At 40.5% G+C, this 72089-nt stretch overlaps 2 protein-coding genes across 2 annotated transcripts in view; one reads left to right on the top strand and one right to left on the bottom strand.

Annotated features, from left to right (window-relative positions):
• Positions 1–14907, bottom strand: part of eif3ea (eukaryotic translation initiation factor 3, subunit E, a) — a 31993-nt gene extending 17086 nt beyond the window's left edge. Inside the window, exons 1-8 of the mRNA XM_028018161.1 lie at positions 14751–14907; positions 13086–13203; positions 12726–12843; positions 9881–9923; positions 8173–8277; positions 3637–3762; positions 3191–3315; positions 127–253 (exon numbers count right to left, since the gene is read on the bottom strand). Coding sequence (XP_027873962.1) covers positions 127–253; positions 3191–3315; positions 3637–3762; positions 8173–8277; positions 9881–9923; positions 12726–12843; positions 13086–13203; positions 14751–14840 — 852 coding nt within the window. The 5' untranslated portion in view covers positions 14841–14907. The remainder of the gene's footprint in view (positions 1–126; positions 254–3190; positions 3316–3636; positions 3763–8172; positions 8278–9880; positions 9924–12725; positions 12844–13085; positions 13204–14750) is intronic.
• Positions 14908–27939: 13032 nt separating this feature from the next.
• emc2 (ER membrane protein complex subunit 2) lies at positions 27940–58925 on the top strand. Its single transcript, XM_028018823.1, has 11 exons — positions 27940–28051; positions 28727–28840; positions 33964–34028; positions 36033–36118; positions 38160–38217; positions 42132–42217; positions 42410–42469; positions 48438–48519; positions 49234–49344; positions 52356–52460; positions 58405–58925. Exons 1-11 carry the CDS (start codon positions 27994–27996, stop codon positions 58489–58491), a joined length of 912 nt encoding a protein of 303 aa, XP_027874624.1. The 5' UTR covers positions 27940–27993; the 3' UTR covers positions 58492–58925.
• The last annotated feature ends 13164 nt before the right edge of the window (positions 58926–72089 follow it).

The following is a 72089-nucleotide window of genomic DNA, read 5'->3' as shown; positions in this document are numbered from 1 at the left end:
TCAAACATTTTAAAGATCAACAATCGAAGAGAAAACTGCAATCTGTGCACCTCTATTGACCACTTTTGTTTTTTTTAAATAAGTTGAATTAAACAAAATAGCGTCTCCGTGTAACCAAGCTCTTACCTGCTGTATGACTTTCACCAAATCCTTCAGAACCTGCCGGCGCTTCCGGACATCCTTGTTGGTAATGACCGCGGTGGTCAGGTAACGCAGGATGTGGGGGCACATAGTCTGGATTGCATTGAGGTATCTGAAGAGGAGGGGGGGTTCAAGTAATCACTTATTAGAGCAATGTAAGAAAAGACATGACCTTTACAGAGAGACACATAATATAACGCTCTGGCTGCCTCTTGGGCCTTTGGCATTTTGACTTATGAAAAAGCACTTGCAGCTAAACAGATAAATGTCCTGACAGGACCTGCGTTTCTGCACATGGGCTCCGGCTTTAAGTTGTCTCTTTCATTAGAGTCCTGAGAGCGAAGAGGAGGAGGAAAGGGGAGGAAGAGGAAACCCTGGCAAGAAGATATAGATCAGTGAGCACAGACGTGCCCAGTAGCTGAAACTCAATCCATTAGGGACTGTTGCTCCAACCACAGGTCAACTTGCTAAGGGCTGAACACAAGGTACACAATGTTGTTACAGGCTGATTCTAATCCCACGCCTGCTCTGGAGTCATGGTGCTGTTGGCGAAAAAGCAAAAAAACAAAAACTAAACACACACATCCCTTGGTTCTCCCGCTCCAAACTGTAATAAACTCACATCACCTGTATCGTCAAAGCCGGTCTCTAGCATGGTGACTTTGAACTTAAACCTCAGCGACCACATCAATTTAGAAGAGAGGAAGCTGAGTGGGTCTCCCTATAGCAACGTTTGGAGAAAACACATGGCGCTCAGAAAAGCGGTACTGACAACAGTTTAATTAGGCGAATCAATGAAAGGGACAGGGGACCTGTGGCAGCTGTGATGCCAGCAGCGGGTTCCTCTGTGAAGCCTTTCATTGGCCGGGTTTTTGGGAGGGCTCCTTCCTCCTCTCTGGAGCCAACCACAACGCTTCATGCTGTGGCCTTGATTAACTTACACCTACTCACTCCAGAGGGGGCCCCCACCCCCAATAACAACAATTATTGCAAGAATCTAAAACTGAGAGAGTCTACACAACTTTTATGTCAAAATTACAGTTTTTTTTCTAGCTCTCTTGGTCCTTTTAAAGCCATTTTTGAAGTGTAGATTAGAAGACATATCCATAGTCATTTGGATTCATAATCTGGAAAAACCAGAGAGTCAAATGAGGGGCAGAGTGGCGCGTCGCTGTGAAGGAGACACCCTGTAGGAGACCCTTCGGTTCAGACCAATTCATTTCTGACAGAATTTGAGGCGACAGTCGCCTGTTCTCACCCAACCAAGCGACCAGCGAAATTTGCGCACCTGAAATTTCAACCTCGTACACATAGACGCGATGCGCGAGCTTGCAAAGCAATAAGAAAACCGTTCATTTGTCACTGCTGTTGCTACCAAGTCTGTGCGTTGGGTTTCACCTCAACAGGCAACGGCTTTGTCTGGTAGCTGTTTGTCGAGCCCAATAGTCCTCAATGATTAATAATTAATTAGTTCTTGCATTAAAAGTGTCAACTTTGCATCATTCTGTAAATAATGGCATTTTAATGCAACGTTGCATTAAAACTGGCATTAAAAGTTCATTAAAAGTGTCAGCCTTGCATTAAAAATGCCAATTGCCAAATGACACTTCATGACAACAGTCATAAACATTCATGAAGACTCCTTCATGTTCATGACAGGTGTTATGTTTATGACACTGTCATGTCAGTCTTATGAACACACCTTCAACTAAAGTGTCACTTTGTATTCATCTTACGCAAAATGTATATATTTTTTTTTTTACAGTTTTGGCTTAATTATGTTGTTCTGAAAGTCTGTATCCTCCAGTTAACGATTAATCGCTTACTAAATTAATCTGATCACGATTAATCACACTAGTCATTTTAGCCCTACTTTTTATTTCTGGAGTTTTATTAGGTCAAACTGCAACAATGTTTTGGTGAAATGGAGTCCAAATGCAGAAGTCACTGGATATATTTGATATTTGCCCATTCAGCACCTGGATAATAATAATGCTTCACTGAACATCTTTCTTTCTCCAGCAGCCCACGGCGTCTGTCAGTAGCGGATAAACAAGGCTTTGGACAAACATCTGCTGACTGCAGGGGTAAGGGAGGTCAAATGTGAAGCTGAACCCAGCCGCTGGTCACCGACTGCAGCCAAAGGAAGTGCTGGTCAAGGGATGGGAAACAAGAGCCGAGCCAAGCCTCAGCAGGGAAAACATGGGGTTTCTACACTGTGAAAACGCAAGGCACACAAAACTACCTCAGTTTGTCCAAAACAGATGGCTGGGTGAGCGTTTCATGAGTAATTATTGGGCAGGCCTCCTTAATCATCCGCAATAAAATTAAAAACTGAGCAAAAATTCAGGGAACCAGACATTTGAGCGTGCTGTGTTGTGGTCTTCGGTCATACAGTCTGTGTAGCCCAATCATCTGTACAATTACACAAGCCTGCAATCAGATCGGACGGGGGTGGTGGTGGCAGTGGTGGGGGCTGAGTGTGGGGAGGGGGCGAAGACATCAAAATAGGCAGTGTGCAAATTTTAATGCGTTGTGTAAAGTTTCCGATCTGCGATACACATGGCCCGCTTCTCCACTTAGAGTGAACAGACCACACGGAAAATACACACACTTCTGAAACCACTTTAAAAATACCAGCAGGGTTCATGAAGAAGCCCGGCACCCAGAAAATGTGTTATTAAAGCAAATAGTTTACTCTACATGAAAAAAAAAAACACACACTAAAATACAAACAAACTGAAGAGCTGTTATTTTTAATACTTCGCAGTTCGAAACACCCAAACCACGTGCGACTTTGTTCAAAACCCGGCGATGCAAGGCGTTTGTAAAATGTGTTTGTTTTTTTTAACAGCAAGACAGCTTTTTTGTAAACAGAGGTGAGTCTTAGCGACCACATCCACTTTCGGTGCAATTTTAAAAAAGAGTCAATCAAATTCAAGTTTCCATTGCATAATGGAAATGCATTTAGACTCAACAGTTTTCCGCTGTTGGGGGGCTTAAATGCGACTGAACAAATAAAATTAGCTGGAAAAGGAATTGTACTTACTGTGGTTGGTAAAGAAACAGGTCAATGATGTTGTCTCTGCCCTTGGGGTGGTTGAAGAAGACGAAGAGCGACCAGTGAATGAGCCATGTCCGCTGCTGAAGAGACTGGAGAGGCGAGCTCACCGACTGAACAAGACCAGACCAGAAAAATGTCACAAAAACATACGCAAAAAAAGAGAAAAAAGCTGAGTTTTATATGCAAGATATAAAACTCTTTCTATAGTGAGGTACAAGGAAAACAAAATCTTGTGTGCTTGCCCTCTAAATGGCAATTAAACACCAACAACGCCTTCATAGTGGGATCCAAGTTCTTAAGTACTCAGATGAGAGCCGGTGGTAAGAAATAAAATGCCATAGCAGAGCTGTTCTGCAAGTGAAATGTCAATATGGGAGTCTATGTAAGGGAATCTAAATGCGGTATCAAATTCTGAGAAGTGGGGCATTTACGTTGTTATCAATAGTCTCTCTCAGGCGGGTCAGGTCCTCCATGGCTGCCTCCCAGTTCTGCATCAGGATCTCAGAGGCCAGCTTGCCCCACAGCGAGTTCAGGGCATTCCTGTCTGTAGACGGCACCTTGGGAGGGACAAGTTGACATTGTACACTTGTTAAAAAAGAAAAAAAAGTGATGAATCGCAACAATGGAGAAAATACGGTTCGGCAACAAACAAACAAATAAAGAAACAAACAGGATTTAGGAGTAGTGTGTGTGCTAAATGCGTTAGATGATGCATAACAGAACTCGAGAGTAAAGACAGGCTGCTAGAAAATAACTGAACTGGTGTTTCTGTGCTTACTGCACTTTTTCCATTCCTTTCAACAAATTTAGGTGTTGGAAAAATATTTCTGGTCATGTAAAACACTGACTTTGAAACTAAAAGAAGCACCAGCTACCAGACACATTACACTGCCGTCAGCTAAGGTGAGCTCCTGTTGTTACTCTTCAAAGGGCAGAATGGCAAAAATCTAGAATATTCTAGGTAGTGAGCAGGTTTTAGCCAGTAGGTATTTGCTTATTGTGATTAATATTTCAGATTAGGGCTGAAGTGACTAATCGTGATTTATTCGATTGTTGAAATAGTAATTTAGTAGTCAAGTAATCGTTAATTGTTGTATAGTCTCTAAAAAAGTCCATTTGCTGAGAGAGCAACGCAGCCAGAGCAGTGATTAAATCAGAACTGTGCAAAGACTATGTACATTTTCCATTCAAAAATGAAAAACCTTCTTCCTCTGTAAATATGTTCTACCTAAAACTCGTCCAGTGACGGTTTTAGATTTAAAAAAAAAAAAAGAAGAAATCTATTAAACATCTTTTAACAAATTAGCTCCACAATGTCGTGACGTTAAGTGGAGCAGGAACAGCTGAGCTTTCATGTGTTCATTTTAGAAGTTTTTAGTTTAGTTTTTTCTTTGCTGCAGACGCATCCTTTGCTACAAATCATCACTAAAGGAATACTTTTGTTGCATTTCAGGTAACAAAATGTTTCTTTTCTTACTTAAAAAGGAACTGGATTATTCGTTTATTTGAAACTTAATGCATTCTTAATATTGTACAATAAAGCTTAAGTGGTTAAATGAAAAATCTGCAGAATGCAAAGATTTTTTTAAAAATCCAATTAATCGATTAATCATCAGAATAGTTGATAGAATAACTGATCACTAAAATAATTGTTAGTTGCAGCCCTATTTCAGATTGTTGCATTAGGTTTTATTTTACAAATAAAAGTAAGCAGCTGATACTGCTTTATGTCAACACTGTGATATTATGAAACTGTAGATAACTCAAGGTGATCAAGAGTCTTTCTTCCTAGTTACACTCAGGAAGAAACTAAATGTGTTTATTTAGTTAAATTAAGTTTTTGGTGTTTTTTTGCTTAATGTTTTTGTGTTTTGCTGGTGGCAAGTAGAATAAGCAAGAACTCAATAAATATATTGCTAAAAAAATGCTTTTAACAAAGATTACAGTTTTGTTGCTTGTTATTTTTAGCTCAATTCAGATAATAAACACAATTTTCAGCATTATCCCCACTCAACCTAGTCAATCTTCTTCTCATCACGGGTTAATTAGACTGAAACCTGACCCGACGGGGACATCTCTGAGAGGATAATTACTCTCAAACATGTTGCAGGTTACCATTTGTGATTTCCAGAACAGCCCAAAACAAACAACAGGAGAAGCAGTTAATGAAACGCAGGTTGCAAAATGTCCTCTGATCCTCAGCTGGTAGTGGACATTGGGCTACACCCCAAGACTCATGGGAAACTCAGACTCACTTTAGTCCGTGGTAACATCAGACGGCCAACGCTGATGACATGAGTCAAGCAGGAAGTGAGGGTGGATGTCTGCTGAGTGTCCAGCGAAACTAACCACACACCCCCGTGCATCAATTATGAAAAAAAACCCAAGAAACACACAGATGCAACCACTTGAATAATTCTGATACATCAGTTTGAATGAAATATTCGTGGAAACACAAAGGGCGGCATTGCGACTCTGGCTTTAGAGTAAAGGTCAGGGTTTCATCTGTAGAAGTGTTTTATTTTGGTTTCCTTTTATTTTTTTCCCCCCTCTCTTCTGGAAGTCCCTGCCTGCTACATTTGGCTGACCCCCAGGTCATTATGGCAGCTTTCTCCACACACACAGAGTCCGGCTTTTCTACTAGTGGCCACGCTAGAAAAGTCTCAATACCTGGGTTTTTCCAGCAGTTACCTTAAGTTTCCACTGGGTTTGTGAAATGGGCACATTTTCCCTGACTGACCAGCAACAATAAATTTACTGTGCTGGGGTTCAGGCGGGACACCCAATCTTTATTCTTAACATCCAATCCCTGCATTAAGTGATGATATGAATAAGTTGCTCTTTTCGGGGGCCTGGGCCGCACTGTAACAAGACCTGAGGCATGGATTTTGCAAGGCTGGCTTGCTTCGTTTAATTGACTGGGTTTCCCACGTTAAATGACTTTATGGAGCCTCACCTCTCCCCATGGAGGAGGTCTGGTTGGGGGATAAGAGGGAGGGGGCGAGGGGGAGACAGACAGACAAGGAGCTTGTGAGGATGGGAGGTCCACAAAAAGAGAGCCATACACTGACTAATGAAATCCATTTCTACCTTTTCCGTTCGCCTGAAAACCCTGCCGCATTGTCAAGTTTAGCCAACAAAAGATTTAGTTACAGAGCCCAATTCTGGCCTGAACTTTACACCAGGGGTCTGACCGACTGTGGGGTAGGAGATTTTCTTAAAGTCTACGCTAGACTTTGAGCGACTGAGCTCAATTAGAGCAATTTTGGTTTGTTTAGAATGAGCCGGAGAGCCACAAACAACTGCTGGAGGAACAGTCTGACATAACTTTTGCGAGGGGGGTTTTGGGCACTTTTTAACGGGGTTTTCTCCTCTTGTACAAATGACTTGTCGCCATGGATGTGGTATGGTGGAGAGATAAATAAACAGATCCACTGTTTTTTAGGGGATCGGCCAAGTTTCCGAGAAGAGACCTTTCACGACAACCCAGACATCAACGACGTCAAAAAAAAAAACAACAACAAAAAAAACACCCCAGAAAAAAAAAAAAAAGACGAGGAGGGATAGTGCAGGAGTGAATCTTAATTTGAATGAATTCGTTCTATCACTGTTTTGGAGGAAAAAATAAATAAATGTTGCCGTTACGGCTGCCAATTCTTTCAGGCCTGGGTTTGGCCTGAGCGCTCTTCTTTCCCACAAAGCTAAATGCTGAACCGAAGTCAAACCGAACGCAGCGGACAACTGGATGACATTTTGAAACCGGCAGTTATGCAGGCTGGTTGCACTGGTCATTAAAGGACCTTTAGCTGAGTTCAAGTTCCTCACACTTGATGTAGCATCACAAAGTTCACATTCAATTAAGTAAATAACCTATTTGTAGAGAAAGCAACCTTTAAAGATATCAAAAGCCACTTTGGTGTGAAGAAAAACCAAAGCCATTGGAAATAAGCTTTAACTAAGGTTATTATCGTAACTTGAATCGCAAAGGGACTAAAATTATTTTATCTCCTATAATAATGATTGCAGTCAAAGAAAGACTGCTGCCCCTGCCTGCCTATGATGTTCAATAACAATAGTTATTAAATTGTACTAAATTTAAAAGCAAACATCCATTAATCAGGAGAATGTTTTTAAAAGATTGTTTGGACACAATTAGCTGGAACTGTACTGAAATATGCGTCAGACTGAACTATCAATGAGTCATATCAAAAAATAGCAATCATTCAAACTTTGCTGAACAAAAACAACTGTAGGTGTGTGTTTTGAGATTGGAAGTAAAGCCGGATTCAGTTCCACTCACTCATTAGTGAAGCTTCACTCATCTTTGACTATATTAATGACTTTAATGCTGTTTCTCAATAACATAACCCTCTGCAGCCTCTTGTAAACTGCCTCTAACACTGGCAGCCAAGTATAAAGTGTCTTGCATAACTAAGCAGAGAAGCTTGGGAGTCGTGACTGGGGACTCTCTGGCCACAGTCCTGAAATCAATAAGCTGTCTGGCGGGGCCCCGCCCTGTGAGAAGAGTGCAGATTATGCAGCCTGCCGCTGATCATTTGGCCCAATAAAAGATCCAACTCAAGTAGCACAACAGCCTGCGCTTGATATGGAAGATGTGGAGGGAATTAAAAAGGCAATAACTTGAGCTTTTCCAAGTTCTAATGTCCTCTCCTGTGGAAGCACTTACATCTGACAGAATTTCAAAAATCCACCAATGCCTTTTTGAGGGCACTAAAATTTGTAAAGATGAATTCTTATTCAGCAAATACATTTTATATTGTTCTGATTTTACACTTTGCCCACTATATTTTGCATTATTTTCCAATTGAAGATGAAATAACATAATTTTTGCTCCTACAAAGATGAGTGAAGTTGGTGAAACTGATGTTCATATTTGAGAAAAACAGAGGTGACACTAGAAACGACTGTGTAAATGTAAATGTGTGTGATAAAAGCTGGAAGCTTACCAAGACACGGAAGAAGTACAGGTACTCGGCGGCACCGGAGTAGTTCCCGCACTCGTACTGGAACTTGGCATATCGGTACAGTGTGTCCAAATACTCCTGACGGAACTTCAAAGGAAATACAAATACAACAATTTTAAAATTCACCGTTGCTTAATGTGATGATGGCAGAGAAACAACTTATCTTTACAGGGAAAGCATTTATCCACAGTCCAAGCTAACTAGCCTGAGTGATTACGACTCAAGTAACGCTGCAAGCGATGTGCACACAAGCATGATTGACAGCACTGAGACCCTCCTAGTGACTCTGATTGGTTGTTTCTGACAGAGCTATGCATTTCTGTAGCAAGCACTGGGAGACAGCAGAGGAATTTGATTTTTTTTGCAGGTTCGTATTATATAGTAAGGGTTTTAACAAATATGTGAAGAAAACTTTTTTTATATATAAAAGTTGCATACTCCAGCTTTAAGGCCCAATTTCTACAGCACATCGGCAAAAAAAAAACAAAAAAACTGATTGGAGCTAGGTTTTGATTTATTCTCATAGTAGCACAAAGTATAACAACTGTGAAACTGAATGAAAAAATCTCTAAAAACAAAGTGAGTCATGCATTCTTATTCAGCTGCCTAAGGGTGAACACTTGCATCTGAAGACAAGTGGTTGTAAGGATTTTATTTTTGAAAGACAGAAAGAAAGACAGGCAAAAAGACAGAAAAGTAGAAAGAAAGACAGAAAGGAAAAAAGGAAGACAGAAAAAAGTCAGACAGAAAGAAAGAAAGACAAAGAAAGAAAATGCTTTTACTTAAATGTACAGTACAGGAGTTGATAGGAGTTGTACATAAATGCGACCCATTCATTGTAATTAAAATCACTATTTTAATTGTAATTTTAATCTACAATGAAAATGATTTTAATTGTAAATAAAATATAAATCATCTATCCTTTTCCTTCAGCTTCAGTTATGCGTTTTTTGTACTGGTTTATAACATAAAAGACATTAAAGTACGTGGCTGTCACGCGACAAACTGAGCAGAGCGCAGGGGATGTGAAAACTTTTGCAAGACGCTGTATGCGCAAACATTTACTGCACGATATTCTGTCAGTGGGATTTTTCTTCCGACTTCCAAATCTGCCGTCCGTGGCCAAGTGAAAAAAATAAGTAAATAAAAATATTGAAAATGCATAAATATATAAAGGGCGGTCGCTTCCAGCATGCAGGACGGTGTTTGCTGATGTGCAGCGTGTCAGCAGTACCGGCTGATGTCAGGAAACCCCCAAAATAAAAAGCCTGTGCAGCAGCAGGTTGAGAGGCCCAGCGCCTGGTCTGGGTGGAGGTACGCTGAGGATCACACGGCAGGATGCCGGAGCGGGACGGGACCGATGGAGGGGAGGGTAAGCGGCCCGACATCACGGTAAATATAGAACCTCCGGCATTCTTGCGGCTCCATCCACAGGTTCCGAGCTATTCCGTTTATTCTTAACAATTCACCACAGAATGTAAATGTCTGCAGGATTTGTGCAAGCCATACAAACCCCGAAAATGAGTTAAGGGTTTTGGGAAGTAAATCTGCTGTTCCCTGCTCGGCCCCGTCCTTTCTCTCCCTCTCTCCCTCCCTCCCGCTTTGCCCCCGAAACGACCACGAGTTCACCCAGAAGCCATGGGAAACGCTCCGGAGAAGCGACATGTCAGCAAATCGGGGCTCGACTTACGTTGTGCTTTTCTTCCAAATAGTCAAAGAGCATTCGTCCGTCCCTGGAAAACACAAAAAAACAGAAAGGGACAAGTTCCTGTAGTTAGTTAGAGCCGGTTTGAACCGAGTTGTCGTCTGGCTGACATTTTAGAACCACCTCCAGGTATACTCTTCAACTTTTGGTTGAAAACAAGAGGAAAGTGTTCAAATATGTGTGATGAGCTGTTTATTAGATTTGGTTTTGGTTTGATGGGAGGAGTGGGGGGAGGAGGGGGATCTTTTGCATGGTGAATAAAGTGAAGACTGATTTCTCAGCCCAGCCTCTGTGTCTCTCTGGGTTTGTCAAAAATCGAGGAATGCACTGGCTCCTTTGGAAACCGTTGTATCCCGAATGCATTTTACTACTTCGCCGTCCACCAAAAAATCTATTTATGTGGACACCACATTCAAACTATGTGTCTTTCTAGGGTAAATTCAGTTTTATAAAAAAAAAAAAAAAAAGAAGCCGGGAGACGTGTGAGTGTGAGTTTGCTGGCGCGTTTGTGTGGTGTGTTAAATGAATTTTGCTCTGAGGCATTCCCCCACGGTTTGCAGGCCAGGTTGAAGCAGCAAGAATGCGTCGAGGTTAGGAGATGGGCGGTGTGTGTGTGTGTGTGTGTGTGTGTGTGGAATGGCGACCTGCTGGGTGTTGCAGAACAAAGATTCCACAGATTGATTAGCGCCAGCGACTGCTGTGCGCCGTTCTCTCTGCTGGGCGCCTTGAATGCTTCAACACTTCCAGAAACTCTGCTTTGGATTTACCGGGGTGACAAGAGTGAGGAAACAGGAGCGTTATGTTTGGACTACGGCTGTAATGATTGTTTTAGTAGATGGATCATAGGCCTGTCATACTACAACCAATAAATCAATTAATTAAATGATTAATTAAATTAAATTAATTGATTTAAAACCCTTTATCAGGACTAAAGGGGCTGCACAGTGGCGCAGTTGGTAGCACTGTTGCCTTGCAGCAAGAAGGTCCTGGGTTCGATTCCCGGCCGGGGTCTTTCTGCATGGAGTTTGCATGTTCTCCCTGTGCATGTGTGGGTTCTCTCCGGGTACTCCAGCTTCCTCCCACAGTCCAAAAACATGACTGTCAGGTTAATTGGTCTCTCTCTCTAAATTCTCCCTAGGTGTGAGTGAATGTTTGTTTGTCCTGTATGTCTCTGTGTTGCCCTGTGACAGACTGGCGACCTGTCCAGGGTGACCCCGCCTCTCGCCCGGAACGTAGCACCAGCAACCCTCCTGACCCCATTAGGGACAAGGGTGAACAGAAAATGGATGGATGGAATTAAATGATAAATCATTTCCATCTGTACGATTTATTGTTTTTCTCATTTCTTTCTCTCTTTATACCAAAAATTTGATGACAAGAATCTTTAGTTTGGTCTCAACTAAACACTTTTTTGAAGGGCAAGTTTGATCACGGAGACTAAAAGCAACACTGTCTGTTGAGCAACCAACTCAACACTTCCAGCTCTACACTTTATTGAGAAGAACTACCACAACATTTTGCATATCTATATATATATATCTTTACTTAGATGTACCCAACAAAATCCAAACAAGAAACGTTACATGCAACATGTTCATAACTGTAATAATTAGTATCCTAGGAATAACTGCTATTTGTCCTGCTTGGTTCAAAACTGTTAGAATCTGTTTGCACATTTTTGTTTTTAATTCATGTGTCAAAAATGTAACAGCCTGCTATTTATTCTCAGGTTTCTCATACCGTCCAGGACTAAAAGCCTTATTATCTCTCATTGTCTGAATTGAGTGTATTAAAAAAAAAAAAAAAAATGTATCAGGTATTAAACAAAAACAACACAAAGAAATATTTTTTTCTGTCACATTTTTTGTGGTTCTGTGCGACTAAGCTACATGTACTCAATAACCCGAAAAGACAGCAGAAGTTCTCAAGATCCCCTTATTAGCAGGCAAACACAATAAATCAAGCAACAACACTGCACATAATTTAGGACATAATGGCAAAATAAAGAGGCAAACTGTCTGTTGGCCTGAGAGACGGATCTTGAGACCAACAATTATGAGATTATGATCGCGTTCGAATCCGACAGACACAGAGTGAACATCTGATGAATAAAAACAAAGGCTTCTCAATGTTTTACTGGTTACAAACTACAAATCTGCTAAAAAAAAAAAAAAACGCATTTTAAACCAATCTGTCTTTTGAACAGAAAATTTGTTTGATTGAATAGGAGATGAGCGCTACGGTCTTGAAAGTTTTGTTATGATATTTTGCTGTAAAAATGATGACAATAACTATTTACTTCTAGTTTTTTAGGGAACTGTATGACTGTGACTGTGTGTCAAAGCATTTACAGCCCCACCAACCCAAATACGGGTCTGGACAAACATTCCCACTGGCAGTGTGCTTCTTTAGGACAGCAGTCACACAAAAAAGTGTGATTTGTATCACTAAACTGCACACAATGGTTTCAAATTTATTGGCATTTATTGATGTTTTCATTGGAGCGGAGAAAATAGTAAAGCTGTCAACCCAACAATAGGGACAGTTTTAGAGGATTTTAAACATCATTAATTGGAATGTATTGTGACAACGATGGATCAAAATTCTTATCAGAATGAATTTATCGCAATAAATGATGAACGTTCCTGTAGATTAGGTTAAGATACCATTCCAAGACACCAAAGTGTTTTGATTTTCAACAACACTTGGGATCTTGAATCTTTCTGCGATTGTTAACCAATTTAGCTCTCTAAAACCAAAGACAATCTGATGGATATCAAAAAGTCTAAGGGGTTTTTTGTTGTTGTTTTTTTTACATTTTTGGCCTCACCTGGTGGACTGTATCTGCCTCGTCGCCTCCGGGTCCTCAAACATCTTAACGATGGGTTCCGTCTCCCCTTGCAGCTGCTTCAGCTGGGCCACCACCTCCGTCCTCTTCTCCCTGAGAGCTGACGAGAGGATGATAAAGAAAGGTAATAGTTACGCCGGCATCATAAAGCGGCATGTACGGAGTCCGGACCCCAGCGCTGGAAAAGGCTGTAAAATAAAAGTTTACTGCTAAATCAATGGCGAGTGGAGTGAGCGGTGTGCGGCAGTGGCCCTTTTATGACGTCTATCAAACGATATTAACCGTACTGATTGATTTTGTGGGTGTTAGATCTGAAGACGGCAGTGCGACGTCGACGCTTACTGTGGGGAATTTCCGTGTCGGAATAGAGGTTTCTGTAGACGTCCATGGCGAAGTCCACCATGTTGGTGTCACTGAGGAGATCCAGTTTCCCACGGAGAAGTTCCTCCTCATTGTAGATCTGGAAATTTGTCACAACTTACATGAGATTTAAAAAAAAAATTAAATAAAATATTTATAAAAATCTAATTTCTGACAGCTAACATATCAATAGAAAGCAAAAAACAATTATTTTATATTAATTCATTCCTTTGTGTTTCTAGAAGCATCCCAGAATTTTACAATTAAATCAACTTGAGAGCTGGCAGTTAAATGACTTTGTAAAAACAGATTAAAAGGCCCAAATGAACTCAAATGAACATAATTCATTTAAATAAATCTTATTTGAACAAGTAAACCAATGTTCTGCCTAATTTAGCATTCTTTACTATCTCTTGTGTTGCTTGAGGCACTTAAGTGCTGCTTAACGTGAGCAGCATTTAAGAATTAAGCCTTTAATTCTGCCCATATTCTGTCATCATTAATAACATGAACTTCTATGAGTCTAATATTGCAAATAGGTAATTCATGCATTATGAATAAGTTCCTAGTAGCTCTAATGACGCCAATTCCAAATTTTGTTTGTCCCAGAAATTATTGAGATAAATGGTAATATTGTCGTTCTGAGACAATTTTCAAGTAGTATATTGAGAATGACATAATAACGTTAGTACCATATCTAAAAGGTCAATAAACTTGAATTTCTAAAGAACAATTAACGCTGGAAGTGGAAGGCATTCTAAATATCCAACAGAAACAATAAATAAAGTTGCGTCGTCTCAAATACAGACAACAGAATGGCCCATTTGTCATAACTAATTGCTCATCTTTGTTAGCCTGTAACGTAAAATGAGGTTTGTGGATAAAACGACAAAACGTTGAAGAAGTGTGAATACTTTTGGCCAGCCACAGAAGAGTGTAACACTTGCTAACTTGCAAATGAACATAAAAGAGTTTGTCAAAGCAAACCAGGAGACTCTGTTGGCAGCAGTTCTGATTCTGAAAGCTGAAAAGAGTTACCCAGCTGCAAGAGAAGCATAACGTAAAGTATAAAGCTTCTGGTAGCTAGCGCTACGTAGAGCCATTTACTGAGAACTTCTTACACCAGAATATTCCACTGGGGCATCTACAGCTCTTATGACACTCTGTACAAAATCTCCGCACAATATTTGGACACAAAAAAAAGCAGTTCATAGCAAGAAAAGACATACTTTAACGAGCTAGTGTAAAGTTAGCATTCCTACAGCGGACACTTCCGGTTCATTCTCTTCACACATGACTCTGCTAAAATCCTAGCGTTTCTCATTCGTTATACTGGAGTTTATATATGCGCGCTGATATATGCATTTATCTTTGAAGTAATTTTATGTTTCAGAAATCACTTCCCACATCGTATTACCACAAATAGTTGTATCCTACTTTTTAAAAAGATGTTGAGGGGTGCTTTTATTTTGAAAACAGCTCCCCCTTCTTCCGCCTAAAGTGGAAAGATTTTACACGCGGGAAGAAAATGTGGCCATCTAATCCTACGCATGTTTCGGCTTCCCCGACTGTCTAATTCACATATTTTGAACGATTGAACCTACGAAAGACAGGAAATAAATGTTTTAATGTTTAAGTGTTCCATACCTCTTTGACGGACAAGAACTCCAGCAGAGGAAAAACGAGATGACGGTCTAAAAAGTGGGCTATTTTCGTGGTGAGGTCGTACTCCGCCATCTTTGCGCCGGGGAAGAGGAAGTGAATTTGTGATGCAGCTGTATGCAGAAGGATTGACCAATCATAGACGTTCTTAGCATCCTCAACGAAAGAGAGAGAGAGAGAGAGAGAGAAGAAAACCTTAGAAATACATACTGGAATACATTTGAAATATTCAATAAACATGTAGTATGTTATCGCGTGAGTACTGTAGACAGCTAGAAGCATTAAAACATATTCTTAGAATGTATTAAATATGTACATTAATATCAGAAATCGTTATAAAAATAAGAGTTAGTTAATATTAAGGGAATTACTTCAAAATCATTTCAGGTGGATCTTTTGGGATATTTTTACATATTTGAAAGAAACTTTAAAATAACACAGTGATAGAAAATAGATTCTGACCCATAACTACTCTACTTATGAAGGTGGTGGCTATTAACCTAAAAGGTATTTGGCAACAGTTACAAAAAATATATAAGAAGAAGGCAGACCCAGTACTGTTAAAGCTGAATGCAAAGAAATATTCTTTCAAAAGTGATGCTATATCCAATGATGTTACCAAAAAAAAGTTATCTGGTAAAATATAACGTTTTTTTTAAAGAAGTGTATTTAATTTAAACAAATACATCCCATCCAATATTGTTTAATATATATATTAACATACCTGCACTGTGACGCAGTTGGTAGCACTGTTGCCTTGCAGCAAGAAGGTCCTGGGTTCAATTCCTGCACGGAGTTTGTATGTTCTCCCTGTATATGCGTGGGTTCTCTCCGGTTCTCCGGCTTCCTCCCACAGTCTAAAAACATGACTGTCAGGTTAATTGGTCTCTTTAAATTCTAAATTCTCCCTAGGTGTGAGTGTGTGTGTGCATGGTTGTTTGTCCTGTTTGTCTCTGTGTTGCCCTGCGACAGACTGGCGACCTGTCCAGGGTGAACCCCGCCTCTTTCCCGAAACTCTTGCTGGAGACAGGCACCAGCACCCCTCTTGACCCCATAGGGACAAAGGTGTTAGAAAATGGATGGATGGGTATATTATACTTCAGAAAAGTATAACTTTACCAATATTTTTACACATTTTGCATCCAAATTTTTTTTAAATTAAATACAACTCTGAAATCTTCAATTATGGATACTGGATTTGTTATCTAAGCTAGTTTCACATAGCATTAAAATAAACATACGGGTAACTAAAATCGTCCACATATTTGCAACATTTTAAAAATTGTTCTCTTTTGCTGGGTGCTTTTAAAATGAAACTGACTTCTTCACAGTGCAATCTTATGTGCAAAAACAGTAGTGCTCATCATTCTTTAGAAGTACGAAGAAATACTATGTATTTCTTTTCTAAGCTGTTTGATTTTCTTCTGATCTTTCTAACTGGACTTTTAGGGACTTTGTTGTTTAATGGAGGCAACTCATCACCAAAACTTTTACTGAGGCACAGAAGACAGATTCTGGGACACAGGTCAATGCCTTTGTTTTTTTATCTTCTTTATGGAACCTATAGAGAATGTTCTTTGATTATTCTCATATTGTCCCATTGCCTGTGTTTACATCAACCAAAAGAAAACCTTACAGGACTGATCCCTAAGGGTTAGCGATTTCTAAAATCTTCAGGGAACATTCCAGGGTCATTCAGGTTGTACAAGGGTTAGACCCTATTAGGAGACCTTAAAGCAGGGGTCTCAAACTCCAGTCCTCGAGGGCCGCAGTCCTGCAACTTTTAGATGTGCCTCTGCTGCACCACACCTGACTAGAATAATTAGGTCATTAGCAAGGCTCTGGAGAACTGATCTACACAAGGAGGAGGTAATTAAGCCATTTCATTCCAGTGTTTTGTACCTGTGGCACATCTAAAAACTGTTGGTCTGCGGCCCTCGAGGACTGGAGTTTGAGACCCCTGCCTTAAAGGAACATCTGTTGAAGTTTATCCTAAAGTTGCATTTTGAAAGTTTCAGGGAACTTTTAGGGGAACATTCCCAGAAAGTTGGACTGGTTCTCCACCGGTCAGGTATTGTTTAACCATCAGGAGATATTCGGGGAACATTAGCTGAAGGTCCTCCTGATGCTCCAGGGTTCAAGTTGAGGGTGACTTTTAGAAAATATTTTTACAAAAGTTACATCACTGCAGATGACAACCAGGGAACCTTTCAGTGAATATATGAGATCACCAAAGGTTGCTGTCTATGCTGCAGCAGGGGAGACGCCCAAAAGATTCCCTTCAGATCACATAGTGAAAGTGGTGATTGATCTTTAGGGAACATTTAGAGACAATAGTTCCCAGAAATTCACAATGTCTGTGTTGAAACTAACCTTCCGAGAACATTTAAGGAGCATTTTCTAAAGGTTCTCACAAGGTCACAAGGTAGATTAATAACCTTCATAGGATAGGCCTAGAAAAGTCTTAAGGGGAATTTTGTTTCGACACATACAGGGAACATTTCCATAATATCCTCTGTGGATTATAGTTTATTTTGCCATTCAGGAGCATTCCCTGAAGGTTTCAGTAAAGTTAGTGTTTGCTGGTGTAGTGCTCCATTTAGTAACAATGAACGCTACTTAGGCAAACATTTTTACCTGTTGACTTATTATGCTGTTGCTTATAAAAGTGTGCAACATTTTTTAAAATATATATATTTAGTTTTTTGTTTATTTATTTATTTACCTCCAGTGGGTTTTCCAAAGAATGCATGGATGCAAATTTCGGGCATCCTATAATTTCCTTGCCGTGTTGATACAGTAAAACATTTCCTTTGTAAAGGTGGATCCAAGTGAACACTTTGTTGAATATAAAAACACAGGCTTTTCCTCCAGACACCACCGATATTGCTCCTAAAACTTCTTTATGAGGCTGAATCCCTCTGAGGGCAAATACAGTCCCACTATACCCCTTCTCACCCCCACTCAAACAACCCTCCCACACACACACGCACACACCCCCCAACACACAAACCACCACCACCACCACCACTACTCGTGAGGCTGCTAAATTATAATGAAAACCGCCATGTCATTTCCATCCGCCTGACTTTTCCAAAAAGGTTAGAATGTCTTTATTGTGACTCCGGACCATCCTTCTTTGTCTTCCCTGTTTTCAGCAGCTGACACATAAAGGTGGCCATGTGTTAACCACGTCCTGCTGACAGCAGCCAATATCAGCCTCCAAATGGCTCGCCTCTAATAGGTTTCACTGCTACCTTGTTTTCTTGACAACCCCGCTGCACTGTCCCGTGTCCCTGCACAATTCCCCCCTTGTGGGCTCTGGTGAGCCTCTCTCACTGCAGCCCTCACTTCTCTCCTCTGACTGATGGCAGGTAGAAATGAGTCACGAAAAGACAGCACTCTCTGTGGCCCATTGGTGTTTTTTACTGGGTGCTTCTGACACGGCCAGGATGAAAAGGGAGAGGAGAAAAATACATCTTGTACCCTGCTGAAATGTTTTATTTCAGGAAAGATTGTGCAATAACATTTTCTTATATTATCGGCGCTTTTTATTGCAGAGGCTGAAATGACTTTAGTCAATGTGCATGCGAGTACAGTGAAGTCTGCAGTTCTTTGCAAAAATAGCGCTTGCCTTGAACTTTTTTCATATTCCGTCAACGTTCTCAGAGTATATATTGTTTTCCAAACGGAAATCTTAAAAGTGCGAGTTCTTACTTAGTAGAACCGCTGTTAGCAGCTGTTTTGCAAAATAGATTCAATTCAAAGACAACTAATGGAGACTGACTCTACATTACAATTTTTATGTCTTGCCACACACCTTCCAAGCTGAATTCAGGCCTGGACTTTGACTGGGCCATTGCAACCCGCATATCTGCTGTTATGAGAACAATTCCATTGTGGCTCTGGGTAAGATAGTGTCTGTCTTTCACCCCAGTCTGAAGTGTTTTGTGGTCTCTAACTGCTGTTTTCTTTTGGAAGTGTGCTTTATTTAACAATGCCTATCTTCCCATAAACTCTGACCAGCTTCCCTGTGGCTAAGGAACTCAGAGCATGGCAGTGGCACCACAGTTTTTCATGGTGCGGTGTGTTCATGGTCGAATCTTAATTCATTAAAAAAAGGAAATACTTTTATGCAAAGTGTCAGAAACGTACGGCCAGACTGATTAATCAATCATAGTTTAGCGTATGCCTATATTAGTCATGCCTCTGTATGTTTAAAGAAATCTAATATTTTAATATTTTTCTAAGTGATCCAGCAAAAGTCACAACTTCTATCTGATAGAGAATCTAAATATTAGCTCAATAGGTGTTCCAACCTTAAAAACTTGGAGCTCGTCACCAAATACAAATAGCCAACAAAAATACCAGAGCATACTTTAAATAAGCGTTTCAGTAGTTATAGGGAGGATTTTGGTTATTTGTTTGTTTGTTTTTTCCTTATTGGAAGGGTATACCATTTTTAATAAGCCATTTTTTTACAAAAAAATAGAAAAGAATATTTTTTTTCAAAACTGGTAGTCTTCTTTTATCTCTTGGGTTACGTTTCAGAAACGAACTTCATTGCATCAAAAATAATTTTAACTCTAAACAGGCCAGAGGAAGGGGTAGTTTTGATATTCACCGTATTCACTGCAGGTGAATAAAGAGGTTTCTGTTTAAAGGGAGGTATGGAAGATAGACTACATTTAACAATGTCATAGTCCTGTATCCTGTTTTTAATTTTTAAGAATTTGCATTACTGCCACTCTGACATGTACAGAAGTTGAGGTCGTATTTTTAATGTCTACAAAGAGTTCAAAGAAGACATGGTTTGTTCTGGGAATTAGCTTCATTTTTTTCTTGTCCACTGTAAAACATAAGCTCTTCATGATCCTATCGGTTTTCATAAACATCTGTCTCCTTGCATACTAAATTTCCTCCCAAATTACCAGAACTTAATAAGCGGTCCACCATCAAACAGAAATATGTGCACCATACTGTGTACTGTTACAGGTTAATGTGAGGCGTGCACTGGGATAATAATACTTATTCCACATTATTGAAAATTGAATAAGTTTAAAAAAAAATACCATCACTGGTTGAGCCAAAACCAGTACACTCAGTCAGATGGGTTTAATACCGCAAATTATATCTAAAATGACAAGCGCTGATGTATTTTAAACAATGCTTTGATGGCCAAATTGCATTGGTTTCTCTTCTTTCAACCAAGAAATTCTCATAAAGAAGTGCCTGGGATGAGCACTTTGGAAAAACACACCACAGGATTCTTTAATTACTTCTGAGGTTGATTGTTTTTTCTGTCCTGAGGCCATCCTTAATTTGTCAGTCACATGTAAATTATGTGTCAAAACAGTTTTCCTTAGCCTCTTTGAAAAACTCCCGCCGGACATGTAAGTGAAAGAAACATCTGCTTCTTCTTCCCTTCTTGAATTTGACGTCTCGTGCAGCCTTCATAACAAAACGCAAAAATCAAACAGTGCTCGCCGCTAAATGTCAGTAGAACATATAAAATATGCTCAACCAGAGCCCAAGACCTTCGGAAAACGTTGGACAGTGGGCGAAAGAAAATCAAATAATGTATACAGTGACCGATAAGAGGGCAGGTTCATCCCACTTTTCACACAACTCCTAATGTTGTTGCTCACAAGTGGAAGATGAGTGCAGAGAACCGGTTAGAGAAAAAAAATGCTTTTAAACCCTTCAGTTTCCAACCCACAAAATAACAGCAGAGACCGGCAACAGCCCACTATCCCTGGGCGAATTCAATAAACATGGCTTGTAAGTCAATCGAAAATAAGGAAGCAATGACACCACAAATGCCCCTTAACAACAATAATATCGCTTTGACTGCTGTTTTTATTAATATAACTTGGCAAGGTATTTAATATAACTACTACTTCAGTGAGCTCTGTTATTGGTACCATGGACATTCCTTGGAGAAGTTTATGTTCATTTTGTTATGTTGACGTTTTTGGGGGTGAAGGCAGACTTATGTGAGACATTTCTCAAAAAATATTACATGAATTGTAATCCTTTCATAAAGACAATGAAAATATGGATATTTTTATAGTAGAATTTTGGGTGGAACAGTTAAATACTGTAGATTGTAAGTAGTTACCCAATTGGATATGCAGTGCATGCAAAAGAAATAATATAGATGGGCAACACTCAAGCAAATTTAGATGCTAAGCACCCCATTAGGTTATATTTTCATTTTTTATGATGAAAATTGTCATCTGTCAATTTTTCATATGCTTTTGGAGCCAACAGTCAACGTTATTGCTGTTATCATTATCTTTACACATTGAGTTTACATGACTTGCGACCCACACATACCTCAAGCATATGACATTTTAGTTTAGGCTATAGCGCTAGATAGAAATCACACAGACCAAGGCTTAGCTAGCTGAATTGTGCTAACCGGCTAAACCCATGCTAATGGTTGTTATTTATTGTCACTGCTAACTATTAGCATTCTTGGCTATATTAGCATTGTACCAAGAACACTAACTGGTTGCGGTAGAGTAGACTGTGTTTGTGCTGACTGTGCTAATGCTAACTGGTTGCATGTTCAACAATGGGATGTAATGTTGAAACAAAAAGTCAAAGTTTAGATCTGGAAATGATGTCACACCAAATTTGAGCGTGTTCTTGTTGTGAGTAGCGAAAGCAGCTGGATTCAGTATTTGCTTTGCTGCTAAATGTTATCACTACAAGCTGATTGTAATGTATGTCTCCTCATTTTAGGTATTTAAATGTTAAAAGAACATGTTCAGACGTAGATGGATGACCCACTGTGTGGCGCTGGTTGAGCAGAAAGATAGAAGTCCTTATAGAAAGTATTGCAAAGCAGCCATGTTGGATCCACATTTCCCAGTTGGCACTCTGATTGTAGGAGATGTTTTTGCTGTATTCACAACTGGGAACTTAGTAAATTCAACTTCCAAGTACAAAGATTTATCTTTACCATTCCTTTCGAGTTTTTGGAAGTGACTAAGCTACTTTATGAATATCTATCTCTTTGCAGTTATCTTTATCCAACTTCACTGAGCTCTGGTACGCTTCATCCTTATTAAAGTTCATCATTTTCAACACAATCCAAACACAAACGGATTATTTGCTCACAACATCTCCCTCAGTATCCATCCAGGGTGCTCAGAATGAAGTTTGGACTAAAGACTCATCAAAACTTTATGCAAAGCCAATAAAAGTGAAGTAAACATAAACAGCCAGCCACAAATTGAGACTTTGCGAGTCGAAGCATGCGTGTTTTTTTTTTTCCTCGCTTTTTTCTGTAGTGTGATGCAGTTGCCGACAGTGATGGCTTAGACCACACATGACAACTAGGTTCAATACTCGGATGCTGTCAGGATCAGCGATGCATTTCTGCATGCACCACGGTTATCCATCATTGTTCTTGTTTGCCTTGCAGAAAGTAGTTCTCAAGCCTTAATGGGATAAATTCAAAAGGGCCCTGATGCCCCCGTCCAAATATTCCACGAAAAACCTCAACTCTTCAGTTCTCTGAAAGCTTTCTTGGTCAACAAATGAATCCCAGAGAGGGAGAGGAGATGACACTGCCAAAGACACCCACCACTGGCCTTGCGCTAATATTTGTCAAAATATAAATCAATAGGATCTGAAGACAAATGACCGGGCATTTAATGCTGCAAAAGCCAAGCGTCCCTCGGCAGAGTCGGAATTCCAGCATCTCATATGAATTTCAATGATTCTTCTGTAAACCTCTTAGATATGCATCACCTCACTCCCGAGTGCACGTCAGGTTATAAATCAGCGGCCAACCCTCCGGATTCATAGCCCACTGCTGACTTCAGCACTGTCACACTCAGTGGCAGTGGGATGGAGGTTATCGACCGGGCCGATGGGGGCTGAAAACAGTACGGACTCCTCGTGAGCGTCCGTGGCGCAACATGTGTGCAACACATGTCCCACACCACAAACAAGGAGGGATTTGTTTCATCCAGATCTGCAATATCATACAAGGGACGCAGGGAAGCCAATCAATATTTGAGCCTTAGCCCTTCCCCCTTCCTGTGTTTGAGCCTGTTATCAGCCACTACTTCTCCTTGGCTTTGTGATTTAGAAATTTAGAAGAGTAACATTTGTGAACCCATGGAGACCGGCATGCGGAAGGGCTCCTTCCTGCTAATTGGATTTGTGCGACTTGCCGATGTTCTTAGGAACGAATCACCTCTTGCAATACCGTAAAAGAAAGTAAGACCAGATCACAATAACAGCACTTTCCCCTGTCAAAAGCATCATCTCTTATTTAGATGAGAAGCTCATTGAGTTCAAACATATTTCAAGTTCCAGCAAAACAAAAAAGTGCTGGCGATATGAAAGAAATCTACCAGTTGCCTGGACTTAGAATGAAAGTTATGTGATTCTTGGACACAAATAGGACCCTAAATATTCAATATTTGACTCAGAGTTATCAAAACTGCAGTATCTCTGGCAGATCCTCTCTTGGAAATCAACCTCACTCTTTAAAAAAAAAAAAAGAGAGAGAGCATGATGCTTATGTAAGGCTCAAATGTAAATGCATCCGCTTCTTTTTTAAAAAAATTTTATGCATTCCGATACATGGAGATCGAGCTTCTGATGGGGAAATCCATTAGAGGTTCTTGTAAATACACCACATCACCTGCTGCTTGTGCTGAAGCGTTGCTGTCAGTAATTGTTTGCAATTCCAATGCTAAATATGCATCCAGATTTAATGAGAACAAACAATTAGTCCTTCAGTTCAGCCCAGCAACACAAAGGACCGCACATGTGGTAATACTCCGGCTAAATTTCTGCAATCAAGCAACCACACGGGGCGTCGGGGGAGCAATATGTTTTAGTATTTGTGCCGTGCGTGTACGTCAATTACCAGCAGGGTCCTGCTCTAACATGGGGGCCGACCGTTTTTCTTGGCACCAGAACCGCAAGAGCGAGGAGAAGGAGCGTGAGGAAGCCGAACTGCGACATGTCATAATGTTCCCTGTCAAGGCTTCTCCATCAGGATACGGATGAGGTCAAAGGTGCAATCGAGGGAGTCCATCAAAGGCGAAGCATGCTCAAAGCCATCTGCGCAGAGTTATCTGCGGTGAGGTGAAAGCAGCTTGCTCAGTCAGGAGGCCTAATCAGATTTCAAAGCAAACACTTGAAGGCAGAGTCCAAACACCGCCCGCTAATTGCATCTGCCTTCATTTTCCTGTAACTCACTGTACAACACCAACAGAACAGGGGGTCCCAGTGGAACAGGAACTGTTTTCAAAAACCGCAGGGAGCACCTCAACGTTACCTCAATTCCTGCGCCACAACTGTTCATTTTGGAGATTGCCAACTCTGATTGCTTCTGTCAGAAATCAAAATATAACGTCTGTGAGGTATTTCTTCTGGAATATCTCTTTTTTCTTGTTCTTGTTCTTGTTCTTTTTCTTCTTCTTCTTCATACGTGGAGACCGAAAAGGAAAATATATACGTGTTCACCCTGGGTGCCATAAGTTGGGAAAAGAGCGAGTCAAGTAGCAAAGTTTGGGTTTTCAGATGACTGCAAGTGATCAGCCATAATGTGACATTTATATGCAAGGGAGCTGCAACAAGCTAAACGAGCATTTCATGGTTCCCGATACATGCACTCACTATGGGCATGGATATTTTATTATGCAGGGCTTTCAGAGACTTATTTGAATCCTTCTTTATTATGAAATACATAAAATCCATAGCCTGAACACTAGCTTGTTTAGCCTGTTCCAGTTTTTATGTGGGTTCGGGTCATTCTCCTGTTGGAACACCCAACTGTGTCCAAGTTCCATTTTACTTTTATGTCTGAAAGCCTCACCTAGACTTCTCCAGACAACATTGCTATTATGGCTATCACTCAGTCTTACTACTAAACTATTTTACCAGATGATGTTTGAATATTTGGTAGAGGCAGCTGTAAATTTCATTTGAGGGTGTTAGTTTTGGAGCGGGAACTTCTTTCTTGGTTGTCACCCTCTCGGTCCAAATTGATGTTAAACTCCTTTCACCACTAACAGTAACAATGGTGCTCCAGAACCGTTCAGTTCATGGTAAGCTTCAATTGTAACTCCTCCTGAACATCCTCACCAATTTCTCTTCCTCTGAGGTTGACAGTTGAGGTCAGACAATTGACACTCGGGGTGTGGGAGGGGGAACGAAAGTTACAATTTTCAAGGACGACGACCCCAAACACACACACCAAACCCAGTTTTGGTATAGAAAATATCAAGCTTCTGAAATGGCCCTGACCGCAACCCTTCTGCGATATTATGAACTTTGTTCAAAAACTCGATCCAGCACGATACACCTCATCCAATTTAAAGAAGCGCCATCAGTTCTGACAGGAAGAGTGGTCAATTATGGATTTGAACTGATGCAAAGATGTTAACTGATTATGATAGCTTTTTTTTCTTCTGCATCTTGCTAATGAAGTACTAGGTAAAGTGTACACATCTCTATTAACTTTAAAATAAATGTTTTCAAAACAGTTTTTATATGCTATAATGCAACATTTATCCTTTATTATTCAAATGAAAAACAAATGAACCTTAAAAAGGTGAAACAACCCAGTTGCAAAGGGTTTGCATTCTTAGGCTTTCGGAAAGGTATTGCTTTGAATTTAATTTCATAATTACGTTTTTTATGTAGTTTTTTTTTCTTGACTTGACAACCATGCAGACATTCTCTAAGTTTCTCACATTGTTCACAGTCCTCTTCAGGCGAACTCTTGGATTTGCTGTTGTATTTTCTTCGGAGTTATTCGAAAAGTTTGATTTCTCTCTCCATTAGTCATCCTCCTGGTGATTCGGATGGATGGTTGGACTCAAAGGGAGACTTAAATTTGAAATATGTCTTTATTTTTTTGCTTTCTAGCAGATACCTGAAGGTTTTAAGCCAAATCAGACTGGTATCTGAAACAACTTATGATTGTGATTAGCTCTGGGATTGAAATCCCAGTTCCATCACAGCATCATCCTGCCAATACTACATTTCACAGTGGGTCCAGCACAGAATCAGTCATGACTAATCGGTCGGAAAGTTACAAATAAGCGTTATAGCTAGAAGAAAAAAACCCCATCCCAGCCCAAAATCACCACTGACCCAGCAGACAAGTGCCCGGTATCCCCAACTTCCAGTCCAGCAGTGGGTTCAGAGTACTTTTGGGGTTCAGTGTTGATTTTGTTTCGAAACATACCAGCTCTCCCACAAAGTTAGAATATGGCAAATTGTTGTTGCGTGTAAAACACAAAAACTTCTGTAAATATTGCTGTCAGGCTATGTAAACCAAATGAAAATTCAACTTGGACAGCTTTATTACCGGTTAATCAGACTCAATACGGATATGTCAAGAAGACTGAATGCTGAAACTAAATTGAATATTTTTCAGTTGTATTGTAAGGAATCTATGTCAGACTATATGTGGAAAAGGGTTTAGTTACATCACAAAAACTCTAATTTCAAAAGAGCATGGTAGACTTTGGAGAGCCGCAGTATCTGAACTAATATGTATAATTTTTAACATGTGTGGATTGGAGAAAATCAGCAATATATTCGGAAGCCAAATGGTTGTCCTTAGAAATAACTGAAATAGTTTCTTTTTTAGTCATTTTTCCACACAGAAATAAAAAGAAATGCATGTTCAAATGCATCTTTGAAAGCCCCACACTAATATGATTTTCATTCTCATGATGTGAGTACATGCGCAAACCTCTCAACTGTACTGCGTGTCAAGAGGATATTTTTCGCCACCACAACATCCAGCTGCATCTCAAAGTTATGAGCAGTGTACTCGCATATGGCTCTGACCCTCATCTCTCGAAATCCCGAGAGGCTCACCCGCTGCATGGTGTTTATTGCAGGTCATTATTAGGGCCCTGGCCCTCACAAGCACCTTGGCAGACAGAGGAAGCCCTCCACCCCAGAGGACAGAGTGTGATTGTTTTAATGTGGCCGCTTTGGTATTTGGTGCTCCAGCAGAAACCCCAACCACATATCAACCGACTGCCATGTGCAGACTTGAAAATTACAAGAACACCAATTGCCAGAGCTGAGCGTAACTTAAACTGTACACGGTGTTATTATTTGTATCCCTGGAAGGGATGATGACATTTCTCCTGCCAGCTTGCACTTGCCCATTACTGATGATGTTAGGCTGTTTTAGCGTATCAGTGTACCTAAGAGCATCTCTTTGTTGCCCTCGTTGCCCTTTCTTGGAGGAATATCAACAAAGCACGTAACAGAAGGCTGTGTGCAGTGAGCAGCAGTAGATGACATTACATCTCTGAAATGTCCTTTGTAAGCAGGTTTGTACTGACTACACATCAACAAGTGTGTAATGTGGTAAGGGAGAAGAGTGTAAGCAAGCATTCGCAGTAAAGGAATGAGATTCTCAGAGGGTCCTCTGGGAATTTGGGATAAAATGCCAGATGTGCTTGAAAAGCAGTTCTCAAATTTTCCAGGAGGAAAAAAAGTTGTGGCACAGGCAGACCTTGCTATCCTATACTTTGATAAAGATTCGTATAAAAATTGATATGGGATACAGTCTCCTGGTAATCATGCTGCACTTTGCTGACTCCTATACAGTTGCACACGTTTAGGTTTACACTGCATAGGACAAGTTCAAATTGGGCTTGAAAGTCATTAGGAAATTACGTGCTCACCATGTTTACAGCTGAAAGTACTTATTTGTGATGTAAAATATATGATTACAAAACCTAATGTATTTCTTTTGTTGTTGTAACACTCATATGCTTAAGATCAGCAAATTCTCCCCTCACTAAGTCATGAATTAACGGTAATTAACATACATCTTATGAAAAGCCGTGTTCAGTTTAAATTTTGAATAACTACAAAGTGACGTTTTTGAGTTTTCCAATACATCTTAAATAAAATAATTCTAAGAGTGAGTAAAAATTCCCATACAACTCCTTGAAAAAGATTATTATTATTATTATTATTATTATTATTATTATTATTTATCTTAATAAATTATAAAATATTGTGTTTTACTTATGTGTTTAAATTTTACTCTGGATATCTTACTGTAAAATCCTGTTTGTTTGTGTCAATTGCAGCGAAAATATCTGTAAGGAAGCGAATAGTTTTTAAGCACTAAATATTAAAAAAAGACTTTATTTGTGTTCAGGCATGCCTCCAGTCGGCATTTTTCTGACGTAGAAGTGGCGTATGTTGTCATATGAGGGGGGGTAAAAATATGGCGTCTCTGTCAGAAATGTACGATGTGGGGTGGGAAGGTAAAAAGACATTTTATGTGTTCTTACGCAGTGGCATGCTTTTATATGCCTTTTAAGATGTCTGATTTTCTTGCTTTATAATACTGCATTTGGTCCTCGCTGTTAAACTGTTAAATTTACACGGAAATACGTCAGTGAAGAATTGAGCAATGCTAATTAGCTCACAGTGCTAACCTGTCAACTTAGTGGACACACTGTCACTAAAACGGGCTTAGCTACTCCTCAGTGGTATTCAGTTGATAATAAACTGTGTAGCGCATTTATACAGTTTAGAGGTTGTAGATTGTCTGAACGAGAACGACTCGTGAATGTAGAAGTATGTCGTTAATGGTTACGGCTAGCAATAAGCTAACTCTTTATTGCTGTAGAGGAAAAATAACTGTGTATCGCAACGTTAGCGATGTTACTTATCCTCTTAAGCTTCACTGGTCATGTCACGTGCATGTTAGGCAGGTGTAGTTTCATAGTCAACATTGTTCAGGTTTATTTTGGGTACTTTTTGTGAATGATGTGCGGCTAAAACTGGCTAGCAGTCATTGCTAGAAGAGCAAATTCGCACTGTGCAAAAATACCAACATGACCAGATTACACATATTCAGGTGTGCATGTGTTTAATAACCGAGTAACGATGCAAACTATAATTGATTTTATGTGGTTGAATGTCTGTTTGTACAGAGATGAGAGACAAGCTGCGTAAATGGAGAGAAGACAACTGCAGAAATAGTGAACAGATAGTGGATGTTGGTGAAGAGCTCATCAGTGAACATGCATCAAAACTGGGGGATGACAGTAAGTAGCTTTTTTTTTTACTCAACTAAAAACATGCGTCAATTACTTGATTTTTCTTGTGTGAAGCAGAACTTTATAAGAAAAATTAGTGCCTTTTTAATAGTAGTGGTAACCTAAAAATACAAGTAGATTATTATGTTCTTACTTAACGAATATGATGTATGTCTTTTAAGTGATAGTCATGGATTTGTTTAATGCTGAAAGAACACTTGTTCATTTTAAAGGCAGGAATGTGGCTGTAAAGAGTCTTTAAAAAAATAAAAAGAAAGAAAAAGTAGAAATACCAATCGCACAAAAAAGTCAACAACCATTACACTGTGGGTGCTGAATTAGTTTTACAGATAGGATCACATTGTTATGTTTATTTAGCTGTACTGAGAACACAGGTGAGGGTCAGCGATGAGCTCAAAACAATGTATTGCATAAGTTTTTTTTTTTTTTTCAGGTCAAGATTTTTAGAAGAATCAGGAATTGAAGTATACTTTAGTCATAAATAGTGATATAAACAGCAGGTGTTTATGAAATAGATGTTTTTTAAACAGTTGTGTTAGATTGAAGTAAAACTTAGCATGAATTAACACCTGCTAAATTCAGGATTTTGTAACTAAATGTGTCTTATCGCTTCTTGCTATTCTAATCGTAGAAGTAACACTGAAAAATAATACTATCTGATTCTGATCAGTCTGGGTTTTACCTGTTCACACAAATTTTAATAACCTCTTATGTGTCTTGTTAAGATCTTATATTAGCAACCAATTAGCAATAGTAACTGTAAGTAGCAGTTTTGTGTGTAGTCTTGAGGGAATGTATACCCTTACTTGGTTAGCTCTTCATTTTCTTTAAAAAAATTATAATACAAGGAGCTAGTTGGTTAAGCCTAAACTTTGCTAAAATTTGATTTGCCATCTCATTATCTGCTTCCTGTTGTCAACCTCCATATGTTTCATTTTAAATATCTTCTTACACCTTCTGTTTAGCCTCTGACTTATTTTTAAAAAATATTTCACTTATACTAAAATTAGCTAATTTTGAGTTTGTTTTTCTCAGTAACAACTTCCACACCGAAGCACACCTCTTGTTAACATCTTGGTGGTGCAATCTCTGAACGGAACAGTGTTGTGCTTGAGTTTTAGCCCAGCAATACTCTCTGCATATTTCTCTTTTAATCTTGACTAATTGAATCAAATTCGTGCAAAAAAAATCACAATTTGTTAAAACTCATCCACAGTTTTGAACTGGAAGATGTCTGGCTTTGCTTTTTGCTCGGAACGGTCAAGAAACAAATTCACAGGCATAAAATGCGTTTGGTGTCCAGAAACGCCTGGACACCGACGTCATCCAGAAGTGATGCCTTTGGAACAATTGAGACCAAAAGCAACGCAAGAGAGTAAATTGAGGGGAGTCACTTTGCTGTCGGGTTGGATAATGAAACGGTATCAGCAAGGGATTATGCTTCTTGGATGTTTGATGCCTCGTTTTTTAAACGCAGCCGTGCCTCTGGTCAGGATTTGAGGAGTCCTTCATGCTGAGACAAACATGCAGCTCCGTAAATATCATGTCATATCTTCAGGGCAAGAGAGGCTTATGTCATTTATAGAGATATCTTCTGCTTAAAGAAGAAGCGGGACTTCTGACAATGGCATGGCCTGTGCAGAGCCATGATTACAACGTTTTTAAGTTTGTCTGCCATTGCATGAAAGGAGTCAGTCACGTGAGTCGTGAGGCTGCCTCTCATAGATGTTTTCAAATTCCGTCAAAAGAAAATCCATGAAAGTGTATGTAGACAAAATGACGTCCGAGTAGGCCTGTCACGATAGCAAATTTTGCTGAGCGATTAATTGTCTCAAAAAATTATTGCGATAAACGCTAATATTGTCTGAAGACCTTTTTACACTGATTTAATGGAAATGACGTAATAATGCATGTGATTTCCTGCCAAAGATAGATACACTTTATTTTCAAAAGAATATTTAACACTGGAACTGATAAACAAAATAAACAAAACAACCAAAAACAAAATGGATTCTCAGTCTCCATTAATAAAAAATGTACTTGATAAAAACTAAACAACATAAAGCCAAAGTGGAAATAAATACTGCATTCAACCAAAAGAGTGCAGATTATGAAGTCTGTATATTATGTTGCCCTTCAGTAATAATTAGATTTAAATAGAGAAGATGGGCACATCGACTACCTGATGCAATAGTTCACACTACATGATTTTTGCTCCTATTTTTCCCCTTACAACAATCTTAGATCGTTGGTCTTTCTAAGATTGTGTGGTGTGTTATGGTAGATCGTCGTTGCCGCTCCGATCTAAATCAGGGTTTTTTTCCCCAACTGGGAGCTTAAACGCAGCCTGTTGAATGTGACAGGCAGCCAATCAGAAAGCGCTGAGAAATTACAGAGGGGAATCCGAAACAGCTGACACAGCGCAACCCGAAGTCCAGCGGACATTGGAGATGATATGTGGAAACAACATTATTGTTTATTCAGCATGCAAAGAATATAGAAATGACAAGAGGAGAAGTTGGAGCGAAATTGCTACCGCAGTTGATAAACCCGGTAACTTTTCAGCTGTTCTTCGTTAACGTGACGTAAATAGGTTATAATGATTTTCATTCAGTCAGGACTTTACGCTGACACTAGCCACATGCATTGCAGGTAGATTGTAGTAAAGCACCGATTAATGCCTGGTTTTAAAATTAGTTCACTGGACTTGTAGCCATTATTTTGTGCCCATTGTTGGACACCATACGGCAGGAACGAATCGATCGAACCGTTATACCTAGGATTTCTGTCGGCTCATGTGTGGTCTGTCAGGTTTTAAAAATGGGCAGACAATCAGCCGACAGCTCTAAGATAGTGTAGTGTGCGCTGGGCTTTACACTAAGGAAATGAGGAAGGGAGGGTCAGTGGAGAGCACCGGAGTTGAGCCTTTTTTCATTCAGTCTCATTAGCTGAAAGAGAAAAAGGCCGGAAGAGACGATAATGGCGATAATTGAAATGACGTCGATAGTTTTAATTTATCGTACGATTAATCGATTTATCGTTTATCGCGACAGGCCTACGTCCGAGTAAAAATGTTGATTATTTGATTAGATTCTTTTGTATGTTTGTTCGAATTACATTTATTTGTAAAAAAACCCCAAAAACCTAGCAAAAATAACTGAACTCTACAAAATGTTTTCTTGCATCCCAGCATTTTCTCACTTGTTTTTATTGGTGCGGAAAGCGCATGCAGTCAACTGTCCTCGTGAGAGCGATACAAACACTTTGACATGCCATGCTTTTATTGAGCCCAGGTCCCGAATTAGCTGTAAATGAGATGGCAATTATCGGAACAAAAGCTGGAAGCATTAAAGTAACATAAGAAGAAGAAGAAAAAAAAAGTTGTTTGTTCTGGCACTGTCTGCAAGCTTTTATGAGGACCTGTGCTTCACAGAGGAAGTGTTAACTTTACCTTGTCTAGCACGTCGTACTAATTCAAATAATCAGTCTTTGTTGGCTGGCTGTCAGTCTTTTATAATGATAAAGTAAAATGGGGAAGATACAGTAAATGTTTCATGCTTACTACAGAATTCGGAAGCTTAAATCATAGCATTAGCTTTCTGTAATAGTGGTGCTGAATATACGTAGTTCAATAAATACAAGGCTAAACATATTGGATAGATTTGGAACACTTCTCATTTTGTAAAAGCAGTTCCAGAGTGAAATAAATGTAATATGATTCACTAAATGTATATGCATGAAACTTTTATGTATAACAATATTCTAAAGATTTATGTAAGGGATTTTATTACCAACAGAATCTGTATCTTAAACAATTTCTATGACATTTGTGCAACAGGGGGACTATTTTTTTCTAGCAGCGCACAGATTGCCAATATTTAAAAAGGCTGACCGGCCGATTCCGATTGAACAAAAAACACAACAAAACAAAACAAAAAAGAAAAATAGCAGTTTACCTTTGAGGTATGTCAAAAATCTATGATAGGTGTTTTGAGATTATAGTAGTGTAGTGTTAGCCGCAGTTTAGAAAGGATTAGGAGTGTTCACTGTTTTAAAAATACAAGCAAAGTTATTGTAATATGATTTTAGACAAACTGCAGAATTTCAGGTACGAGAAGTTTAAGGTACCTATGTTTTATAAGGTTTGAAGTTATAAAGTTCTTACTGACCTTCATGATTACTGATAACATTACAATATTCTCTGTTCCCTATTGAAGCAAATGCTTGATTTTACTAGAATTGTGAGCGTTTGCCGTAGGGCAGGGGTGTCCACAGTGTGGCCTGGGGCCCATTTATATCCCTTAAAATGACTTCACAAGTTAAGAATAATAAAAACAATTGATGACCCAAAACATTTCAAAAGTGTCTGTCCTGTTATGTTTTTTTAATAATGCAACCTTTCCAGATTAGATCTGCACACAGTCTGGATAATTAAAACGCTTCTTAAAACTTATTTGCATTCGTTGGCATTTAATTGTTGCGTGACTTTTCTGTTGTGATGTTTTATTTTTATTTTATTTACTCATTATTATTGCTCTTATTAGTTTATTACATTATTATTACTTTGGTTTTGTTTTTTTTTTTTTTCTTTTCATCAAACGATAACGCATTTATTGTGTTATCGTTTTTGTGCAGCGCTTTGGTGCAGGTTTAAACCTGTTTTTAGAAGTGCTATACAAATAAATGTGACATCGACATGCAACAGTTCAAAGCCCTTTTTATGTTTTAGATCTTTACTCATGTAGAGATTTCATTAAAATGTTTATTGTTGAGCAAGTTTAAACTGAAAAAGCAAAAATTAGTTTGCAATTGATTTTATTTTATTTTTTTAAGAACTTCATGACCTGCCAGTTTTGGCCCCCTCTGCAAAAATGTTTGGACACCACTACCTTAGTAATGTAGCATTCTGAGTTAAATGAAATACAACAGTCATTTAAATGAACTGGAAGGTTGGTTATGTGAGGGGGGAAAAAGCTGCTCTTGTGAGGGCAACCTCCACACCAGGTAGAATTTAGGATCCTATATATTTTTTTTTTTTTTTTTGCGTGTGTTCATAACGAATGGAAAGGGCATTTAACACTGTCCTCTTTGTCCGTCTCTCTTCTGCCCAGTCTGGATTATTTATGAGCAGGTGATGATCGCCGCGTTGGACTGCAGTCGGGACGACTTGGCTCTGGTGAGTTTTCGCCACACTTCCTCACACGCCCAGAAAGCTTCACAAGTTAATCGTTCACCCTGTCGCAGCCAGTTTGAGTTTGCAGCACCCCGCACTGCCAGATTAAAAAAAAAAAAATTACATATATAAAAAAGTCATTTTTATTTGGCTCCTCTGTGCTTTTGGAAAAAAAACAGCTGGAATTCAGAGGGTGTAGCAAATTAGTTGTTCTGACTTTTTTTCTTCTTCAGCTTTATTAATGTTCCTAAGTATTCTTAGGCCTTAAGCACAGCACAAAAGACATGCGATAGTACCAGAAGTGGTTAATCATTAATAAATGTGGCATACACTGAGAGGCAGGACTCGCTTATTAAAATGAGTTGTCTGTTGGCGATCCTCTCAGTCCAGCTGCCACGCTTAAAATAAAAACAAAACAAAGGACCTTAGTTGAGTTGATGGCTTGTGGAAGCGATCCAAGGCACTCTGTAGATTTTTCCATTTAATTCAGTTTAGTGCAGAGGATGTTTTTTTTTGTTTTTTTTACAGTGCCTTGTGAAAATATTCAGAACCTTTGAATGTGTGTACATTTTGTCACAATACAACCACTAACTTCAAACTGTTTTATTCATATGTATATATATATACACTGTATATACACATACATACAGTACAGACCAAAAGTTTGGACACACCTTCTAATTCAATGGGTTTTCTTTATTTTCATGACTATTTATAAGGCAAGAAATCCCACTTATTAACCTGACAGGGCAGGTTGACCTATGAAGTGAAAACCATTTCAGGTGACGACCTCTTGAAGCCCATCAAGAAAATGCAGAGTGTGTGCAAAGCAGTAATCACAGCAAAAGGTTGCTACTTTGAAGAAACTAGAATATAAGGGCTATTTTCAGTTGTTTTACACTTTTTTGTTTAGTGCATATTTCCACATGTGTTATTCATAGTTTTGATGCCTTCAGTGTGAATCTACAATGTCAATAGTCATGAAAATAAAGGAAACTCATTGAATTACAAGGTGTGTCCAAACTTTTGGTCTGTACTGTATATATATATATATATATATATATATATAATGTTTTATATTTGATAGATGAACAGAAAGTTGGGCATAATCGTGGAGTGGAAAGAATAGGATACTGGGCAGGATTTCACCAGCCGATTATATCACATGAATAGGTTTTGATCTAAACTATTCCATTGTAGCTCTAGTTGTAGGTAGGGCGGCAACTAATGATTATACTAATAGTCAATTATTGTGACGATGAATTGGTTAAAAATATTGGCACAGTCTGCATATTTTTCATTTAGCCACATTAACCATTTTTATTAATGGATAGCACAAAATGCTTAATAGAAGATATATTTTTTACAGACTGTGACCCAAGTGAAGATAAAACTAGGACACTTGTGGAATTATGGGTAGAACAAAAACAAAGGTGGATTTTTTTTCCACTTTAAATCCAAAATGTATGTTTGTATTCAGTTTTGGCTGCTTTCAGTTAGCTCTCTCATCCAATGGCATGTTTTAAACTCTGTACACTCCAGTTACAGATTGTTTGATTACTAAATTAGTTGATAGTTTCAATAATCAATTAGTTACGATTAAGCCGATTAATCGTTTTAGTCTTTATCGAAACATGACAAAATGTGATCTTCAGGCCTTTAAAAGGCACTGTAGCAGTTCTGACTTGGATCATATGGTATAAACTCCACCTTTATGTGGAAAAGCCATAAAAATTGTTGCAGTAAGAATCCTTATTTTTCTTCTTTATGGCTGCAAGTTTCCCAGATGAGTTGCAGACTAACCACAAGTTGTCGTCAGACAAAGGAGGGAGGCGGGAGGCTTTATGCCAGGTTATTTTACCAGTCACTTCTGTTTATAGAAAGAAAATGAACAAATCCTAGAAAATTCTACGGTACCTACATGAGAACAAGTGTTTCATAAAAATACCACTGCCTGAATTGGTCTGTTTTTCTTTTTCTTCTTCTCTCCCCCCCACTTCCTCCCAGACCTGTCTACAGGAACTGAGGAAGCAGTTTCCAGATAGCCACAGAGTGAAGCGATTAACGGGCATGAGGCTGGAAGCTTTGGAAAGGTAAGCTAGAGAGAGCTGAAAAAAAAAAAAAAAGCAGCAGCACCAGAGACGGTTCTGTGTGATTATATTGGGAGATGAGGGAAGGGGAAAAAAAGTGTTTGCAGAGCCTAAGTGGTGCTGCGACTAAGGCGTGTTTATGTACAGTACGCTGTGTTTATATTGGATCGCCCGGCGTTTGTCGTGGAGAAGAAGAAGTGGGGGTGTGGGTGGGTGGACGGGGAGCAGCGACTCAGCCCTGCGTGCTCCTGTGGCGCTTTAGCTTGTGTCAGGGATTCCCGGGAAGGAAGCGGTCGGCTCCCACTGTTATTCCAGGGGTCCCTCCATCGTTTCTGGTTTCTGCACTATATTTTTCTCATTTTGTTTGCTCCTTACCACCATTTCTATTATTTTTTTTGTTGCTTTATTTCTTTCTTCTCTCTATTTTTACACTTTTACTGTCTTGTTTCGGTTTCTTTCCTGCGAGAAGGTCTTAGCCTGGTAAATATTGACACTTTACCAAGCTCGGCATACGGATCTGGGGGACGAGACGTAAACGGGTCGGCTCGCGGCCTGGACGGTTCTGTTTGTTTATGACTCGGTGAGGATCACCTCTGCTGGTTTATTGGTTATGTCAGTTTATGTGATAATTGAGAAAGATTGCTCAGGCTCTGTCAGATTAAATAAACTGCACAGTAGGATCTAATTGGCTGCAGACAGAGCTTCACTTGAATGACACAACTTCAAACAGTATAGCCCTTCCTCTCCGACACACACGCGCAAACACACACTTGGTTCTTGAATAAATAAAGCAAATCAAAGTGGCTCGTGAGTGGTTGCCTGGTGCCATCTGAAATCTCCCAAAGTGTGGCTGAGTAATAAAGTGAATGTGAGGGAAGCGTCAGGGCTGGAAATGGGGCTGTGCATTGCTAATGGGAACCAGAGTTGCCTCTGTATGTTGCAGACTGTGGGTGGGATGGCTTCTGGTCACAGAGCCACGGCTCCAGCTGCCGGCAGCCGGCGCTTCAACGCTGAAGAAAACAGTCAGGAGTCACACGTTGGTGCCTGATTTGATATAACAAGTGAAGTGCAGATTTCCCTATATTATTTGGTATTTATAGCTCATACAGCCTCCCTATTGCTGAAGTGTCTTATGACCACAAACTTCAATGTATTTTGTTTTGATTTTATGAGATGAAACAATGCAAGTGGTGCTTGACTGTGAATCAGAAGGAATGATACAAGGTTTTAAACTGTTGTGAAAATCAGGGTTCATATGGGTTCTTCAAATCCTTCAAATGCTTGAATTTCAATTGGGTGTCTTCAGTTGGGTTGATTTCTGTATAAACTCCTTTAAAGTTCTTTATATTCAACCTGCTCAGTTTTGTAGTAAAGTGCAATTTAATCTTTGATTATAAGCCTAAATTTGGAAAACTCTATTTGCAATTGAAACCTGAAGTTTACATACACAAAATAACAAGACAGACATTTTTTTTCTTTGTCTGAAGTTAAATAAGGCTCAATTTTTTCTTGCTCTTTGTGAATGAAGCAAGTGGAATTGAATAAGATTATGTTCTTTTTGTGTATTTGTTTTGTCTAATATTATTCTGAACTGAATAGCCAATTTTAGGAGGCAAATAAAAGCGTACACACCCTGACAAATACAAATCTGAAAAAGGGTGAGATGTTTGACGGGTATAAATACTTTATCTAAAGCTTTGGAAAAAGTGAAAACTCTCAAGGTAAACTCGTAAGAGCAGCAGTTTTATTTATTTAAACCAAAATTAACTTGAAAACGGTTGCATGCAATAGTAGAAATGGTTCGATCTGTTCTTATTGTGTTCATAACTCGTTGAGGTGAAATTACCATGTCAGAGTGTGAGCTGCACATCAAAGCCAAAATGATTTCTGTGCAGCCTTCACTTCAATCAGCCTTCTGCCATGCTGTAGACACAGACTTCATTACCTTAAATTCACTCTTATTTCCCACGACTAAATTTTGCCCACGTGAGGTTTGCGACTGGCTACGAGGCTAACTTCTACCTGTTTCTGTTTGTCTGCGAAGGTACGACGAGGCCAACAAACATTACGACGCCATTCTGCAGGAGGACCCCACCAACACGGTAAGATGGAGAGCAAATCTGCCTGCTTAGCCTCAAACTCGGCTTCATGTCGTCGTCTTGGCTTTAAATCTGCCTGACCTTGGTGTTAGCGGTAGGAGTTCACTAAGTTGAGCTCTTTGGCCTCACTGCTCTCAATCATTGTACTGATCAGCCTATCACTCACACTCACACACCCACGCACACCCCCCCACATACACAGCTGAAGACTGATTAGGGTGTTGGGCTGGGTCATTGGGAGGTGATTCATGATCTTAGTCAGTGTTATATATGTTTGGAAGTGAAATGTTAATAAAGGTCCGGTCTTTGAAGGTGGTGATTTATCAGACCTCCTGGGGTCCCAGAGTTTCTGATCCACCTTCTCATTTTTTTCGGCCATTCATTGACTTCAGTTGAAACGTCTGTTTTGTGGCAAGCGCCGAACAGCGTTTTGTACAGAGCACTACTAGACTTTTGTTGGGATATTGCTTTTTTTATTCCCATGTGACTGTCCGTACTCATAGTGGACCTGCTGGTAATTGCTCCCATCAGTACTTGTGGCTTGTTGTAGGAGTGATTTATTTTAAAGTGGTTCACAAAGAAACTTTGCCTGGATTCACTGTTGCTACGCCCATCCCCAACTTTCCCAGAAACGTTCAAGTTTCCTCTGACACATCGATACAAGGTTGGTTAAGGTTTGGTCAGTATCTCTCTCAGATGGACATCCAGCTACAGTATGTGTTTAAAAAACATAGCACTTGCAAAATAATGTCAGACATTGTTTTATTCTATACCATTTGGACCTGTGGCAGCAAAGGAAAACACCATACTTTTTCACCTTGCTAAGTTTTCAAGTGTTGCTTCACATTCTTGTTTTGTCTAAAGGCAATGAATTATGAAATATGCTACTTTCTAAAGAAAACTATTAGATTGTATCTTAATCTGTAATCATAAGTAGTGGTGTGACTTGCTAATGCACAAGACACAAGAACACAAGAAGACATACAAACACTGTTCAGATTGTCTAGCCTTCCTGCCATAACCAGCCAATTATAATAACTCATATAGGGATATGTGACATCACACTGTGTTTTATTAAACATAAAACAGTGACTAAGGATTTTACTTTCTAAGCTGTCTTTAACATCTTTGACTATGGCAATGGTACTCTATTATTTTCTGTCATGGCCTTATGAAGCATACTCTTTTTTCACTTCCCCCTTGAATTAAAATACTATTTAGTAACTGATATTTATCTGTACTTGCCCCTGTATTCTGCATACACCTGATTTTCAATACAATTCAAGAAAATGAGCTGCAACAACTTAAAATGTAAGTTTGTGTTAAGTCTTAAAATAATTTCCAGGCTCAGTTTATTAACTCAGTTTGAATCAATTAATCAAGACTGCTCAGTCTGTGGGATTCTCAAGAAAACACAGTGAAATTCGCAACAAAATGTTATTGCTTGGTTACCAGAGCACACAGAAAAAGAAAAAAAAAAAAAACACTGAAAAATTACAAGTGTTCCAAATAATGTATTACTATTTTAGCGATAGTCATACTCGATGTAACGTAGAGAAAGTGAGATGAGCGGCGGATGACATGTTGATCAGAAACTGCTCAGATTCAGATGTCAAAATATAACAAACGATCTCATCCAAGTAGTTACAACCTTACATTTTGGTGTTTTACTTTATTACAATAAAATTTGAGCTAATTAGCCGATCTGAGATGAAAATGAAAACATAGCAAAAATTAGCTATGTTTTTAAGTTCGTTTAACTCTGTGTTAAATATTACTCAGGATTTGGTTGGCTCTGTTTAAAGAGAGGCATCATTTTACATACTGTTAAGTAAATACCCCAAAACAAAAACCATTAAGAATGCCTAACATTTAAATTTTTATTTGGCAGCACACAAAATTAAGAATTATTAGATTATCTTGTCTTTGCATTCAGTTTATGCTTCGGAACGGCTGTAAATGCGGAATTGGTGCCACCGTGCATCCACCCACTGTTTTGACAGTGGGAGTAGTGATTCCAGTGACTCCCATGGCACCCCACCTCCTCCACCACCTAAAGACTCCTGGGACTCACTCGGAAAGGGAACGGTCCATTTCCTGGTCTTTGCTCGCGCTGCCACCCTGTCGGGCTTAAGCTGTCACTCAAACATGGGACTGGGAATGGAACAAAACACACAAAGTACATTCCCTTATGGTAACTTTCAAGTTTTTTGTTTTTTTTCCCCCACAGTGCTTTTCCTCACTATAAGGGTATTGATGGCGGTTGGTGTGAAAGACACAATGACCTCATTTAGCCCACCTGTCTTGGGGTGGGGACACTTTCCTCCCTCTGCGTTCTCCACGGAGCACGAGATTGTGCCGATGGGTCTGAGAGATGACGGAAAATTGGCAGCTCACGAGGAAGACTTGCGAGGCATCCCAGCATGTGAAGCAGAGATTGGAAAGGGAGCTGTTGTAATTACAGACTGTGGAATAGATGTGGTACACATTAACCAAAATTGTTGAATCAACAAAAATTGCTTAGGATTTTTTTTATTTTTTTTGCCAAGGAGCTTTTCCAAAAAGCATTTCAATCTCTTTAGGCCTTCCACTGCTCAATATATTCCAATGCCTACATCAAGTTGCTAGCCAAGTGTTTGTCTCTTTGTTTTACCTTCCGAGAAGGATTTTTTTATTTATTTATTCTTTCCCACAAGAAAATAGCAGTTTAGTACGTTATTAAACATCGAGCGAAACCACACATAATATTAATATTAAACTCTTCTGCACTCTTTGCATTTCCTCCATCGCGTTTTATGTCGGACGATTCCTGAGGTTTATCCACAAATGTCTGGAATTAGATTCACTTCTGAATAAATTATGCTCTCCCTCTTGAAGATTTGAAGAATAACATCTCTTATTTGTTTAATGAAGATGTTCGCTGTCCTGTGTGCCCCTGTGTTTCTTTTTTTTCCCTTTTCTTGGTGGCTAAAATATTGCCTGTCAGATGAGGTTGCAGTCTCTCAGCAGGTCTCTATCCCATCTTGATGGATAAGTGGATTTTGTTTGATGGCAGTGTCAGGCGAGACCCAAATTTACAGTCCCCTAGACATGAGTCATACACGGCCCCCCAACGGTTCCAGTTATTACTATAGGATAGGAAGCCCCACTCAATCAAGTGCCACTCCATAAATAAAATAAGGTTGTGGCGGGGCAGCGTGCAGCTAATGGAGCAGCAACCTCCTGTTAAGCTTTTTCCCCTTTAGTATCAAAAGAAGCAGGAGAAGAAGAGAAGGAGGAGGTGGCAGGGTGAGGGGAGAGTAAAATATTTGGAAAAGTCAGAGCAGCAGGGGTAATTCTTCCTAATGCAGATTGATGAGAATCTAATCCACCTTAAGGTCAGCTCCAGCTTCAAAATGAGGCGGAAAGCAATTTTCAGCTGATGCGCGTCGGAGGCCCGTGCAGCTGGAGATGCGTGCTGCGCCGGCAGGAAAGCCGGGCGTCGGGGTTTGGGGGAGTGTGCCATTTTCCCCACTTGGTAAGAGGATGAGTCACCGCTTTATCTCAGCCACTGAGCTCATTCCAGCTACCAAACACTGACTCATAATGTGTGCCCATCTCATGCTAGACATAGCCACTAACCAATTTCCAATTATGCCTCCGTAGACGTATATTCATGCAAGTCTCACATTAATTGTGTTGAAAAAGAAACAAACAAACAAACAAAAAAAAAAAAAACGTATCTTCTAAAATCTCAATAATGCAGGAAACGTTTTGGCTACTCTTCTAGGAAATCTATTTTGTTTCACAGCAAATTGGTAAGAGTTACAGTGGCGCGCTGAAGAAGTGGAACTCTTAGACTCACTCCAGCTTTTTACCGCCGTGCACACAAACACTTGAGCCGGGGATGTTAATCCTGTTTACTCTTTCCTCCACAGGCAGCAAGGAAGCGCAAGATTTCTATACTGAGGGCCCAGGGGAAGAGCACTGAAGCAATAAGGGAACTCAATGAGTATCTGGAGCAGTGAGTTTTCATCCTCTTTATCTGCTCCAACTTTTATTTGAAGAAAAAATGAGTCTACTTTAAACAAAGGCAACAAATCCCCACGTTTATTAATGCTTTTTAGTTAGCATTGGCACGATTACGTTGAGTTAGTTGGAATGTGTACACTTTGTTTGAAAAGAGGAAGAACGTAATCCGTTTTTGCTCTTCCAGGTTTGTTGGAGACCAAGAGGCATGGCATGAGTTATCAGAGCTCTACATCAATGAACATGAGTAAGTATATTGAGTCTCTTTTTGGATATTTTAGGACTGGGTCATATGGCGGAAAAATGTATCACGAGAGCTATTGTACTCATTCTCTTCTTACTCTATCCTGATTGTTTTTTTTAAGCAGTTATGGGAAAATGTCTTAATTTTCCACAATCTTAATGGATACTAGCAACTTTGATGAGCTAGTTGGGCACCCAGCCCAAATCCTTCTAGACCAGGGCAGCAACATAAAACAGCTACTGCGCATGTTTTGCAACACCTTGTTGTGCAACAACGTTAGCTTGCCTAACTTGTTACTAGATAAGCTAGCAACCACTTTGTTACCAAAGAGTTAGTAAGTTAGTTGATGCCACCAACCTTTCTTAATTGGGTCATGAAAGGTTAAACTGCTAAAGCCTTTCATCTGCCTACATCATCCAGAATGCTGTGCGGCTTTGCATCGGAGTTCAGTGAAAGGATCTAAATTCTATCGGACATATTTTCTGTTTATCACGTGTCTTATCACAATAGATATCATTATTGTTTTAGCGCCCAGCTTTGGCGTTATTATGTACCGTTTTTCTCACAACCTAATTTTGTAAAATGCCTCTATTGAAAATGAAGCTGCAGAAATAGACAACTTATAATAGAAAGTTGTCTAGACGGACATTGTGAGTTGGAGATGTGGTTCATTCAGCTTCAAACATTGTGAAAAGTTTGGGTCAGCTTCAGGATAGAGTTAGATGACACTGCATTATCCACTGTCCTCTGATGTTCAGTGAACTAAAAATATATTTATACACCTTGAACATTTGCACATTTTTTTCACTTTATACCCACCAACTTTATTGGATTTTATTGGGATTTTTGTGATGAAACAACATAAAGTAGAGCATAATTATTAAGTGGAATGAAAATAATGTCCTGGCTTTGTATTCAGTGTAATTGGGTCTACCTGTCTACATTTACAAATGCTACAACAAGTGAAAAACTAACACTTGACATCAACCCAAAATACATCATTTCTACATTACAGCTTAATGCGTTTTTTGAGAATTAACTTGTAGAAGATGATTATAAATACATCACCACACCTGTCTTCTTTTTTTGTTTTTTCAACCATGTATCATTTTCTTTCCCTTTTACAATTATGTGCTACTTTGTGCCAATTTGTCATGGTATGAAATACTTTGGAGGTTTGTAGTTGTAACGTTACAAATTGTGTAAAAGTTCAAGGGAAGGAATGTGAATATTCCTGCAAGGCACCGTAGGCTTTATGTCTTTCTAATCAATTAGCAGATATGAATAGCCCCCATTCTTCCTGGTTAAGCTATTACTAACCTGTACAGTTACAACCCATTTAATATAATAGACCATACAAGCAGGGCATTTTCTCCAGATGGGTGATGTAAGGCACCATTAACAGTCTGTGAGCTATTTTTGCTTTTCCCTCAGGACAACTACTGTTTTTATTTTAAACCAAAGGTAAATGATATTAGAACCCAAGGTTCAATAAAATAAAAGGCACTTTGGGACATTCCAACACAGTAAAGAAATTTCAGTGTATAAAATAGTTATCTTGTTCTACTAAATTACTTTTTTCTAGCAAAATAAACTTGTTACATATACAATAAGGCAGAACCGTGTTGTATTTGGTATTTAAATAGCGCTTTGGATCCATCTGACAGCTTGATCTCTTGAGCGCTGCTGGATAGCCACAACATAACAGTCTGAGATGCCTAACTCAGCCAGGGGTCTGAATAGAGTTTTGTCCATGTTTGTCACATAAGAGTAATTTGATAGGATTTCAGTCTTAAGCCCCTCAAGACTCCCTGGCCTCCCACTGGTGAATATATGCATGCATTCAAGATGAATTTCCAGACAAACCAAAGACTCGTTTTAAACAACAACAAAAAAAACATGAAATAATTGGTGCCAGATTTGTCATATCTGAGATTGTTTGAAGGTTCAGAGGTTAGTGAAGCAGTGTCTGCTGTTTCATTAAGTCTTCTCTACAGCCATTTGTGTAGACACTTGTCTCTGTGGTTGCTCCGGTACAAAAGTAGTGGCAGCAGGAATGTGTTGCGCCGTCAGACAGCTACTTATTGGATATTTGGTGCTTTTGTCTGGGAGGCTTGATGGCTGTAGCGGCCAGAGGAAATCCAAGGGTGAGACCATTATCTCTTGGCTAATCCCAACACTTCTAATATCACACCATTCACTCCCACAGAGCCTTATCTACAGGCGTGTCAATTTCTTTTCATTCTTTTCTTTATTTTGGGTTACAAACTCCCTGTTTCCCCTCCTCCTCCTCTTCCGGCCGGTCGGGCATTATCACCAGGGTTTTCCTAGAGGGATGGAGCAGGAGAACACTTGCTGTGAAATTCCCAGGAGAAGGTGGCGTTGCTCGTCCTGCCTCCCTGAGCCGCCTGAGAGAGAAAACACGGGTTGTTATTGAATTGTGCAAGAAAAAAAAACACTGTCCTCCCCTCAATGTCCAACTCCCTGGGAGCTAATAATAAGCAAAGTGATGTGTGTTTGCATTGCTGCTGAAAGTGTTGCATCACAAACACACCACCTAAATAAGAATGACCAAGTTGTTAATATTTCAATGATATCTTGATGGGGTTTTGCTTTTTGCAAGTGTTAGTCCCAGGTTCTGGTTTTGAATGTGATATAGAATGTTAAGCTCATACCTAGGGCTGAAATGATTAATCAGATAAATCGTGATTAATTGTGATTAATCGATTATTGAAGTAATTGTCAACTAATTTAGTACTTGAGTAATCGTTAACTTGAGTATAAAGACTCTAAAACAGGGCCATTTGCTGAAATAACACACTCAGAGCAGTAATTAAACCAAAACTCTACAAAAAAACATACATTTTTCATGCAAGATATAAAAAAATCTTTTGTAAATATTGTTCTACACACAACTCCTAAAGTGTCATAGTTGAAATTTTGTAAAAACTAATGTTTTTCCTAGAGGGAAACCCTCTGGGGGGTAAAAACCAAAATCTCCCATTAAGCAGCTTTTCCTACCCAATCATCTATCAGTTGATGCAATAAGGTTAATTAATCTACAAATGACCAAATGTTCACTTAAAGGAATACCATGTTATTTGATTCTAGGTAATAAAATGTTTTTTTACATATATTTTTTAAAGGAACCAAATTGTTTTAGTATCTTTTAATATATTAATAATTTAGTTTTAAAAAAAAGAGAGGCTGAAAGGTAAAAGTGGTTAAATGAGAAATCTGCAGAATGTGCCAATTTGTTTATCCGATCACAATTACTAATAAAATAATCGTTAGTCGCAGCCTTACTCATAACCCAAAGGCTCCCCCCGCAAATGCATTTCGCCAAATCTAAATCAATTTCTGTCTTCTACGCTGCAAGAGTGTGGCGTTAAATACAGAGGGAAGCATTTGCTGGCGATTTTCTTAGACTCCAAAAGAAACAAAAACAAGTCCTGCAGCCTCTCGCATCATAGCGGCTACAACCTTATTTAAGGCAGCCCTGGTTAGGAGTTAGTTCAGGAACCCGTTTTAGGGTTGCAGCTTGGTAACGGTGGAGTTCAGACGGCTTAGACGGCGAGTACGTGGGGGTTAGGGTTCTGGATGTGGTACAAGATTCTGCTTGATGGCTGACGGGGTGAGCTCTGATGCAAGCCGCGGCCTCTGCACAAGCACATCTGAAAGTCTTTACGGAAAGGAAGTGGTAATTGTAAGCAGCCCCTCAACCCTTCAAGCCCTCTGATCTCCCGCTTCCACTCAACTCCTTCCCAATGTTTATTTCTTTCTGTGTCCCAAACCTTCCTTCCCTGGCTATTCTGCTAATCTTTCAACCGGTTAGAATGGAAGATGTTAAGCTGGCTGATAAGTTCTTCTTGTTCTCGCGTTCAGCATTTCAGTCACGGTTCTCTTCACATCCCAACATTTGCCTTCATTCTTCAAACACAGTGGAAGATATTTGATGGAAGATATGTTAGTTTGAAGTCAAGTGAAGTGAGGTCTAACTCAAAAAATGTGTAAACAAAAATTACACAAACTATATTCAGTATTTTGAAGTTTGACTTGATTTCTGTGTAAATCCCTGCATAGAAAGGCGCTTTTTTCCTTTCACATAGTAGCTTGTCTGCATTGCTTACTGCACAAAAGTGTATTCTTGTTTAGTTAATTATTTAATATTATTATTATTATTATTATTCGACAGTCCATCCAGGATTTTGATTATTTTGCAATCAAAATAAAAAATTTTGTGGTGCTACTTCAGAAATATTTGCAAGAAATTTTGCAATAGTTTTTTCCTCATTAAACCTCTTCCAAAATCTAAATGTAGAAGAACAAATATGAAAAAAAAGCAGACGGATTGTAATCTCAAACATTTTCATTCTTTAAAGCACTTAAGAAGATACGTTTTTGTTAGTTACCATATCTGTCTTACCAAGTTGCATGCAGACATCTTCATTGCGTTGTTTCACTTTAGGCAGTTAAGGCTAGCGGTATCTCGCTGGTAACGTACCCTTGCTAGCTAGCTAGCTTTTTTGACATCCATCATGGGTATGTGGAAATTTATCACCACTTGGCTGGACGACATTCCTGCATTTCTGTGGCGATATTTCTCTTAAATTCCTCCGACAACAGTCTTAAAAAGGTCTTAAATTTGAGTTTGTGCAGCCTGCAGAAATCCTGCTACTACTTGACATCTACGAAGGTTGAGGCAGCAGTGTAGTAGAAAAAATTATGCCCCCTGTAGGTTTTTTTAACTGTTTTTTTTGTTGTTTAAAATTTCAATAAACTCAATTATGTATTGGTGTAAAAAAAAAAAAAAAAACATCAACAGAGGGATCTGGTGGTATTAAGTCATATTCTGCGATTGTGGAACCGTGACTGAAAGAGTTGCATTAACAGAATTTTGCTAACTTACAATCTATGGTTTTGTAAAACTTTGAACTGCTTTTACCAATTTTGCTTTAGGAACAATAATATAAAATCTAATGCATCACTAATAATCTGTCTTTAAGCCATCCTCTGGGTGTTGATTGGGACCAGAGCAGAGTTCAGGATGCATGTGTGAAAGAGGAATTACTAAAACAGAGTGTTCATATTCTTTTAAAACAAATAAAAATTGATTACAGGGTTGCCATTTAAGTTACCTAGGCTACCATTACCAAAAAAGCATTTTCTATGAAGTCTAGAGAATGTAGATCCTGATTTTTAGCTTTAAAACTCAATGGAATAAAATGGAACACCTTTGCTGTGCTGTTAAATCTTCCTGGTTTTTGTAGAAAGTGTTGCTCTCCTGGAAGAGTTTCCTGTTATGTTTCTGTGCTGCTTCTAACTTTTTTATGAGACATTTTTAAACACCTCACTAACCCTGGAAAAAAAAAAAGCTAATTTTCAGTCTTATTTCCCCAGTAACAGTATCCACATCAGAGTTTGTCATTGGTCAGCTCTAATCAAACTGAAAACTGACTGACTCGGATCAACAGCAGAATTTTCAGTCCATCTCTCAATTATCCTAATGGTTTTTGGAAAAGGAAAACTTTGTTTTAAGAGCGGAAACTGCTGTAGATTAGTGTGAGAACAACAGTTTGGATGCGTGTTGCTAAGCAGTGCTGTCATATGCCTATTAGTGTTTCTGCTTTACCTGTGGTGCTGAACTGAGGAAGTACAAAAGTACAAAAACTAAAACGCACTAAAACTAAACGCACATCTAAGAGTTATCCCCAGTGTCCTCAAGGGAGAGCGAGAAATCACAGTAGATGGTATGGAAAAGAAGAGCCTGAGTACCCTCTGCCCTGATCCTGTAAATATGTTGTATGTCGTTACTTGGAAACAGATTGAAATCTCGTGTGATGGCTAAGATTTAAATCCTGAAACTTATTGGTGAGTTTCAAAATGCATTTCAAGGTTGGTGGGCAAGCTAACGGATGACTCATCCTGAGCTGAATCTATTGACTTACTGTTTGCCTCGTCATTTCCACAGCTATGGAAAAGCTGCGTTTTGTCTGGAAGAGCTGATGATGACCAATCCTCACAATCACTTGTACTGTGAACAGTATGCAGAGGTGAGTTCATCATCAACCTTGAGGGCAGGCTGCGGAGTTAATGCTGAGATCCCTCTTTTAATAAGAAGGGAAAGATTATTACTGTCTTTTTGAAGTGAGGTTATGTTAAAATGTTATAAACGGTAAATATCCTATGCTGTCGGCATTTTCATGTAGTTTATGTCCAGATTTAGTTTCAGAGCGTTAAGCTAACGGCTATTCTCTGTCAGGAGAAGCCAAAATGATCTTCCGCCATCTTAACATGACTCCAATGTCAAAAAGGTCACACTTTTTATGTACATGCCATTTCATGGGCCTTTTTGCTGTCTTTATCTTGTGTTGTGTTTGGATGAACTGCTCTAATCCTTTTGGAGCAGGAGTTAATTTTGCTGCTTTGGTCCTCGCTCTTCTTGGCTTCAGTCTAACTAATTTGGATGTATGCTAACTAAAGATACGAAGAGAGTCACTGCAAGTACGATAGTAACTGCTTGCAACTTTTAGCACAACCTCACTTCAAAATCTGCCCACTTAATTGCATCTGTGATGTGAATAAGAAACCCAAATAATTTCTCTTTTAAAGGGCATGACCACTCAATGTCATTGGGAACATACTGTAGACTCATTAAAGCAGATGTGTTTACTCAAGGTGGTCATGTCTTGCTTGTTCAGATGTCATGCTGTCATTGCTTAAGTTGCCCTTTAGCAAAAGCCTTGCTTTAATGTCTTCTCTCACAGGTGAAGTACACACAGGGGGGGATGGAAAACCTGGAGCTGGCCAGAAAATATTTTGCCCAGGCACTGAGATTAAACAACCGGAACATGAGGGCCTTGTTTGGCCTGTACATGGTGAGTACTGCCTTGCTTTAAAGAAAAGCAACACAAGGAGAGAGGGAAAGGGGGGGGAGGGGAAAGAACAGCAGGACCATTTTAGCAACCCTGCGGTTTGTCAAGGTTAAGGTTGGCCACAGTGGGAGTTAAGTAAGACCGCGTGTGTATGTGTTTTTGTGGGGGGAAAACAGAAGGGGCTCTCAGACAGGTCATCTCGCTGCTGACTCAGACGTTGAACCCCACTGCTGGAAAAGTCTCCCCCTTTGCAGGGCTTTATTTAACCAAAGTCTTGTATTAGCAATGCTTCATGTTCTACTTAGAAAAAGTAGAGACAAGTAGTAGAAAAAATATATATCAGCGAGAACAGTCTGACCTCAGCAGTTATTTTGTCAATGGCAAATTATCCAATCAGTGCTGATTTGATTGCAGCCTGGGTTGAATCTGCCTTCCATCTGTGCATTTGTTTAAACAGGATGTTGTCAGCTATGGCCAGTAAAATACATGTAAGAGAGATGTGACATAAAAACACAAATAAAGCATTGCTGAGAATAAAGGTTTCAGAAGGGAAGAAGGAAACTCTAGTGTTTTCACCTTTCTCCAGTGGGAGTTTTCCTGCAGCCTAAACACCACAGAGCAGCCAACACCTTGTCAAACCTCACCGAGTTGGTGGCAGCAAATCCACAAGGTTCTGTTTCAAGACATTTGTCTATGCTGCCCTTAGGTATGGTCAGGTTAAAGATGTACAGCAATGCAGTAGTCAGTGTTCTGTAAAAGTCTGATGGGCCAAATGTGGTGTTTGGTCAGATTACCAGCTAATATTAAAGCATCTAAGCATAGTTTGCTTCTAAAACATCTATCAAAAACTGGTTGCCCTCCTATGGTCGGTTAATTCCAACGTGGTAGTCTGATAGGATGGCATCTGTCCAATAAATCCACAACTAGTCAACCGCTAGTGAAAATATAACAAAGTGAAAGCGACTAGGAACAACGGCCAGTAATCCAGGAAGGTAGATCACAGAGCAAAGAATGCAAAGCCACATAGTGTGGAGAAGTTGTTTCCGGCGGAGTCAATAAACTTCTTGAGGCCTTTAGATTAGCTCAAGTAAAGTGAGTCGAGACCTTCCAGGTTAGGTTTCCCTTCAGGGAGCAGGTACATGCGGGTTGGTGTGATTTGGTATGCCATTTTATCTATTGCCAGTGTTAAAGAGACCCACACAACCAACCCGGGTCCCCTTCAGTTATAGATGTATGATAATGGTACATTAGGGGGAAGCTACTGGCATCACCCAACATAATCTATTGATTGATAAGCAAGAGTTGGGGTCAAACCCATTGATGCAGTGAAAGGAACTCTTAACGCATCAGCAAACCAAGACGTTTTGTTCTGTTTCATGGTGATGATTTTGTGGAAACAGGTTGGGGGACCCTAACCGTGACCTGTTGCCGATGTCCACAAATCAGTCAATGAAGACATGAAGGGCCAAGTTTGGTGTGGAAGAACCAATGACCTTTGGGATGGATTTAAGCGGAGGCTGCAAGCTAGTCCTTGCCATCCAACATTAGTGTTTGGCCTCACTTATGCACTTCAGGAAAAACAAAAGGTCTAAATTCCCATAAACACATCCCTGGGGCTAGAGGAAGACCTTCACAGTGTAAACTATTACAGTAAGGAGCAGGTTTTATTGAACTGTAGGGATTAAGAATGGGAATGTCACTTAAAGATGTGTGTGTAAAGACAGACAAAAGAATACTTTTGTAATATAGTGCAAAAGTATTCATTATATTGCAATATAGTATTTAAGCCGCATATTTCACAATATCAAACATGCGGCTTGGGCTCCAACCATTCGTCACGCAGTGAAAACTTCCCTAATGAAAAGTGTTATTAGTAGGGCTACACATTATTAGGTAAATGTGCAAAATGCAGTACTTGAATAATATCGACTTAATATTGTTATGATAATAAACTTAATAGCCAGCTGTTCTGGCTATTAAAACCAATTTTCAGTCCCTAGCTATGCTTTTTAGTTTCCTGATCAAACATAAAATTGGATGATTCCAGGCATCTTAGCCCATTTCTCAGGAAATGTTCACATCTGATATAGAAATTTGTTTGTCTGAGTGGTTTTTCCCCCTTTGGAAATTGTAATTGTCACTTTTTGTTTTAGTCTTGACAGGTGCAGGCAGTTCAGTGAAAGGGCAGAAAACTTTCACCATCCCAAACCCTGTGAGTCAGTGTGACAGTGGACTTGGTAGCACTGACCACAGTTGGCTTGCGGTCGAGTTACTGACAACACATGCACGGGGATTCCCCTCCATAATGGAGCGTGCTGTTATTCAGGGGTAGCCTGTCAGGGTTGACATCATCCAAACTGAGGTTTCTATTGAGTTGAAAAATAGAAACAAAGAAAAGGCATATTGAAAAAAAAAAAAAAAAAAATACAGAAGCCAAACCAAATTTTTTTCCTCAAAACATCAGGGCCAGGTTGATTGGTATGTAGTTAAGGTTTCAGCACAGTGGAAGAGAGAGCTTTGAAGTGCGGGCCGACTAAGTCTTCTGGGGTTTGCTGTGTGGAGATGATGGCAGGAACATGGGAAAGACATGGGATTTGTGGTTCAGAGGGGAGCTGTCGAGGCAGGCACAGACTGTGATTCACAAGGCACTCTACTCAATGTGCAATAGGCGATTCTTTTTTCTTCTTCCTTTTTTTTAACATACAAGTCCTTTCATCACCGAGAATCAATGGTGTTGGAGAAATTAGATCCTGTTAAGTGACAATTTGCGTATGAAGCATTAAAAGCACTCACTTTTTCCTCCCCATAAATGATTCCCCCTGTGTCATCAGCCTGGGTCTGTTTTTTTCTCTTCATTCTGCCACAATGACTAGTGGAGTGGTGGATGGTAAGAGTGGTTGCACATTCATCTCAATTACCATTTTTTTATTGCTGTTTCAAGTTTTGATAGTAGAACACTTCTTCCCCTGTTCTCTCCTTCACGACTTCCTCCCTTTTTCTGTTTTTTCTCGCAGTCTGCAAGTCACATCGCTGCCAGTCCCAAAGTCAGCGCCAAGGTGAAGAAGGACAATATCAAATATGCGGCTTGGGCTGCTGCTCAGATAAATCGAGCCTACAAGGTGAGAGGATCGAGACATACTCGAACAATGCATCTGTCGTATTCCGCTGCTTTATTGGCTACAGAAAGCCGTGCTTTCCATATGACTCTTCAGTCCCCCACACACCAATTGAAAAAACAAAACAGTTTCATCTGTTGTATTTTAACTTTCTCTGGATATTTGCGCACACCAATAAAGGGGTAGTCATTCTGAAAACCCCTTTATTTGCATAAAATTGGAAAGAAATTCACTGCCAGAGGACCCCAAAAAGGCACAGTCTGCTTCCCTGGCTTTCATTTGCAATGCTGTTATACATTGCAGCATGGCAATGTATAACAGCAATGTTGCTGTTAAACATTGCCAGGGTGTGGCTTTCACGCCGTCTGGGCCCATTTACTCTTTTTGTGTTAAGTTAAGGTTGTAGCGTCTTCAAAGAAACATGTTATCTTCAGGAACGAGCTTCTTATATAGCCATAATCTGATCTCGGCGAATAATTACATTGAACTGTGAAGAATTTCAGACTTGTACTGCAAGACATGAAGTTATCGTTGACTGAAAAAGTCAAAAACAAGTGAAGCAATAAAGATTATAGTTGTCACAATGTCAGTATGATGTTCTTTGTATTTTACAATCTATTGTAATATTTCAGGGTGTCCAGGCATTCTTCAACAGACTTAAATGCCAACAGACCCCAGAAGATTTCACAATTTTTGCTCTGCTTGACTATAATGCAACCTGAATTTATAGTCATTTAGGTCTTAAATTTCATTCAAGGTGGCATTAATAAGGTCTTAAATATGACATGCTGAAATCCACAGATGCTTACAAGATGCTCACATTGAACAAAATTCTGAAGGTCACAGTTTAATGAAAGTACAGATGAGAAAGAGGAAAGAAGAATCTGTGCACATATTGCTCCTGATATCGTCATCCCAATATTTCCCAATACTATCACTATCACAAGATTATCTAAAATGGTGCACCTCTTCAAGTGATTCACTTTTAGGTGACTCACTGTGATTCTGAAGAAAGGCAGTGTATTTATTTCACTGTACTTTAAAGCTACTTTATACGGAAATACGTTGATTTTAGTAACTTGCAATGAAGCATTGTGTTGGGTCAACTGATGATAAAAACCGAAAAACGAAAGAAATGTCTGAAAAAGCCTTTTGATTTTACTTCTTTGCTTTAAAAAATGTTTTGAGCTCATAAGTTTGTCTTAACGTTTTTAAAGCATTCTTTAGTCTGTCCATTTTATCTCGTTTAATGCGACCAAAAGCAAAGGTCTTTGTAAAGCAAACCTAAGTTAGAGGAGCCCATCTGAAAGTGTTCAGAGGAGTTGGTCAGTAGCATAACCAGTAGTCCAGCACATGTTTCCCTGCTTAAATATTTTCTTTACTGTCTTGTGTGTTTGGGAGAAGCTTCGCCCACAGAGACGGAGCACATCTGGGTTCAGTGATGTTGGCTGCTTGGAACCAAACGGCCTGGCATGTTTCTAATGTTTGTTTATTATTAAGAAAGATGACTCTAAACTAGCGCATTCATTTTGTGCACAAACATTTAGATAAAAACAGCAACAAATATATTAGATTGGTGTGTTTAAAAGGACTTTTAAAGGGTTTTAGTGGCTGAGCGACTTTCTCTTTTGAATTAATATGAAAGTTGGCTTTAGAGTAACAACAGTTAGATGCCTTATTCACTAAACTACCATCACGTTCCTCCTTTTTAGTGTTTTGCAAAAGTGTCCGTCATTCATATCTGTAAATACAATCCAGTAGCTACGGTTGATTGTTAGTCAAAGGTATATATGCATGTAAATTCTCAGCATAAATAACCCTCAAAGGTTTACCAGAGCATTAGTAAACAAGGAGCATCACAGAGACAAAAGATTGCACATTTAGTGTTAATGTGTTAATTTTATATACAAGACTGCCCAGGTATGCAATAGTCTGTATTAGTTTCTTGCATATAATCCCAATAAAATACTTTGAAGTTTTTGGTTCTCTATTCGCATCTCTATCATCAATGTCGGAGCAGGACACCCCTAGTTACAATGTGACGATATATAAAAACGTTTTGCTTTCCTCGGCGTTCTTTTCCAACGACCTGAAAAGTTTTAAGCGTCAGCGTAGTTGTGTGTATCCGTGTTATTATGCCTTGCAGCAAACTTCCATGTTCCCCCCCCACTTTTTTCTTCTTTTTTTTTTTTTTTACCCCCCTCCCACCCACGTTAAACAGGCTAAATAATAAGGTGTGAGGTTCTGCCCTTCATTCCGTCTGTCCTTCCTCCAGTTTAATAACTTCTGAGCCTTTCTAAGGTAGCGGAGACGCCAGGCCTCCGTCAGACAGCTGCAGGCTGCTGCGCTCTTTGTGCTGGCTGATTTATGGCCCCTTTAAAGTGTTGTTCGTGTCAGTTGTCCGGTTTTATTACACTCCGGTACCTGGTGATTGTCATACCTCAGCGTTGGGGTCGGGCAGGTGGGCGCGAGACGTTGACGAGAGTTCATGGCCGACTGAGGTACCGACATCTGAAAGACCTGGAGATGTCGGGTTTGTTTCGGGGGAGTGGGGGTCCTCGGCTGCACTACATGGGTTGGCCTCGTGCCCCGACTCTCCAAACAAATTCTCTGATTAGCTCCACTGTCACGAACTACAGGCTCCCACTGCCTCATGGCTCTATTATCAGATGCTCTAAATAGATGTGAAGCTGTCTGGTCTGCTCCTTCTGTTGGAGAGGAGGGCAGAAGTTAATGTGGTGGTCTCACCTCAGGCTGAGGAGATAATTGACTACGAGGCCTGGGCTAATGGTGCATTAGGCAGCAAAGCAATTAAATGTGCTGATCATTGCAGCTACACCATCTCAACACACACACACACATATAAATATATATATATACAAGCACACAATAAATCTAGATGAATGAGTCACTGTTGGAAATTACGTAGCCAATTTTATACCTTCGCCAACTGCCCTGTCTAAGTTTGGCAAAAAGGGAAGGAAAAAGTTCTAGCATGGAAATAGCAGTATGGGCTAGGTTTAGGTTACAGTTACTTCCTGTTTGTGGACTCTTGAGCAATGCCAAACGTAGAATGAGTAAACGTGTCAATTCAATAAAAGCCGTGCTTTTTATTTTTTTTAAAAAAGAGTAAGCAGGGTTTTTCTACACTGCTTCAAAAGGACAACATGTAGAAGTTGCTTGTAGTTTGGTTAACTGCACGTCTTGGAAGTTGAGGGGCGGTTTTTTATCATCTTGCATTGATTAGACATGGGCCAGTGTGAGATTCTCACCATATAAAAACTAACCTTGTAAGTGAGGGAAAAGTGAAGACAGCTCACTTACGTTATGCAGCAACGAATGAAGGACAACTTTACCGTTCATAGAGCTGGAGAAAACTCCCATCACTCCAGAACTTTCTCTGTCGTCCCATTAAAGGACTTAAATCTACAGGAGCAGTATGACTGAAAATGTAATATTTAGTGATGCACCAGCGTGAACATTTCTGCCGATATCATTATTCAATATTAACATTGGCTTTACAGCCAATATCCAAAACCTACTGATATTGCATAAACCTACTCTTTTGACACATGAAAAAATTACCATACCTCCGACATTGCTTCTCTGCTTCAGTTGGAAATAAACATTGCGTATTATTTTCAGCCCAGTTTTGCTTATGGGACCGATCAAAAAATAGCATATCTTAGTCCTTATTTACTATTAATGCTATTAATATATCATACACCTCTAATCATAAAATAAATCCACACTGATTATGTAATTACTAAATAAACACAGTATACACACAAGTGTTTTACCTAATGTAATTTACATGAATACAAACATTGTTTTCAATATCGGCCCAGTTTTACTTATCAGGCCGATAACGATATGTTAAAAAAAGGACTAAAATCATCCGATACTGATGTCATTGCCGATATATTGTGTGTCCCTTCATAAAATCAGGAAAATTATGGACAACCCTGAGCATCCTTTTCATAAGGCTGTTTTTACAATTGCAGAGTTTCTTCAGTCAGAGACTTCTTCTGACTTGCTGTAATACTGACTGCTAGAGGAGATTCTACCTGCTCACAGGAGTCAGCATCTACAAACAACTCTTTGAAGAAAGTTGTCTGATATGTTGTTACAGCAACATCTAACTTCCCTTTTGGATTAATAAAGCATTTTTAAGTTAGATGGGTATGGATGCCCTGGGTGTGGTCTCTTTAGCTGCCCATCTGTTGCTCTTGAGTATCTGCAGTTTAGAACAAAACCTTACAATGGAGCCAAAGACCCGTGTATTATCACCAATCTCGAAGTACGTCTGCACTTCAGATCACTTCAAACTTTGAAAACTTTTAGAACCTGTTTTTATGTTTTGACACGGATTCTGATGTCTTATCTCCCATTTGCTTTGAATTTGGACTCCAGACAGAGTTGCTTACTGCAACCAGGGGACTCTCTGGAGGAAAGCTGTTCAACTGAACGTATTGTCGACGTCACTGATTTTGTTCATTGTCGCAGCAGCCTGTAGGCCCGGCCTTACCTCAACACGTTGCCCTGAATGATTGCGTAAGAGGTTTGATTGGACGAATTTGTTCCATTTCTGGCTCCTCGCCTACAGTTAAGGAAGTCATCTTTCCTTGACGTATTTTGGAAGTGGCTGCCTTGCCCGCTGCAGAACTAAATTAGGTAGAAAGATTGTGTGTCTGGGTGTGTACGCTTGAGTTGTCTCATACACGGTTGTGGTTATGATTCGCAGCACTTCCTGTGAAACAGTCTGGACATGGCATAGACATCAGCGTCGGGGGGTGTGTGTTATGTGCTCCTGCTCCAGAGGCCATGGAAGTGGACTCATACTAGACTCCTGTCTCCAAGCACTCTTGGATCAAAAATCCAATGCACAACATTTGAACAAAAACTCTTTAATTAGAGGTGATTTCTTACTTTGCATGACCTATTTGCCAACTCTAAAGACTCTAGAGCTGATTATTTCAGCTTCTAGGTCTGAAACTGGAATTAGGATGTTTTCAATGGATGAGCCATCTGTGAAGCCTTATTAAAGTGTCTGGTTTAAGGCTGTGACTAATGACTGTTTTAGTGATCTATTCAATTATTCTGAAGATTAATCGATTAATCGGATTTTAAAAATTGGCGCATTTTGAAGATTTTTTATTTCCCTACTTCAGCCTTTTTACACAATATTAGAAATATCCTAAAAGATGCAAATAAGAATATAATGAAATTATTTTTGGAATATTGAAATAAAAAAGGATTGCCTAAAATGCAATATAATAGCAATTCTGTAGTGTACACTTGTTCACTTGCAGCGCAGAACACATCTGTAGCTAAAGAAATACTGCCTTACTAATCTGTTTATATTTTCATTAATAACTGGACAGCAAAAAGTTCTTAATAGTTTTTTTTCCTTTCATTTATTTTTATTTTTTTTTTTACAAAATTAGAAGCAGGTGAAGCTAAAGCTGTACTAAAACTAAAACAGATTTACAAACAAAGGTTTTTCTTTAAATGCAAAGAATATATATTTTTGTACACCTTTGGCATAATTACTACTATGAGGATGTTGTTCTTTCAGCAAATGTCCTTTTTTAGAGTTTGTATACTCCAGTTGACAATTAATCGATTACTAAATTGGTTGATGATTAATCACGGTTTGTTCAATTAATCACTTGAGCCCTAAACTGGTTGCATTTTAAGCCTCATACATAATGAGTAGACTTAATTATTGCTCTGAGTGGTGTGTTCTTTCAGCAAAGGCACTTTTTCCATGTCTATATACTCCAGTTAACAATTAATCAATTACTAAATTAGTCGACGATTAATTCAGTAATGGATTAATCACTGTTTACTCGATTAATCATTTCAGTCCTGGTCTGGTTTTATATTACTTAAACCTAATAGGTAATGTTTGTTTTTTTTCCCTCTCTCTCTCCTTCCTTCGCAGCTGGCTGGTCGAGGCAATAAGGAGAACAAATGCTCCATAAAGGCAGTGGAGGAGATGCTGGAGTCCATGCAGATCACCATGTCATAGGTCTCCTGATTTCACGTTTCCTTTTTGTTCTGTTAAGTCGGAGCAACATGGCAGCTCAAACGTCCTTGCAATTTGACCATTCATTCATCGACAAGTGTTTTTTTTTTTGTTGCTACCACCTTTAGATTTATTTTTTTCTGTCATTATTTGATTTTTAACAGAAAATGGAAGACACTGTCAATAACTCTAACTTAAGTAAACCGTGCTGTAGATAGTTACCCAGCTTGGATCATGCAGCCCCCTGATTCACCCCAGTTTCTAGCAGGTATGAACTGTTTTCACTTAGTACTACATCAACATTAATATCCATACAGTGTGACCAGAACGCATTGGCTGTACAATACATGCTATTTATGATCCCGTATGCTCATTCTCACAATTATCTGTAAAATAAACTAATAAACTTTTTTTTTTCCAAAGTGGAACAAACAACAGATCTGAATCTGATTTTTTGTAAATTTCTGAATTGAAACTGATGTCCAGATGCAAAAAAAAAAAAAAAAAGCTGGGCTGTTTACCTGCAGACCAATATAAAAACCCAACAATGTTAGTATTTTGTGCGCTAATGTTCAAAGTATAGTAAATAACAGGAAAAATAAAGAAATTTAACCAGAAAAATAATGGAATTCTGAAATGGAAAATATGGAGGAACTCCAAGACCAGAACGTCTGTCTCTTGCAGAAGGTTAACTACAGGTTTGTTTGGCCTGAGATGGCAGCTGACTCAACTGCAGGAAGCTGAAAAAATGTTGACATTCGTCAATGCAGACCTCCAAAAATATGCTGACAATGATTAATGGAGGAAAAAGTTTATTGATGAATCTGGGAAGAATCCTGACAGACGGAGGAAGGGATGCATCGTAAAGCCTTCTGAGGCGGGCCTGCTTCCCTTATCCGGTTCAGGCTTTACGAATTGAGCCTGAACCAGATAATAATCTGGAGTTGTTCACCCATGCAGGATCAACTTTTACTTCCATCCATCCATCCATCCATCTTCTTCCGCTTATCCGAGGTCGGGTCGCGGGGGTAGCAGCTTCAGAAGGGAGGCCCAGACTTCCCTCTCCCCAGCCACTTCTTCTAGCTCCTCCGGGGGAATCCCGAGGCGTTCCCAGGCCAGCCGAGAGACATAGTCCCTCCAGCGTGTCCTGGGTCTTCCCCGGGGCCTCCTCCCGGTGGGACGTGCCCGGAACACCTCACCAGGGAGGCGTCCAGGAGGCATCCTGACCAGATGCCCAAGCCACCTCAACTGGCTCCTCTCGATGTGAAGGAGCAGCGGCTCTACTCTGAGTCCCTCCAGGATGACTGAGCTTCTCACCCTATCTCTAAGGGAGAGCCCAGCCACCCTACGGAGAAAACCCATTTCGGCCGCTTGTATCCGCGATCTCGTTCTTTCGGTCATGACCCAAAGCTCATGACCATAGATGAGGGTGGGAACGTAGATCGACCGGTAAATCGAGAGCTTCGCTTTTTGGCTCAGCTCTCTCTTCACCACGACGGACCGGTACAGCGCCCGCTTGACAGCAGACGCTGTGCCAATCCGCCTGTCGATCTCCCGCTCCCTTCTTCCCCCATTCGTGAACAAGATCCCGAGATACTTAAACTCCTCCACTTGGGGCAGGACACCCCCCCTGACCCGGAGAAGGCACTCTACCCTTTTCCGGCTCAAGACCATGGCCTCGGATTTGGAGGCACTGATCCCCATCCCGGCCGCTTCACACTCGGCTGCGAACCGATCCAGCGAGAGCTGCAGATCACGATCTGATGAAGCCAAAAGGACCACATCGTCTGCGAAAAGCAGAGATGAGATCCTGAGGCCACCAAATCGGATCCCCTCAACACCTTGGCTGCGCCTAGAAATTCTGTCCATGAAAGTGATGAACAGAATCGGTGACAAAGGGCAGCCCTGGCGGAGTCCAACTCTCACCGGAAACGAGCCCGACTTACTGCCGGCAATGCGGACCAGACTCTGACACCGGTCATACAGGGACCTGACAGCCCGTATCAAAGGGCCCGGTACCCCATACTCCCGGAGAACCCCCCACAGGGCTCCCCGAGGGACACGGTCGAACGCCTTCTCCAAGTCCACAAAACACATGTAGACTGGTTGGGCGAACTCCCATGCACCCTCCAGGACCCTGCTGAGGGTGTAGAGCTGGTCCAGTGTTCCACGACCAGGACGAAAACCACACTGCTCTTCCTGAATCCGAGGTTCGACTATCCGACGGACCCTCCTCTCCAGGACCCCTGAATAGACCTTGCCAGGGAGGCTTAAGAGTGTGACCCCTCTATAATTGGAGCACACCCTCCGGTCCCCCTTTTTGAACAGGGGGACCACCACCCCAGTCTGCCAATCCAGGGGAACTGCCCCCGATGTCCATGCGATATTGCAGAGTCGCGTCAACCAACACAACCCTACAACATCCAGAGCCTTAAGGAACTCCGGGCGGATCTCATCCACCCCCGGGGCCTTGCCACCGAGGAGCTTTTTAACCACCTCGGCGACCTCGCCCCCAGAGATTGGAGAGCCCAACCCAGAGTCCCCAGGCTCCGCTTCCTCAGTGGAAGGCATGTTGGTGGGATTGAGGAGGTCTTCGAAGTACTCTGCCCACCGGCCCACAACGTCCCGAGTAGAGGTCAGCAGCACACCATCCCCACTATAAACAGTGTTGGTGCTGCACCGCTTCCCCCCCCTGAGACGCCGGATGGTGGACCAGAATCGCCTCGAAGCCGTGCGGAAGTCTTTCTCCATGGCCTCTCCAAACTCCTCCCACACCCGAGTTTTTGCCTCAGCAACCGCCCGAGCCGCATGCCGCTTCGCCCGCCGGTACCCATCAGCTGCTTCCGGAGTCCCACAGGCCAAAAAGGCTCGATAGGACTCCTTCTTCAGCCTGACGGCATCCCTCACCGAAGGTGTCCACCAACGGGTTCGAGGGTTGCCGCCGCGACAGGCACCGACAACCTTGCGGCCACAGCTCCGATCGGCCGCCTCGACAATGGAGGCACGGAACACGGTCCACTCAGACTCCATGTCCCCTACCTCCCCCGGGACGTGTTCGAAGTTTTGCCGGAGATGGGAGTTAAAGCTCCGTCTCACAGGGGATTCCGCCAGACGTTCCCAGCAGACCCTCACAACACGTTTGGGCCTGCCAGGTCTGACCGGCTTTCGCCCCCGCCACCGGAGCCAACTCACCACCAGGTAGTGGTCAGTGGACAGCTCCGCACCTCTCTTCACCCGAGTGTCCAAGACATACGGCCGCAGATCCGATGAAACAATGACAAAGTCGATCATCGAACTGCGGCCTAGGGTGTCCTGGTGCCAAGTGCACATATGGACACCCTTATGCTTGAACATGGTGTTCGTTATGGACAATCCATGGCGAGCACAGAAGTCCAGCAACAGAACACCGCTCGAGTTCAGGTCGGGTGGGCCGTTCCTCCCAACCACGCCCCTCCAGGTCTCACTGTCGTTGCCCACGTGAGCGTTGAAGTCCCCCAGCAGAACAAGGGAGTCCCCAGGAGGAGCACTCTCCAGTACCCCCTCTAAGGACTCCAAAAAGGGTGGGTAATCTGAACTGTCGTTCGGCCCGTAAGCACAAACGACAGTCAGAACCCGTCCCCCCACCCGTAGGCGGAGGGATCCTACCCTCTCGTTCACCGGGGTAAACCCCAACGTACAGGCGCCGAGATGGGGAGCAACAAGTATGCCCACTCCTGCCCGACGTCTCTCTCCCTGGGCAACTCCAGAGTGGAAGTATGTCCAGCCCCTCTCAAGGAGACTGGTTCCAGAACCAGAGCCATGCGTCGAGGTGAGACCGACTATTTCTAGCCGGAACCTCTCGACCTCACGCACTAGCTCCGGCTCCTTCCCCACCAGAGAGGTGACATTCCACGTCCCAAGAGCCAGTTTCTGCAACCGAGGATCGGACCGCCAGGGTCCCCTCCCTTGGCCGCCACCCATCACACAGTGCACCCGACCCCTTTGGCCCCTCCCACGGGTGGTGGGCCCATCGGAGGGGGGGCCCATGTTTCCTCTTCGGGCTGAGCCCGGCCGGGCTCCATGGGTAAAAGCCCGGCCACCAGACGCTCGCCATCGTGCCCCCCCTCCAGGCCTGGCTCCAGAGTGGGGCCCCGGTGACCCGCGTCCGGGCGAGGGAACACCAAGTCCAAGGTTTTCCTTCATCATTGGGGTCTTCGGGCTGCACTTTGTCTGGTCCCTCACCTAGGACCTGTCTGCCTTGGGTGACCCTACCAGGGGCATGAAGCCCCAGACAGCATAGCTCCTAGGATCATTGGGGCACTCAAACCCCTCCACCACGATAAGGTGGCAGCCCATGGAGGGGCTGCCACCTTACTTTTACTTCCATACCTTTTTTATTTTTTAAAAAAACCATGGCAGTTGTCTACAATTTTCCTTTTGGGTTGAGGAAAAAGAACTGTCGAGTTCATATTCGTCTGATGGCTCTTAAGCTGACACAAGTCTCCGGCTCAACGCCGCTAGTGAGGAAATACTTTTTCTTTTTTTTAATGTCTCTGAGTTGGCTCACGAGTGTCTGCATTTGATTTGCCTCAGCAATTTACCAGAACCAATGAAAACCAGGCGATGTTTTAACTTCGACCGACCAAAGTTAGTTTTACAGAGGAGAGAGGTTCAGCCATGAACGGACTGCCTTTTGAAGAGTTGCAGAGTAAAAGCTGTTTGATTTAATGCAGAGTTGAGGTTTTATTTATTTATTTATTCTTTTGGTTGTGCTGTTTGACTCCCGTGTAAATTTTATATTTATATTGAGCTCATGAATATACATGAAGTTACATAGGAGGAAAAAGAGTTGTCAGTTTGACTCTTGATCAGCATGAGAAATCGCTCTCCACTGCCCGTCAGACTGAACCAATAGTGCCATCTGTAGTTTGGTTTGGGAACTGTGACTTTTGGAGTTGGGAGGAGAATTTGGAAGTGTGATAAAATCCTCATACATGGATTCATAACATGCATTTTTTTTTTTTTTTTTTAGCAGATTTGTGCCTGTGACGATGAAGTCACACACTTTTGTAGACGAGAAAAATGAATCTTTGCATCCGTCCTGAGAACTTCCACTGTCTTCTCAACTTTCTAACGTTGGCCCATATATTAACAGAGACGACGGGCCAAATTAAAGGAGACCGCAAAGAGAGAGAGCTGACTAATCCAGTATCTTATCTTATTATGTTTAGAGGATTCACTATTGGTACTGCGTGTAATCCGGGATTCTCAGGAAGATTAGCTCCAGGAGGGGGTGGGGTGCTTCTTGTTCTTCGCTGCTGTGCACTGGGCAGTTTAGAACAGGATTAGCCCTGGGATGATGGGCTTATGCTGAAGCACGGCTTTGACTGGTCAGCCGTGTCATCAAATGGAATCCCGACGACAAAAAGTTACTTTCCAAGTTATTTTTATCCATAAATATATGGATCCATATAAAGATATGGATAAAAATACAGTTACTTCAAAATAAATTTGAGGGAAATGACTTGTTCAGTTAAATATGTGGCAAAAAAACAACAACCCTGAATTCAACAGATGTAAAATATCCTCTTCTTATTTGGTTCTGTTGTTCATGATCCAAGAGCTTTAAGTGAATTGCTCTTTCCCCAAATGTTAATTTTGCCCAGGGGAAACATTTTCAGCTCCTACAGGATCAATGTTGATGATTTAGGAAATTAGCTTCCTCTTTTCTTTTGAGTTCGCCATAGTTTGTTTTTCCACATCAGCGCACTTTGACTTGCTGGGTGAAGCTTCCGTCTGTATATGCGTGGTGCTATGATCTACATGAACATGGGGGTGGGGGGAAGATTCTGTATTTGATAGTTGTCTTGCGCACGGTAACACACACGCATGCAAAAAAATGTAATTACTAAAAGAGTTTACTGTTTTGAGGGCTGTATCCGTGGAAAGTTTAGTGTAAGGAAAAAGCGTGCTAGGAAAAGGCACAGGCTTTTTTTTTTTTATCCATATATTTGTAAAAAATGTCACTATGTCCTGACAGTAGAGTACAAGACAGAAAATCTCGGGGGGAGGGATGAAGCTCTTCTGCTTCTTCCCAGTTATCCTTCTATCATTTGCAAAAATACACAGCTCCCGGTCAGAAACAACCAATCAGAGCCAGGAATAGTCTCTTCTCAGTGTCAATCATGTTCGTGTACGTGCTGCTCATACCCTTCCCCGGCACCACGCGCACAATCATCCAAGCTTAAGACTGACTGACGGTTCAATGTAGAAACGATGTTTTTGACGCCATGTTTCACGTCAACGTTAGCTGCTTAGCTAATGGCGTGAGACAACGTAGCGTTATGTTTGAAAACTGCCAATTTCTCGTGTTCAGACCGTGTCAACATTTTCTTGGAACTTCCAACTGCAGCCTCAAAGTCCAGTGAGAAGTTTCCACATTTAATGTTGGTTTTAGGAGCCTCTAAATCTACACCAAAAGGGCTACAACAGAGTATTGGCGTATTATGAAATAAACATGTTGCACTTTATTTGATTTTCTTCTTTCCTGAACTGCACGCGTCACATTTAAAATGATTTTCTTTTATTTTAACATCAACAAAAAAAAAACAGGAATGTGTATGAGTTTTCTAGATGTACTGTTTGTGCAATCAGCTGTCCAGACAAATCAAAGTCTTGCGTCTTAACTGCTGCATACGGAAAAATATCGTTGGCAATTAACACATATATTATCACACAGGATATTAAGCTAATCTGTGATAATAAAGACTCTAATCATGACTTAACATTTGACGATATGCTTCATCCACACAGCAGTGACTCCTCGAGACGCATCACATTCCCTCTGCTTTCAGACGTTGCGTGTCATCGAACTAAAATATTAGAGGACACGTAAACACGCCCTATGAAGCACTTGCTAATCGAGGATCAAGTACGGCATCCAACTAGCTAATGGAAAGAACAGACTGAGTCATCGAAGGTGCCTGTCTAATCTCGCGGAGAGATACAGAGACAACGTTCCCCACTGATGTAAGCATGCGGGATAATCTCAATGATTAAATGTGGATTACCTGCTTCTACATTGTCTTCAGCAGCAGAACATCTAATTGTGGTTTTGGTGCACTAACAAAGCATACAAATAAAGGACACGCCCCAAAGGTCATTACCTAAAAAATGAGAAGCTAAAACAAATCCCAGGGTCAATCCTAAAATGTTCTTTTGCGTAGTCAGTATTCTGATATAACTGTAAGTTTATGTGAACCAAAGTGAGTACATGGTAGGTTCCCTACCTGCTCTGCAGAGGATATGATGAGAAGCAAGGCAACCTGCTAACTCGGTTGGCTCGAAACATGGCTACAGAAAGCTTCAATGGGGAATTTGTAGAGCAACTCCCAGATCCCCTTTAAGAAAAGCACACGTATATCAAGTGAAAGATGCCTACCAACACCAAGCTAACGGGAAAGCTCTCTTTGTATTCCTAAGACGTAGACAAAAACTGTTCGGGGAAACAGATAAGTTACGTTCGCTGCTTCATCCTCCACGTCGGTACACAAGAGAAAGTAAATTGGGTGATAATACCTGAAAATACAAGTATCATCTCTAAGTGCTAGTTCTCAAAACAGACGTAGTGGATTCACAGGCACGTTAACACATTCAGGTGTAATATTACCGCCACTAACAGGGAAACTGAGTTACTTATATCTCTTTATTGTTGCACCTGTTGGTGTGAGAGCAAACGTGACGGCAAAACTAACAAATGTTGTTAGAATAGGACTGAATAAAGCAGTTGTAAGCAAATTTACTATATTACTTAGCCATTAGTCTGGGCAACTGAAAGCACAACGCTGCGTTTTCCTGCTAGCGGAAACGCTCCCCTTCGTCTCTTATGGCTTAGGATTTGTTCAGATGATAACGCTACAATCTATCTTTAAAGTACTTTAAAATACTCTGCTTTCTAAGGTAGAATTAATCAATGCTACATTGGGACGGGCAGGTAGCCAGCAACAACCTTTTGTTGCTGGCTACCTCTGGCGTGCAACAGCAACTTTTTAGGTTCAAAATAATCCATTCTGAACACCGACAAACGGGCAGCCTCACTTCCCCAAGCTGAGGGAGTAAATAAAAAAAGGTAAGAGCACATTTATTCATCACTGTCTCTTTTATGAGGAGACCCCCGGAGAGCGCTAAAGATGGATGAGGCACGCAGTGCTAAATCCTGGCCTGTCCAGTTGCATAAGCAAGCCCGGTGATGAGATACTGTTTTGGCAATGGGCAGAGATGGCCTGATCCACTCCCCTCTTTCTGGGAACGGGATACGGGAAAAAGCAGAAAGTTGGACCAGCGAGAATCCAGTCATATAACACCTGGAAGCCGCAAGAACGTAATTGCAGCAGTCCCCACGTTTTGGCCACCCCGACCTCGCCTAACGAGTTCAAATTAATCTGCAACTGTGTTTGATATGTGTGTGATAACAGTTTAGTAATTCTGGTTTGTTGATCATGATTTTTTTTTCTTGTGGAGATTAATTTTGTGGGGGTGAGGGGAAATGTGACAAAACAAATCAGGGTGTGCTCTATTTATATCTTGGACTAATTGCAAAGAGCTGTACAGTTTAAGTGGAGAGGCAATGAATTGTAATAATTAATAAATGCAAGGACTGCACATGAAGCCACAAGGTCACCTGGCTTGGTAAAGTGCTTCTTTTTTATAGCTTATTGCCAAAAGGTCTTCTAAATCCACCCTCCTATTTTTCCTCTACACAATCGCACCGGCTTGAATGCAAATGCAACACTTTCTCCAAGGGCATTGTTGCTTGGGAATGATTTCCTCTCGAAGCCAGGAGAACATCTTTTTGGAAGTCATGTTTGAGGGAGAAAGATGGGGGGAGGGAAACGTGTGGGTGCGAAAGTGCAATTTTAAGTGTGCAGACGATGTGCAGGCGTGCCTTCGCGTCGGCTTGAGTTCGTGTTGCGGACGTTGCTCTTAAGAGCAGAAATGAAGCCTGTTCCTCTGAGCCGGAGCTTGTGAGGGTCAATTTCTTGACCGGGCTGAGGTTGGATTCAGGTGTCTTGTGTCAGAGAGGGCATGTTTCCAAACCAATAAAGTCGCGCAAGAGCATCTTCACACGTCGAATGCGCAAGTCTAGTCATCGCAGGGATATTTAGTGCTGCCCACTGAGAGATACTGCAGACTACGCAAGGTCAAATCTGATGACGTTTGTTTGGTAAAAGCAGAAGCTGACTAGAAAAGTATTATTAAGGTTTTGTCATGTATACTGATAACTATTTTGGTTTAAGACAATGTTTCCGTTCTACCTCTGTGGAGTTTGGTCGCTAACACAGCTAAGCCAATCAACATATTCCATCAACGAACAGCAACTGACTTACGAGCATGAATTTTTCATTTGATTACAATTTGTGCTAATAATTCATAGGAAATCTTCAAATACAAATCTTGAAACACTTATTGATATCCTTTTGTCTCTTGAAGATGATATGTATGTATATATATATATATATATATATATATATATTTTTTTTTCATATAGTGAAGCTTACAAACTAACAAAACAAAATGTGAGTCCATGTTCAGAGGACATAGGTGGAGCTAATTAGCCACAACGATGAGGCATATTTAGAGATGTACTGGTGAGACTGTTCAACTCGGGAGAATTGGAACGATGCTCAATCATGCTGGTATTAGGATCATGCTGCGGGCTTTTTCTCTGCCAGCAGTGGTCGTACCAGACAGCAATAATAGAATCTCCCAATTCACCAAATGGTCCTCAAACCGTCAAAGAGACAAATAAAACTTGGGCACAATTTAGTGTTCCAGTGAGGTAATGATCCTGAGCGCACTCTGATTTCTCGATTAAAAAAAAAAAAAAAAAAGTATGCTAAGCTAAGAAACATAAATTTGTGATTGCGTAATTTTGACGAAATTCACTACAAATACTTTTACACCGAATTCGTTTCACCCTGGGAAAAGAACAATATAATATAACCACAATTGTATGTACATCCTTAGCGACATTGGGAAACACTGTAATCTAACTCACTATGTCTCTATTGTCGACTTTCTACCATCCAACGTTTCACATGCATCTTTTCATTTTATGCAACCAATATAGAACAAAAATACACAAGGAACTCCCTTATGTAAACTATCAAGCGGCTCTTAATACAGATGAACTCTTATCATGTCACTGGAACCAACAATTCCAGGCGCACTCATGACCACACACACACACACACACACACACACACACACACACACAGCATTGGATACCTATTTCTCACTCTCATTCACGTCGGAGTCAACTTGGCAGATCAGCTTGCCATCATGGATATGGCAAGCTGACAACCACAACTATCCAAGATAATAGTGATGGCTTCCACTTAGTCTCTGTTTAGCAGACAGCAGAAGACTTCTCATCCCACCATGTTTGGATTATGTACAACACGAGCCGCAGCGCTGTGACAAAGTGATTCTCCAGTTTACTGGCAGCTACTCTTAACTTTTTCTTCTTCTTTTTTCCCCCACCGACCCCATTATGTAGTCTTGTGTAAACCGGACAGAAACTTTTTATTCATGGTCCTTTTTTTTTTTTTTACCCATGTAGATGTATGAGTCAGTTCTCAGCAGAATGTTCAGGTATGTTCATTTTCTTTTTCTTTTTTTTGGGGGGGTGGGGAAAAAATGTTAATTAGGGGGAAAGTTCTGGACAAAGCGAAAGCTGTGAGGTGTAGCCAAACAGACTAATGAGAAAACAGAAATAAATGAGCTAATTTTATGAGCTGGGTTCTCTACCAAATAAATGGTTGAGGTCCTCGCCAGAGTATTAAAGGCCCAGGCAGCAAATCCAATACCTATGGCAACATTTTTAATGGACATTTTGAAATGTTTAAACGTCTGGAGCGTTGTCAACCCAAATTCACAATTTCTCTCAGATCCTTAAAAAGCTCCAGATAGCCGAGCCGCTAATGATACTTATCAAAACTAATTTTTAAGGACCGCGTTTAGAGCCACAGGTTTCACCCAGTGATTGATTGTGGCTCAGATGTACAGAGATATCCTCAGGTCCTTGTCAAGTATTCACAACAACTGATTTTATAGGTCTGTGAAAAGAAAACGGTAAAAAAAATCTGCAGCGCCTTAACTTTTAGAAAAAAACCCCATTTTTTTTCACACGTTTGTTGAAACTGTTACTATGTCGTGACGGTATGGTGTGCGCGGGCCACACTAAGAAAAGTTTTAAAAAATTAAATTACAAGAGTAAATTCATACAATTATGAGAATAATTGGCCAAATTACCAGAATAAAGTCAAATGAGAATAAAGTCGAAATAATTCTAGAATAAAGTCGTGACGAGAACGAAGTCGCACGAGACACAGTGGAAAAAAATGTTAGAATAAAGTCGTAGTCCTATGAGAATAAGGTCATAATTTTACGACTTCATTGTGGTAATAGTACACATTTATCCTTGAAATATTGACTGTTCTCATTTTTTCATTTATTTATTGATTTGCTTCAGACATGTCTAGTCATATTAGTCACTTTAGGAGTCGTATGACTATACATATATACATACACACATACATATTGTATGTGCATACACACACATTTGAACATATATACATCTACCTTAACTGAATGCACACAAGAATAAATCTACAAAGTAAGTATATACAGAATGTGCACACATCTATCCATACATACAAACCTATCTACACACACATACAACAATATACATGATACATACAGTATATTTTCATATTATTACAATGTTATTCTCATAATATTACGATTGTCCTGTAATTTTATGAATTTATATTCGGAAATTAGATTTTTTTTCCCCTTAGTTTTTCTCGAATATTCTGTCGTATGAAACAGATAATCTGTGAAAAACTGTCTTCTACCAGTGCTAACTAGAAACAACCAATCGGAGCCCGGAGGCGGGTCTTAGCGCCGTCAATCATGCTTGTGCACGCGCCGCTCCCCCCCTCCGCTCTCCGCCACGCTACAGCTTCTTCCTGATACCTGAGCCCGTCATGAATGCTAAGGTATGTCAGCATGGCCACCGATTGGCAAATAGTTTCTCTGCCATTAGCATATTAGCACACGCACCCGAGGGTGATTGACAGCGCTAACCGCCTCCTTGCTCTGATTGGCTGTTTTGTACTGGAATCCGTGCATTTCTTTAGACTTCAACAGCGGCACTGGGAGGAGCTCGACGTGTTCACAGATTATCTGTCTCCTAGCGTACCGTCACGACATAAAAAAACCAAACCAACATATTTTTTATAAAAGTTACACACTGCAGCTTTCTGATGAAACATCCTTCTCACCTTGTTGTGATATAGATCATCCTCCCAGAGTTCCACCACTGAACAACAGAAGAAAAAAAAAAGTGTATCAAAACAGGAATGTCTTTCCAAACAATATCATCAGAGTGCTTGGGTTGGATTACCTAAAGGACACAACTCTGGACACGGGAGCCCATGTATCAGCACGTCCAGATGGACGTCAACAAGCCCACTGGCCGAGAGAGGAGATCAAATTCTTCTTATGAGCTATCATATTTTGCATAATCCAATAAAAATATAGGCTATCTATCTTGTCCAGGAGCGGCTGAGTCAGTTTAGCCCAGTTCAATAATCTCAGTTGCCTCTGTTGTCCACTCCATTGTGCAGCAGCGCAACACGTGTAGCGATCTGGATACGTGATCCAAAGAGGCCTGCTGAACGACGTGTCCTGCTCAGAAGGGTTAGATGTTCTTGGCGTTTACTGCCTGTCGGTAACTCTGGAAATTCATTGCAATAATTTTCTCTCCTCCCGGAATTTTAATGTCGAGGCAAATTTCTCTCTTTTGTTGCTGGGACGGATCGAGTCCAAGATCAAGACTTACTGGTCTGATTTCTGGGCGGTCCAAATATTGGCTTCTTTTTTTTCTTTTTTCCACCTTCACGAGTTCTCAGGCTTAAAAAACAAAACAAAACAAACAAAAAGAAACTATTCACTTTCTTGCCTGAAAGCGTTGCTTTTTCTTTTGTTGTTTGCGCGCGTGTCAACATTCTTCTGGTTAATATTTTTGCCTTTTGATATAATGTTGGAGCGTTGTCAAGTCCTCCGAGGAGTCTGCAAGTCTATCTTCTGCAAAGCTGTCATTTCACCAAGAGAGACAGAGAGCGAGAGAAAGACGCTGTAATTTCTCAACATTAGGGAACCGAATCAGAGTCTAAATCTGTAAGACACAAGGGAAGAAGGTTGAAATCAATTAGTAAGAGGCCGATAATTTAGCGGACACTTCATCATGTTCTCCTTCTGACTTAAATCATACGTGCCACAGGTTGAGGGGAGACAGGCCGGTACCTCAGGGCAAGAGCTGGTCAGTAGAGATTGATGAGCCCGGGCTTAAATACTTCCATCATTAAACCGCAGACGCGACCATGATTCACCCTGACAGATAAAAGGCCGGCGTGTTTTATTTGAATAAAAAAAAAAAAAAAAAAAAAAAAACTCCCACCGGTGATACATTTCATCTCATTCCCCATCCTCTTTTCAATAACTGACGTCAGTGCTGCCGTCGCTCTCCACATAAAAACCTACCGAGGTAAAAAAAA

The sequence above is a fragment of the Xiphophorus couchianus genome, chromosome 5 (assembly GCF_001444195.1).
Source record: "Xiphophorus couchianus chromosome 5, X_couchianus-1.0, whole genome shotgun sequence".
Taxonomy (NCBI): domain Eukaryota; kingdom Metazoa; phylum Chordata; class Actinopteri; order Cyprinodontiformes; family Poeciliidae; genus Xiphophorus; species Xiphophorus couchianus.
Note: the sequence above shows the minus strand (reverse complement) of the source record. Positions and strands in the feature narration are given on the sequence as shown.

What these genes read in the sequence shown, in the direction of transcription:
- emc2 (XM_028018823.1), top strand. Translation starts at nt 27,994, where the DNA reads ATGAGGGGGGGTAAAAATATGGCGTCTCTGTCAGAAATGTACGATGTG. An exon ending in AGGAGGACCCCACCAACACG is followed by an intron (nt 38,218 to 42,131) that starts GTAAGATGGAGA and finishes TTTCCTCCACAG; the next exon opens with GCAGCAAGGAAGCGCAAGAT. An exon ending in CTCTACATCAATGAACATGA is followed by an intron (nt 42,470 to 48,437) that starts GTAAGTATATTG and finishes TCATTTCCACAG; the next exon opens with CTATGGAAAAGCTGCGTTTT.